This window comes from Eptatretus burgeri, chromosome 6, assembly GCF_056783735.1.
Source record: "Eptatretus burgeri isolate ZD-2024b chromosome 6, Ebu_testis_v1, whole genome shotgun sequence".
NCBI classification, from domain to species: Eukaryota; Metazoa; Chordata; class Myxini; order Myxiniformes; family Myxinidae; genus Eptatretus; species Eptatretus burgeri.
The window spans coordinates 83405720-83477808 of record NC_140966.1 but is presented as its reverse complement, the minus strand read 5'-3'; the positions used below and the strand labels follow the sequence as shown (position 1 = coordinate 83477808).

Here is a 72089-nt window from a genome sequence, read left to right as displayed (position 1 = left end):
TAAAGACGTAGTAAATAATGTGGTCATAAAGACGTAGTAAATAATGTAGTCATAAAGATGTAGTAAATAATGTAGTCATAAAGACGTAGTAAATAATGCAGTCACAAAGATGTAGTAAATAATGTAGTCATAAAGATGTAGTAAATAATGTAGTCGTAAAGACGTAGTAAATAATGTAGTCATAAAGATGGAGTAAATAATGTAGTCATAAAGATGTAGTAAATAATGTAGTCGTGAAGACGTAGTAAATAATGTAGTCGTAAAGACGTAGTAAATAAGGTAGTCGTAAAGATGTAGTAAATAATGTAGTCGTAAAGACGTAGTAAATAATGCAGTCACAAAGATGTAGTAAATAATGTAGTCATAAAGATGTAGTAAATAATGTAGTCGTAAAGACGTAGTAAATAATGTAGTCATAAAGATGGAGTAAATAATGTAGTCATAAAGATGTAGTAAATAATGTAGTCGTGAAGACGTAGTAAATAATGTAGTCGTAAAGACGTAGTAAATAAGGTAGTCGTAAAGATGTAGTAAATAATGTAGTCGTAAAGACGTAGTAAATAATGTAGTCATAAAGATGTAGTAAATAATGTAGTCGTGAAGACGTAGTAAATAATGTAGTCGTAAAGACGTAGTAAATAATGTAGTCGTAAAGACGTAGTAAATAATGTAGTCGTAAAGACGTAGTAAATAATGTAGTCGTAAAGACGTAGTAAATAATGTAGTCGTAAAGACGTAGTAAATAATGTAGTCATAAAGATGTAGTAAATAAGGTAGTCGTAAAGATGTAGTAAATAATGTAGTCATAAAGATGTAGTAAATAATGTAGTCATAAAGACGTAGTAAATAATGTAGTCGTGAAGACGTAGTAAATAATGTAGTCATAAAGACGTAGTAAATAATGTAGTCGTAAAGATGTAGTAAATAATGTAGTCGTAAAGATGTAGTAAATAATGTAGTCGTAAAGATGTAGTAAATAATGTAGTCATAAAGACGTAGTAAATAATGTAGTCGTAAAGACGTAGTAAATAATGTAGTCGTAAAGACGTAGTAAATAATGTAGTCGTAAAGACGTAGTAAATAATGTAGTCGTAAAGACGTAGTAAATAATGTAGTCATAAAGATGTAGTAAATAAGGTAGTCGTAAAGATGTAGTCAATAATGTAGTCATAAAGATGTAGTAAATAATGTAGTCATAAAGACATAGTAAATAATGTAGTCGTGAAGACGTAGTAAATAATGTAGTCATAAAGACGTAGTAAATAATGTAGTCGTAAAGATGTAGTAAATAATGTAGTCGTAAAGATGTAGTAAATAATGTAGTCGTAAAGATGTAGTAAATAATGTAGTCATAAAGACGTAGTAAATAATGTAGTCGTAAAGACGTAGTAAATAGTGTAGTCATAAAGATGTAGTAAATAATGTAGTCGTAAAGACGTAGTAAATAAGGTAGTCGTAAAGACGTAGTAAATAATGTAGTCGTAAAGATGTAGTAAATAAGGTAGTCGTAAAGACGTAGTAAATAATGTAGTCGTAAAGACGTAGTAAATAATGTAGTCGTAAAGACGTAGTAAATAATGTAGTCATAAAGACGTAGTAAATAATGTAGTCGTAAAGACGTAGTAAATAGTGTAGTCATAAAGACGTAGTAAATAAGGTAGTCGTAAAGATGTAGTAAATAATGTAGTCGTAAAGACGTAGTAAATAAGGTAGTCGTAAAGACGTAGTAAATAATGTAGTCGTAAAGACGTAGTAAATAATGTAGTCGTAAAGACGTAGTAAATAAGGTAGTCGTAAAGACGTAGTAAATAATGTAGTCATAAAGATGTAGTAAATAATGTAGTCGTAAAGACGTAGTAAATAAGGTAGTCGTAAAGACGTAGTAAATAATGTAGTCGTAAAGACGTAGTAAATAATGTAGTCGTAAAGACGTAGTAAATAATGTAGTCATAAAGACGTAGTAAATAATGTAGTCGTAAAGACGTAGTAAATAGTGTAGTCGTAAAGACGTAGTAAATAAGGTAGTCGTAAAGATGTAGTAAATAATGTAGTCGTAAAGACGTAGTAAATAAGGTAGTCGTAAAGACGTAGTAAATAATGTAGTCACAAAGATGTAGTAAATAATGTAGTCATAAAGATGTAGTAAATAATGTAGTCATAAAGATGTAGTAAATAATGTAGTCGTGAAGACGTAGTAAATAATGTAGTCGTAAAGACGTAGTAAATAATGTAGTCGTAAAGACGTAGTAAATAATGTAGTCATAAAGACGTAGTAAATAATGTAGTCGTAAAGACGTAGTAAATAGTGTAGTCATAAAGCCGTAGTAAATAAGGTAGTCGTAAAGATGTAGTAAATAATGTAGTCGTAAAGACGTAGTAAATAAGGTAGTCGTAAAGACGTAGTAAATAATGTAGTCGTAAAGACGTAGTAAATAATGTAGTCATAAAGACGTAGTAAATAATGTAGTCGTAAAGACGTAGTAAATAGTGTAGTCATAAAGACGTAGTAAATAATGTAGTCGTGAAGACGTAGTAAATAATGTAGTCGTAAAGACGTAGTAAATAATGTAGTCATAAAGACGTAGTAAATAATGTAGTCGTAAAGACGTAGTAAATAATGTAGTCGTAAAGACGTAGTAAATAATGTAGTCATAAAGACGTAGTAAATAATGTAGTCGTAAAGACGTAGTAAATAGTGTAGTCATAAAGACGTAGTAAATAATGTAGTCGTGAAGACGTAGTAAATAAGGTAGTCGTAAAGACGTAGTAAATAATGTAGTCGTAAAGACGTAGTAAATAAGGTAGTCGTAAAGATGTACTAAATAATGTAGTCGTAAAGACGTAGTAAATAAGGTAGTCGTAAAGACGTAGTAAATAAGGTAGTCGTAAAGACGTAGTAAATAATGTAGTCGTAAAGACGTAGTAAATAAGGTAGTCGTAAAGACGTAGTAAATAATGTAGTCGTAAAGACGTAGTAAATAAGGTAGTCGTAAAGACGTAGTAAATAATGTAGTCATAAAGACGTAGTAAATAAGGTAGTCGTAAAGACGTAGTAAATAATGTAGTCGTAAAGACGTAGTAAATAAGGTAGTCGTAAAGACGTAGTAAATAATGTAGTCGTAAAGACGTAGTAAATAAGGTAGTCGTAAAGACGTAGTAAATAATGTAGTCGTAAAGACGTAGTAAATAAGGTAGTCGTAAAGACGTAGTAAATAATGTAGTCACAAAGATGTAGTAAATAATGTAGTCATAAAGATGTAGTAAATAATGTAGTCATAAAGATGTAGTAAATAATGTAGTCATAAAGATGTAGTAAATAATGTAGTCGTGAAGACGTAGTAAATAATGTAGTCGTAAAGACGTAGTAAATAAGGTAGTCGTAAAGACGTAGTAAATAATGTAGTCGTAAAGACGTAGTAAATAATGTAGTCACAAAGATGTAGTAAATAATGTAGTCATAAAGATGTAGTAAATAATGTAGTCGTGAAGACGTAGTAAATAATGTAGTCATAAAGATGTAGTAAATAATGTAGTCATAAAGATGTAGTAAATAATGTAGTCGTGAAGACGTAGTAAATAATGTAGTCGTAAAGACGTAGTAAATAATGTAGTCGTAAAGACGTAGTAAATAATGTAGTCATAAAGACGTAGTAAATAGTGTAGTCATAAAGACGTAGTAAATAAGGTAGTCGTAAAGATGTAGTAAATAATGTAGTCATAAAGACGTAGTAAATAAGGTAGTCGTAAAGATGTAGTAAATAATGTAGTCATAAAGACGTAGTAAATAAGGTAGTCATAAAGACGTAGTAAATAAGGTAGTCATAAAGACGTAGTAAATAATGTAGTCGTAAAGACGTAGTAAATAAGTTAGTCGTAAAGACGTAGTAAATAATGTAGTCGTAAAGACGTAGTAAATAAGGTAGTCGTAAAGACGTAGTAAATAATGTAGTCACAAAGATGTAGTAAATAATGTAGTCATAAAGATGTAGTAAATAATGTAGTCGTGAAGACGTAGTAAATAATGTAGTCGTAAAGACGTAGTAAATAATGTAGTCGTAAAGACGTAGTAAATAATGTAGTCGTAAAGACGTAGTAAATAATGTAGTCATAAAGACGTAGTAAATAATGTAGTCGTAAAGACGTAGTAAATAAGGTAGTCGTAAAGACGTAGTAAATAATGTAGTCGTAAAGATGTAGTAAATAATGTAGTCGTAAAGACGTAGTAAATAATGTAGTCATAAAGATGTAGTAAAGACGTAGTAAATAAGGTAGTCGTAAAGACGTAGTAAATAATGTAGTCATAAAGATGTAGTAAAGACGTAGTAAATAAGGTAGTCGTAAAGACGTAGTAAATAATGTAGTCATAAAGATGTAGTAAATAATGTAGTCGTAAAGACGTAGTAAATAAGGTAGTCGTAAAGACGTAGTAAATAATGTAGTCATAAAGACGTAGTAAATAATGTAGTCGTAAAGACGTAGTAAATAATGTAGTTGTAAAGACGTAGTAAATAATGTAGTCGTAAACACGTAGTAAATAAGGTAGTCGTAAAGACGTAGTAAATAATGTAGTTGTAAAGGTCAGGTCAGGTCAGGTATGGGAGCATGTGCCAGAACAGCGCGTCGCTGCGTCCACTTTCCGCCGGTACTCCAGGGGCCTCCGTCTGGCCATCCCCCAGGCAGATGCCAGGCCCATCCCCATCTCCTTGAGATGATGGTCAACCTGCTGCAACCATGAGGCACGTGGTCGGCCCACTGGCCTCCTCCACTCATGAGACTCCCTCGCTGAGAGAATCTGGTGAGCAGGATCAGCGTCAGGAAAACGAGCCACATGTCCATACAGCCGCAGCTGACGCTCACGGACTATGCAGGTAACAAATCTCATCCGAGTCTCTCTCAGCAACCGCTCGTTGGACACAAAATCCGACCAGCGATAGCCAAGGATTCTCCGAAGAGACCTGGTACCAAAGGAATTAAGTCTCCGTCTCAGATCCTTGGTCAAAGTCCAAGTCTCGCACCCATAGAGCAAGACTGGAAGTACCAAGGACCTGAAGACTCGGACTTTCGTCCTCCCGCACAGGTACCGGCAGCGCCACACCCCATGATCCAGTGAATCCATGACTCCCCAGGCCCGACCCAGACGTCTATTGACCTCCGGCTCACAACCTGCGGAGACATGAATATCACTGCCAAGGTAAGTGAATCTATCCACGACCTCAACATCCTCACCACAAACAGACACAGACAGGACAGCAGCATCCAAGATGTCACCGAAAGCCTGGATCTTTGTTTTGACCCAAGAAATCCGTAATCCCAACGGCTCCGACTCCTCATTCAGCACCTCGAGGGCCCCCAAGAGGATGTCTAAAGTCTCCGCAAAGATGACTGCATCATCTGCAAAATCAAGGTCCGAGATCTTGACATTGCCAAACGATGCACCGCAACTTGATCTCTCCGACATCCTCCCAAAAATCCAGTCCATACAAGTGCTGAAAAGTGTGGGGGCAAGTACACATCCCTGACGAACTCCAGTAACAACTGGAAATAAGTCAGAGGCGGTACCACCACGCTTCACAGCACTCTCAGTACCAGAGTAGAGTTCAGACATCAGATCGATCAGTTTCGGTGGCACCCCACGAAGACCAAGAATCCTCCAGAGGACATCCCGATTCACTGAATCGAACGCTTTACAGAGATCAACATAGGCTGCAAGCAGCCCCTGCCGAAACTCTCGTCTGCGTTCAGTGAGGACACGAAGAGCAAGGATACGGTCAATCGTTGACCTCTTTGGTGTAAAGCCTGACTGCTCTGGACGCTGGTGCTCAAGCAGATGGTGGCGAACCCTATCAAGAATTATCCGAGCAAAGACCTTGCCCGGCACTGAGAGCAGCGTCACCCCACGGTAGTTGTTGCAGTCTTGGCGATCACCCTTCCCTTTCCAGAGAGGGACAACAAGGCCCCTCTTCCAGTCAGTTGGGATGATGCCTGTGTTCCAGGCAGAGCACAAAACTGCATGCAACGACGCGAGTGCAGCATTTCCACCAGCCTTGAGAAGTTCAGCATGGATGCCACAGATCCCTGGAGCTTTGCCCCGTTTCAACTGGTTCACCGCAGCCCGTGTTTCCACAAGCGATGGTGGACCACAGTTGATTCGAGGGTCAGCAACAGGGATTGTAACACCATTGACGTCCAACTCGACAGCTGGGGGATCAGCCTGGTACAACCGCTCAAAGTAACCGGCCCAGCGGGCCTTCACTTCAGACTCCTCTGTCAAGAGCCTACCACTCTCTGCTCGAACTGCAGTGCTCCGAGGGATGGGCTTGGATGAACGTAATGCGCGAATTCCCCTGTAAGCGGGACGAGAATCACCTGTCCACAGGTGATGCTCTACCCCTCACAGATTCCTCGCACATAGCCCTCCTTGTCCACCCTCAGTGCACGTACAGTTTTACGCCTCAGCTCCCTAAACAGCTCAGCTCTGCCATTCAGCCTGGCCCTGCGACTCTGGTCAATGGTATCCAGTGTCCCTTGAGAGACAAAATTCTTCTTTGCCCTGCGGTGAACTCCAAGGCATCCACCGGCAACATCAAGGACGGTGGTCTTGAAGGTGCTCCACAACTCTTCAGGACCCCCCAAAGCACCCAGACCCCCAAGTGTCCACTCAGCCTGTTCGCAAACTCCTCAGCTACTCTCTCATCCCTGAGCTTGGCAACATCCAGCCTAGGCTGGGATGGTACCATTCTCCAGGATTTAAGGTGCAGCTTTAGAGTTGCTACAACAAGCCTGTGGTCAGTATTGAGGAACTGAGCACTCCGGTAGACCCTGCAGTTCTGGATCATCCTCCAACGACCGTCAATGAGGACATGGTCAATCTCCTTTGCCACACCGCCAGCGTTGGAATACCAAGTCCAGCGATGAGCTTGTGGGCGCTGAAACCATGAACCAGCCACCCTAAGTCCATGACTTCTTGCAAAGTCAAGGAACTTAGTGCTATTCTGGTTCATAGTTCCTGACCCATGGGGACCAACACACACCTCATAACCATCCCTATCAGTTCCAGTCGATGCATTGAAATCCCCCAAGACTAGAAGTGTATCTCGTCTGGGGCACTGATCAACCACAGACTCGAGTGTGGCGTAGAATGCATCCTTCACGGTAAGATCGCTCGCCTCAGTCGGAGCATAAATAGAGACCAGGGAAATGACACCTAAGGAGTGACGAATCCTTAATCTCATAATACGCTCGTTGACCGGTGTTACCTCAATTATCATTGGGGTCAGCTTATTGGACACAGCTACAGCAACTCCTTGGGTATGGTAACCATCAGAGCGACCAGACCAATAGTAGGTGTAACCACCCACCATTATCTCGCCGCAATCCCGTCTCCGAACCTCAGAGAGTGCTGCAATCCCGATGTCCAAACGCTTGAGCTCAGATGATAACAGAGACAGGTGATCATCCTCTCTTAGGGATAGGACATTCCAGGCACCCACCCGAAGGGACCGCCTCAGGTTAACCCAAGGAGACCGCCGTCTGGTGGACGACACCTCAGCACCACTCCGACACACTCTCCCGCAATCTGACCCAGGGATGTTACCCCGTGGTTTCCCTCCTATCAAAGATTGGGGGTCCCGAAGGCTTTGCCCCAATCCCATCATCCGGTGAGCTGCCCTGCGAAGGGAAGCTGCACAGGAGGTACTCCCACGGAGTGGGTTTTCAGATTTTTTTGCGTTTTTGCGTTTTGCGGAATGAAGCGTTTTACGGTGGCTGGAGTGCAAATCCTGCCACCAACCTCCTAATAAGAAGTAACCCAACTGCAGGAGGACGTCCGCAGACACAGTTGGGCACTAGATATGGATGGCCGTTGGCTCACAAGGAGCTCCTCCGCCCTTTGACAGGTTTTGTTTTTAATCCTGCTGGGTGTCCATATCCAAACACCCTCCTCACCAGAAAACCTGGTGGGGGAGACGGTTTAGTCGCCGACAACCCGACCATGGAACAGGTTAGTACAGGTTTACATGGTACCTGTAGCAGGTCACAGATCGAACCTGACCTGACAAAAGACGTAGACGTACGTTGTAAAGACGTAGTAAATAATGTAGTCGACCTGACAAAAGACGTACGTTGTAAAGACGTAGTAAATAATGTAGTCGTAAAGACGTTGTAAATAATGTAGTCGTAAACACGTAGTAAATAATGTAGTTGTAAAGACGTAGTAAATAAGGTAGTCGTAAAGACGTAGTAAATAATGTAGTCGTAAAGACGTAGTAAATAATGTAGTTGTAAAGACGTAGTAAATAATGTAGTCGTAAAGATGTAGTAAATAGGGTAGTCGTAAAGATGTAGTAAATAATGTAGTCGTAAACACGTAGTAAATAATGTAGTCGTAAAGACGTAGTAAATAAGGTAGTTGTAAAGACGTAGTAAATAAGGTAGTCGTAAAGACGTAGTAAATAAGGTAGTCGTAAAGACGTAGTAAATAAGGTAGTCGTGAAGACGTAGTAAATAATGTAGTTGTAAAGACGTAGTAAATAATGTAGTCGTAAAGATGTAGTAAATAGGGTAGTCGTAAAGACGTAGTAAATAATGTAGTCGTAAACACGTAGTAAATAAGGTAGTCGTAAAGACGTAGTAAATAAGGTAGTCGTAAAGACGTAGTAAATAATGTAGTTGTAAAGACGTAGTAAATAATGTAGTCGTAAAGATGTAGTAAATAGGGTAGTCGTAAAGACGTAGTAAATAATGTAGTCGTAAACACGTAGTAAATAAGGTAGTCGTAAACATGTAGTAAATAAGGTAGTCGTAAAGACGTAGTAAATAAGGTAGTTGTAAAGCGGTGGTAAACTTCCAATTCAATGATTTATTACCTCCACCACCGAAAGTGGAGGGAGGTGGTTATGTTTCACCCCCTTTGCGTCTGTTTGTCTGTTTGTGTACATGATATCTCAAAAAGTTGAGGACGGATTTGGACGAAACTCGGTGGTCAGGTTTAGTGTGTGACGAGGAAGAATCGATTTGATTTTGGTGAATATCCGAATTCGGATCTGGATACGAGAGTTATTTAATTTTTTAAGCGATTCTTCCCCCATTGAGAGATCAATGGCCTCGTTTGCGCTTCTCAAAACCTTCAGTTTAGCAGTACTTGGGCAAAACGTTACATCGTATCGACCAATCAGATTTGCCACTCTCTCTCTCTGAGGGCGGAGTAACAGTGGGATTCAGGAGAAAAAAAAACCACTGCACTGCTTCGCGATGCAACGACAGAGGCAATTTCGTCCAAAAGATCTGTTTGTTTAAGTGCAAACCTTTCTCAAAGATCATTCCAAAATTGTCAGTTTCTCAGAAAATAGTTGGCAGAAGGTTCAGCTCTGGACTGTTCCATTTTGACCCAAGGGCTTCGTCTGGTTGCCATCGTACCTGTTATTCGAAGTTCATGGACAAAGCTAATACAAGATCATGCTCGGAAGTCAGAAGTGCAAACGAGAGTTGAAAAGATCTTTCCCACGTCTCTTCTTGTAAGGTGTTGTATGAACTCAGTGGTTTGCCGAATGCTGACAATATCAGTATCATAATTTGCAGATTAACTACAAAAATTTAATTATCATACAATTAAAGAATTGTAAATTTGCAATTGTCCTTTATAATTTATAAAAGACAATTGCCAGTGTAGTTCCAGCGAGAGAGCTTGCGTGGTTGGATATTTGCTTTCCTTTGACGTCTTCATTCTCCCCGAGTTTAAAATGATTGCATACCTATCACTCGGTTAGAATCAGCCCCAAGCAAAGTTAGCTCCAGGTGAAACGATCCATCATTTTAAGTTTTCTTCAACATGACAATGTCATGACAACCCTTTCCTCCAAGTGTCCTATGACAGGTAGGTATTTCCAGGTGATTTATGAGTGAGAGTGATAAGAATAACTGGTTTTTTTTTTTCTCTTTTTGGGAGTGAGGCTAATGGAAGAAGCAAGGTATAAATGAGAGCGGGACAAAAGTCAAAAGAATTAACAATTCAAGACGAGATGGAGGAACGCAGGAAGTATTGAACCGAGCAAGTAAAATGGTTGAGTTACAAAAGGTTAATGGAGGTAATAAAGATCATGAGATAGAATTGGGAATGACAAAAGATGGTGATGGACTGCTTCCTTGAGGCACTGGGGGAGAGTGAAACTGACGCAGCCTCTGGAAGGTGGTTCCATAGATGGGAGAAACGAGAAAGAAGACTTCGCATCCTGGAGATGGATCGGAGGGCTTAGAAAATGGAGGGAGCAATGTTGGAACATAGACGGAAGACAACAGAGAGACCACCGACCTGTCTGCAATGTGAGAGCAATAGACTTTTGCCCTTCAGCCTCAGATCTTGTGGTGACAAGAAAAGGGCTGCGGAATCTTCTTTGAGCAGAGATCTCGCATGTTTGCACTTGTTGAGACTGCAGCTCGTTGTTACCTGATGCTGAATCCAACACAAAGATCACGTCGTAACATGTGATATTTTTATGGATTCATTTTGAATTGAGCTATGGTTGGAGCCCTCCCATGTCTCAAAGTATCCACCTCCGTGTGTGTGTGTGTGTGTGTGTGTGTGTGTGTGTGTGTGTGTGTGTGTGTGTGTGTGTGTGTGTGTGTGTGTGTGTGTGTGTGTGTGTGTGTGTGTGTGTGTGTGTGTGTGTGTGTGTGTGTGTGTGTGTGTGTGTGTGTCGTTGAATGGTGTCCACACATGTGGGTTTCAGAATGTGGAATGGAATCCTCCCAGGGCGGGCCCAAGATATCCACCTATATTTCGGTAAAGGGTCACGCACGATTCATGGACCAAGCTGTGAAGTTTTCTGTTCTCAAAGTTTTGTGCCCAGGGCTCTCTTCAGGATTATTACTTAGCCCAGGACGGCTTCCAACTGCAGTTTGTTTGTGGCAATATTTTCAGCGATGGTTTTTAATAACTCTGAGGTTCTTGGTCATCACTGGTTGCACATTGTCATTCTTCAGCTTCCAGGATCTTTTCACTTCATTCTTCAGGTCTTGGTATTTAGTCATTTTCTTGATTTCTGCATAGTTTAGTCCAAAATCACTGGTATTGACACCTCACTCAACAATGCCTTCTTCTCTCTTTTTTGTACCTAAGTATGATATCTGGTTGCCATGCTTTGTTTTCGATGTTCCCGCTCGATGGGATCATTAGGTCGTACGTGAGCGGTACTGCAATGTTTTCAGGCCATGTTTTTGGTTAATGTTCCCACAAATTTTTTGGAAGTGGGAAATCAAAGGTTTTGCAGATGTGCCAGCAGATTACTTCACACACTCTGTTGTGTGGTTGTGTGTACAGCTGTTCTGACATGAGTTTTTTTTGTGTGTGTTTGGTCATTAAGTTTCGTATATCACTCTCTTTGATAATGCCACCTCCACCCCTCACCTGTCTTTCTTTTTTTTCCCCACTCCTCCCTCCCCCCGCTCGTTCTGTCTTCCCTCCTCGCTCCCCTCTGAATAAAATGCATCACTCTCCTCCCACACCTCTGTTGCTCTCTCGCTGTCTCTGTGTCTGTGTCTGTGTTTCTCCCCCCCCCCCCCCGAGTGATAAATTATACTGTGACATGTCGACTGCTTTTTCCAAAGTTAGCAGGAATATGAAGGATAGGACTCGGCCTGGTAATCCTGCTATCCATCCATGTGCAGTGAGTGCTGGCAGCGAGGGGGGAGAGGGAGCGTGTCTCACCTTGCCTGTAAAGGTCATGATAAATTAAAAGGAGTTTGTCAAAGTTATATTTGTAGACATTACATTCTGTACTATGGCAAAGAAGGCCTAGGCCCTGACATCCAAACTTTTCCCCGACCTCATTTCCCCCTTGCCCCCTCCCCCCCCCACCTCCAACTGTGAATTACAGCTGCACTTCGTCTTTCATTGCAACCAGACATTGGGCCAGTCAAGCTGGTTTGCCATTTTTAAATGTTAGTTGTTTGCCTCTGCCTGGATTACAGTCACTGCGCAGTGTGACTACTAGGTACACACCTCATCCCCATGATACCTCATTAATTAAAGACAGCAGATAGCCTGTCCTGCGATCCCCTCTCAGTCATAGAAACCAGGTTGGTGTTGCAGTATTCAAACAAAACCATATTACTTGCAAAGGCATCTGTGTATTCCCATTTTGAAGGAAACTGTCCATTCCTCTTTGGGATACAAAACTTTTGGCTCCCGTAGCACCCACATCTGGGTGGATGAGAGGGGGTGAGTTTGAATATGCATATAATGGAAAGAACATTTGGTGACTGTACAAACACACAACTGCTCCTCTGACACACAAAAGGTGATGGATGATTGAGGGGTAACAGTGGGGTAACAGTGGGGTGGCGATGACCATCCTGACAGTGGGGTGGTGATGACTTGACCATGTGGGTGAATTAATGAAGAACAAAAGAATATAAAGAAAGAAAGAGCATAACTCACATGTAAGAGGGGTAGGGCAAGGGGGAGGAGAAATGGTGGGATTCTACAGACTCAAGGAAGTGTAGACCCAGGTGGGAGAAAAGTTACGGCCTGAATGCATTTGTCACATCCTTGGGCCTTCCTTGGCCAAGTGACATCGATAATGTCCAGTTGGTTGTTTAGGTCTCACTGAAACTCAATGAGATTTATGTCTGCAACTGCAGCTTCTTAAACACACGTGAGCTTTTCACGTGCAGCACAGAGTCATGTCTTGCGTAAGCTCACACACCTTGATTACCCAATATCTACAAAAGCATCGCCGGAGCTTAAATACAGAGCTGCGGACCGAGCCCGTCATGCTATCAGCCAAAAATGCTGTCATTATGAGAATCTCCAGGTGCTACAGATTGACACATTCTTGCTACCACCACTAAAGAAGAGCATTCTGTACCGAGGTCACATCAAGTAAATGCTAAAAATGGTTGGTGTTCAAGTGTTTAGAACATTGCACAAAATGGTTTGCATCAACTCAGATGCCACATTCATACCATGGTGTGCCGTGTCAATAGTAAATGGTGCTCACTCAACGGTCAACATCATCGTTTCGTGTGCAGGGCACTCACCGGTTCGATTCCGTGGATCATGGACCACATTCAGACTCGAAAGTATTCTTCGACCGACTTCACCTGTGGAAACCCAGTTAAATGGTTTTCTGATAGCAATTTGTTTCAACCTCAGTATATGCAATGGCAAGGATACCCGGTTACAATACAAGTCCACAACCGCTGTTCAACCACAGACGAGACTTACCTTGTAAGAAATTTTTAAAAAAAGAAAGAGAGAAAGCAGGTGGAGGACGCGTCATTAATGAAATTATTTTTGTTCACAAAGAGACCGGGACCAAGAATAAAAGGTGCAAATTTTTTTTCTGCCTCTGCATTGATTATATTTGGCCTCCAATTAACATGAACAGAAGGAACAATCAAGACATCGATTCACAGGTTGTTCAAGAAGAACCAGGCAGCATCACAACTCGGCCAGTGGCCAGACCAGATTTGTGGTGGTCTTGGGAACTTTGCTAGAAAATTTCCATTGGTGTCAGGTGTGAGATCCGTGGGGATAGACTTAGCTATTGCTTCTGTGGATGTAGATTGTGAAAGTGGTGCAATTTTATTAGATCCTCGTGGAGGATCTCTAAGTCTTACTCACGTTGTTGTTCTTCATCTTCTTCTTGTGGACTTTTTTGTTTCACAGCCTCCAGTTTTCATCGAAACTTCCTGAAACTTGGCGTATATATGTAAAAATACCCTGTGCAGACGGTAACCATCTCCGATTTTGAAAATTCCTCCTAGAAAAAAAGTTATGATGTCAAAATATCTCCGCTAATGGAAATCGCCTTAAAAAATTATCTCAAACTAGGCAAGCTTTTTGAATTTCGTTTGCGGGAATCAAGCCGGGCATTAGCACAGATAATTTATCGCAAACCTGATGCATCACAATGACGTCATATTCGTTTTTTTTATGACGTCATCATTAAGAGGATGAGGATCTTAGCTCATTTGAGCTTGTTTTATTGAGAAATAGTCTGCTCATACATGTAGTCCCACGTGTAGACCTCTGTGTTCATTTGGTACGTCTTCTTTAGTCGAGAAATATTGAGTTTAAAATGTCTGGATGAAGATTTGATGTGGGATTTCTAAATCTTTCATTCTTCGATTTCAACCACGAATCATTACCGGCACTGTAGAAAATATGCAATGGATTTATAAGCAATGCACTTAATACCTCCACCACCAAAGTTGGACGGAGGTTGTTTTCACCCCTGTGTGTTTGTCTGTGTTTGTGAGCAGGATACCTCAAAACATTGTGGACTGATTCGGACTAAATTTGGACAGGTTGGGTGTGTAACAAGAACAAATTGATGAGATTTTGGTATGTATGTATTCATGATACTGCTCAATAACTGGAGTCAAGGAGCTGTTCTTGCAGACTGGCTCTGGTTATCAGAAGAGGTTTGTGACAATGTAGACAATTACAGCAGAACCAGAAGAAGACGAGTCGCTGGTATTGCCTTCCATGCATGCATTCAGCGGATACGACTCAACATCAGCCTTCAATGGAATGGGAAGCCTGGTGTTGGCTTTGTGGTTCGGGTGGCTGGCTTGGGATCCTCGGGTACTGAGTTCGAGCCCTGTTTGCTGCTGAATTAACACCAGGTGGGGTTGACTCAGCCTGTCATCCTCCCGAGGTTGGCGAAATGAGTACCAGTGTACTGGTAGATGGGGCACAGCAGTACGGCACAGCCACGTTCTAAGAAAATAAATGATAGCTACCCAGCAACCAAGCTGCCACGCAAGAACAGAATGGAATGGGAAAGGAAAGGGGAATAAAGTCTCAGAACACTTGGAAGTGATGGATGGATTCAAGGGTCTTGGTAAAAATGAAACTCAGGTAGATCACCCTGCAACTGAAGCAGTAGAAGTATTTCTTGTGTCCATTATGTACCCTGGGAGAGATGAGGCATTCCTGGATACCGGTCATTATGACTTGTTTGCAAAGAAAAAGAACCAAGACAAGCGAAAAACTGGCTCTCACAATGGATGCTTTCTTGCAGCATACAAAATGTGCCAACTACCAGGTTTACATTTGGTCAAATGCTACAGTCTTGCAGCATCTCCAATGAACAAGAGATTTTTTTTTTTTTTCATAGTCGAGGCTTGTGAAAGAGCTCGTACTGGTACACTGAACGGATCAGGATGCAACAGGATAAAAGGAACAGTTGAGAGTGTAGGGGGAGGGGACACCAACAGCAGAGTTGAAGGCCAAGATAGAGGCAGACTTGGACAAACAATGGGTGCAGAAAGGAATGAAGGGCAGGAGAGGATGCATGGGGTGGACAAGACGGATACAGAAGGAAACTCTCAGGAGGGAAAACTGGAAATTTGGAAGGAAGAGGGATTGGAACGAGGGAGGGTGGTAAACAAGAAATGAACAGATCATGGTTTTGGATTGGGGATGATCTGAGATGGTGCTGAACAGCTGTTATTGAAGACCTGGAGGGAAGAATGAGATTGAAGAGGACATGGCAATTGTTTCCATAGGTGGAAAAAAAAAACAAGAGGAACAAATGAGTGGAGGTAATCAGTGATCCTGAATTTAGATGGTTTCATAAGAAGAGGGTTTATGGTGGACTGTGTGTGTCCTGCAGAAACCTGAGGGGGGGCAAAGAGCACAAAAAGAACAGAGGGTGTAAGACCAGAAAGGAGGCGGTAGAAGACAGAGACCACGGACCTGTTTGCGATGATGGAGAAGTTCCAGGCCTCGAGATTCATCTTCATCGTGGGAGATACCAATCATCTTGAAGGCTTTGGTTTCTACGATGTCAAGCTGAACAAGATCTGAGGCAAGGGAGACAGCCCAAGGAAAGAGCAGAACTCCATCAAGCTGCGGATGAAGGCCTTGGAGCTAGATAGGAGTTCAGGTGTGCCAAGGCAGGACTTTGTACGACGGAGGATGCCCAGTCAGCAACTGGCTTTGGAGGCTAAATTTGAAATATGGTTTGCCAATGAAAAATCATGTGATAGTGAGATCCAGGAGTTTGAATGACTGAACTTCCTCAAGTGGATTGTTAACAAAGTAGATCGGAGCGTTTGCCAGATAGTAACTTCGGAGATTTGTCAGGATTGAAAGACATATTCCAAGTGTGTTGACCAGCTTGTGATTTTGTCAAGGGCTGAAGAGAGGGAAGAGGCTGCAGCCCGCCTGTCTAAACGATGAGGGATGTCACGGCAGAGTGGGGTCATCACTAAATAGATAAAGGGGATGTTCCATCGACTCGGAGAGATCATTGATGAAGATCGGAATAGGACTGAGGCCAGAATACTGTTTCCAGTCTTTACAGAGAGAAATGAAAGGATTCCATTGAGTGCCAAATATTGTCTTCAACAGTGGAGGAAGTCAGTGAGCCAAGTGTGTAATTGGCCTTGGATGCCAGACTGTATCAGAAGCACGAGATATGTCCACACAGACGTTCCTGATCTCATGTCTGATATTGAAGGCCTCCGTCCATTGTTGGGTGAGTTGAAGCACGTCCAAGGTAGTGACCTGTTCTGAAACTAAATTGGTGATCTGAGATGAGGTTGTTAGAGAAAAGAGGGATTTCATATCATCTGCGGTGATGAATTCCATGACCTCGCTGATGATTGGAAGTAAGTTGATTGGTCTGTAGTCAAGGGGATCAGTTTTTGCACCTTTTTGTACAATGCAGTGATGTTGGTGGATTTCCAAGCAGATGGAAGATGACCGAGGGCAAATGACAGGGTGAAAAGGGTAGAGAGATGATGTGCAAGAGCAGCAGAGTAGGTATTTAAGACATATGAACTGATGCTGTCTTGACCAGTTGCATATTAGATGAACATGAGCACCTTTTACCAAAGCTGATATCCACCAGAGTGATTGTGTAAAAAAAAATTAAAATAATATACTGAACAAAAATATAAACGCACCAAGCGATTGTTACTATTTTACCTCGAACTCATTAATACTAAATCTTCACAACAATTTGGTTATAGAATCCATGACAATTGAGCATTAAATTTCAAAGAGTTCCTTGAGGATTCTGGCGACAGTCTTTGCGCTACAACAGCCGACACAACCGAGGTGTCACTGTCAGAGTTCACACAGTCAGTAGCGGGTGTGTCCACCGTTGGCGTCGCGCAGAGCGGTGCATCTCCGGCGCATGGACATCACCAGATTATCGATGGTGGCCTGAGGGATGTTTTCCCATTCCTCCTGGAGAGCCACACGGAGCTGGCGGACGTTCTCTGGGACTGCGTAACGTTGTCGTACGCGTCGATCAAGAACGTCCCAAAGGTGCTCGATGGGCGACATGTCGGGAGAATATGGAGGCCAGTCGAGGACATCAATGTCCTCCTCACCGAGGAAGTCCATGCAGATCCTGGCAACATGGGGGCGAGCATTGTCGTGCTGAAACGTCACATGGTGAAGGCGCACAAACGGCACGACGATGGGTCTGAGTATCTCGTCCCTGTACCGCTGCCCGTTCAAGTTGCCTTCAATGAAATGAAGCCGAGTGCGCTCTCCATGGCATATGCCTGCCCACACCATAACACTGGCACCACCGTGTGACACCCGACGAAGGACATTGGCGTCAGTGTAGCGCTCCCCAGCCCGACGCCAGACGCGGAGTCCGCCATCAGCCCGATACAGCTGGAACCGCGACTCATCGGTGAACAGCACTCTCCTCCATCGTGCGAGGGTCCAGCACAAGTGAACATTGGCCCAGTTCAGTCGGGTCTGACGCCGGACTGCAGTGAGGTCGAGTCCCCGGTGTGGTCGGCGGGCTCGGAGGTTGGCCTCCCTCAAGCGGTTATGCACCGTCTGGGCTGAAATGCGCCTGTTATGCAGCCCGACAGTCTCATCGGCAGTCCTCGTGGCCGGTCGGAGTCGATCCCGGAGATGTTGCAGCCTCATGTGACGATCCTGACCGGCGGTGGTCACACGTGGTCGCCGGGCATGTGGGCGGTTCACGGTGCTTCCAGTCTCTCTGAGGCGCGTTCTCAGGCGGCTAATGGTGGAGTGGTGGACATTGAAGTGTGCTGCAACGGCCCGTACTGACGTCCCAGCATTCAGCATGCCAATGGCACGCTCCCTCAAGATTTGTGACATCTGTGGCATGTTGACATTTGGCACCAGTCCATATTTTGGCGAGGCCTTTTATAGGGCAAGCTATAGGGAGTGTTTGTGTCCTGGTCACGCTCACTGACCATCACTCTGTCAAGCCCCATGGTGCTCATGGGAAGGATTACTCAACGTGTGAGTCCACACACTCAGAGTGGTCAATTTCAATGGGAACATCTGTCTTGAGCAAAACAAAGGAACCATTGCTCAAACATATCATCGGTTTGACCATTTTCCCATAATGGCAATCTTGACTTAGATATTTAGGTTGGTGCGTTTATATTTTTGTTCAGTATAAATAAAACAACACTGAAAAAGACCACAAAAAAGTGATTGTGGTATCAGAAGATGTAAATGCCATAAATACAACAATATACAGACATTACAGAAGTAAATAGACACCATAATTTTTAAAGAATTTATTTATTAAACATTTGATCCATTTTAATACATACTCAAGTATTTTGTAGACTTACCATTTGCAGATTTCAATGCTTTTACTCTTTCAGACATAGAACTAACGAGTTCTGAAATTGTCTCTTGTGGGATTTCTGCCCAGGCTTCACGCAAACGGGTTAGTAATTCTGCCCGTGATGTTGGTTTCCTGGACTTTTTTTCCGCACAGCTCGATCCAATATGGGCCAGAGGTATTCAATGGGATTTCATCTCAAGAGACTGACTTGGCCATGGAAGTCGCTTGATCCCATTTCTGTCCTGCCATTCCTTGGATACTGCGAAGGCAGCACCAATGCTCTGCACAGAGTATGGTCCCAATGGATGGATGGATGGATTCTTTGGTCTTTTTTGCAGTGTGGCATGGAGCTCCATCTTCCATGAACAGTGTTGTTTTGGACCATCTGACCAGTGGAGAAGACAGAGAGAAGTCCATCCTCAATAATAGAAATGTATATCGTAGAGTTGATGTTACCAACACACTCCACAAGCTCTGACCGACCAGCGCTCCAGATTGCTCCCCAGACCATCACTGAAAAACCACCGTGTTTGACAGTTGGCTGTAATCGGTTCAAAGAAAACTCTTGACTGGGAAGTTTCCAGACCCATACGCATCCACTGTCAGAAAATTGAGCAAATTGGGACTCATCTGAAAAAAATTACAGTTTGCCAAAACTCCAAGGGTCTGGTGGCCATCTCGTCAGCCCACTTCTTTCTCCTTTGAATGTTGGCTGGTCGAAGAAGAGGTTTTCTCCAAGCTGCTCTCTCTGAGTAGCCCAGTTGATGAAGGTACTGCACAGCAGTTCTTGAGCAAACTTGGACCTCCTCTGCAACATCTGCTGCTTTGCAACGGAGAGTTTTCTCAATGGACCGCTTGACAGCTCGAAGACATCTTTCTGAGGGCCCAGATTGACCAGAAAGGGAAGCTGTGAATTCCTTGCCTTCGCTGGTCAATTGCACAATCACCCGATTGACCATAGCGATTGCCAAGGTTCTGAGCTATCTGAGGCTGGCTGACTCCACCTTTCAAATGGCCAACAAATTGTCCTCTGAAAATCGGAAAGTTTGTGTGCTCCCTGGGTTCGAAGCAGAGTTAATTGTCATACAAGACCCAGGAACTCGTTTCTGCAAATAAGTACTCGAGTATTAGTACAAATCACTGAGTAAAACTGCGTTATACAGATGAAATGAAGAAATTTATGGTGTCCATTTACTTCTGTCATGTCTCTGTATGCTCCGATACATGTTTATCTTCTTCTTCTTTCGGCTGCTCCCGTTAGGGGTCGTCACAGCGGATCATCCGTTATGATGCGCATAATGATTTGGCACAGGTTTTACGCCGGATGCCCTTCGTGACGCAACCCTGGTCACCTCTTACGACACAGGGATCTGGTACACCTATTCTAACCGGGGTATACACCGGCCCAGTACACTGGTGCTCACTTTGCCGACCTCGGAAGGATGACAGGCTGAGTCAACCCCCTGGTGTATTAATTCAGTGGCCCAACGGGGCTTGAACTCAGGACCTTTTGAATCCTAAGCCGCTGCCCTAACCACTGCGCCAACACCAGGCTTCTCCAATACATGTTTATGTGACATCAAAATGTGCAGCAACAGAGTGCTGTGCACACCAGACGCTGATTTGGAAGATTATCAAATTCACAATTTGAATCCTTCAGAATTCCCCAAAAACGACAATGTAACCAGGACTGATGAGCAAACATTTGAGAAATTATAATCTGTGAGAGCAGTTTCAAAAGGTGATAAATATTGTTACGAATTCGCGCCCGCCGGCGTGCGATCGGCCACGTAACTCTAATCGTGATCGCGGCGCCCACCGGACGGACAATTCAGTCGTGACCCTCCTTGGAACTACCGCCAGGAGCCAGTCACGGGTGGGGGTTTAACCTCACCACAACCCAGTCCGCATTCTACCCGCGCGAAATAGGGTGAATCGCCGAATGTCGATATACCGAAATACCCGCGCGGGTAACCTACCGAGGGGTTGCACCACGCCGCAGGTCGGCTTAGGACACGAACCGCTGAAGCGGTTCGTTCCGTACTACAGGGATAACCGAGCGGTGTTATCACCGACCTCGACGGTTCAGTGATTCTTCTTTACTCGGGTGTTCAAATCCCACTACCAATTATTCCACGAAGTAAGATGGCACTTTCAAAGAGGAAAGGACGCAACGAACGAGGAACAGTTCAACAAGCATATTCATTATTTACACACACACGCAAGGGCAGTCATGCAACATATACAGCAAAGGCAAAGAATTCATGCACGTATGTACAGCCAAAGAAATGCAGTAAAAAGCAATACCACCGAATAAAGCAAGGATTTATTTACAAGCACAGACACTTAAGCAGTTCTACTTGGCAGACGGCGCCACACCATGCATACAAAAATAAAAGGAAAAGAAAGGACCTCCCTTTCGTGGCCGGTAAACCCTCTCCGGCACTCTCCTCGTCCGGACGCACAGGTCCACCACAGGTCGCACTGCGGCGCCTCCCGTCCGCGTCTCCACCAACAGAAACCTCGCCAGACTACGAGCGCAGGACCGAGAGAGAGGGAGACAGAGAGCTCAAGCAATGAGAGCTCATCAACCAAGACGAAGCGTTCAACCAAGAAGAACCAGAAGCCAGAAGAAAGAAGAAGAAAGAAGCCAGAGCTCCGCGTGCGGTCCACCCTTTATAACGCGGGGCTCCGCCCCTCGCCCCACCCCGTTTTCGGCTCCGCCTCCCTTCGAGAAGGTTCATGAAAAGGTGCGTTCCCTCACTCCGACCGCCTCACGCCATGCATCCACCAATCGGCAGTGAGCTGCCCTGCCCCCTTCCCTTCACACCAAGCGCGGGGAAAATAGGCGGGAAAATACCCCACAGGCTCGCATGAGCTTTTCTCCTGCCAATCCTTCTCAGACGGTTTCCGACGCGGAAACCGTCTTACCGTGGTTCGTGAAGGATGGCGTTCGTAAGCGGGCGTAGTGGCGACGATGGTGGTGATTGTTGTGGGGGTGGTGTGAGCGTGGTTGGCGTTATGGCGTAGTTGGTGGTGGCGGCTGTTTGTGTGGAGGTTTGTTGCAATGGTGGCTCAAAATAATGATAGATAAAGAAAAACCCTATTTCAAAGAGTCGCAGCCCGGTGAAACATGAAGAATGCCCTTTAAACAACGGTGGGGACCTATCTGCACATAAACTTAGCATCATAACTGATCTAAGGACCCTTTATGGTGTATTGCGAATTTCCACAGCCGTAACAATATGAGGCTCCACACTGCCATCATTCACCTTCTTGTGAGTCTCATCCCGAAGGGGATACGAGACTATTGCAGTGTGTGTGTGTGTGTGTGTGTGTGTGTGTGTGTGTGTGTGTGTGTGTGTGTGTGTGTGTGTGTGTGTGTGTGTGTGTGTGTGTGTGTGTGTGTGTGTGTGTGTGTGTGTGTGTGTGTGTGTCAGATTGATGCCAAACTTTAAACTTAGGAGAGGTTCATTATGGAGAATATTTTATTGGTAACTCTGACATCATGTCACATTGTCCGGCAGCCATATTGGATTAAAGGAAAGAAAATTGGGTATCATTTTCTCCGAAACCACTCAACGACAAATATTGAAACTTGGCATTCCGTATTTCCCCGTGTATTAACCGCGCTTTATCAGTAGAAAAAAAAAGTTAAAAGTCGGGGGTGCGGTTAATACACAGGTATAGATAAAAAAAAAATCAATGTTAAAAACGATCAATTTTTCAATGCTAAATTTCAATTATATTCTAATTGTCAGACATATAACAGTAGATCTATGTTCTACATAATCAGGAAACTTTTGGAACTTTCATAATTATGTAAAAGTATGTCGGTACAATTGATCTTGGTTGCACGTTTTTGCCCGTTGATTCATGCACGTTAACCCCGACAAGCAGGGCCACAATCGCTACTCTTGAGTCCTGGATACAGGAACGGTCCCAATGGGGCGGTCTCGGCTAAGCGTGCTTGGAGTACACTTATGTCTCCACGTATCGGTTGATCGGCCGGTTGGCCCCAATGTCAATTGTCATCATGTTCCTATCAATTCTGATTGAATGACAAACAGGAGTGAGGAATGATTGACGGGAAGAAGGAGGGATTCTAACTATAAACACATACTTATCGAAATAACTGAACTACGGGGACTCTGGCTGTCTGTGTGCACAAGGTTTCCAAATCCAAAACAATACCTCATAATGACAAAGTGGAAATGTTTTTAGAAATTTTTACAAATTCATTAAAAATGAAAAGCTGAAATGTCTTGCATCAATAAGTATTCAACCCCTTTGCTATGAAATTCCAAATTGAGCTCAGGTGCATCCAGTTTCCTTTGATCATCCTTGAGATGTCTCTACAACTTGAATGGAGTCCACCTGTGGGGCAATTCAATTGATTGGACATGATTGAGAAAGAAATACACCTTTCTATACAAGGTCCCACAGTTGACAGTGCATTTCAGAGCAGAAACTCCACCATGAAGTCCAAGGAACTCTCTGTAGACCTCCGAGACAGAATCGTGAAGAGGCATAGATCTGGGAAGGATCTGGGAAGTAGTTTACAAATCTTGGCTTGATGGGAGAGTGCCCAGGTGGAAGCTACTCCTGAGAAAAAAGGCACGTGACAGAATGCCTAGAGTTTGAAAAAAGGCATGTGAAGGACTCTGAGAGCATGAGGCAAAAGATTATGTGGTCTGATGAGACGAAAATTGAACTCTTTGGCCGGAATGCAAAGAGTTACATCTGGTGGAAACAGAGCACAGCTGATCACCTATCCAACACCATCTCTACCATGAAGCATGGTGGTGGCAGCATCATGCCATAGAAATGCTTTTCAGCGGCAGGGACTGGGAGACTTGCAAGGATAGAAGAAACCATGAATGGAGCCAAATATGGCAACTCCCTGAGGAGAACCTGCTTCAGAGTGCAAAAGACCTCAGATTGCAGCAAAGATTTACGTTCCAACAGGACAATGACCCCAACCATACAGCCAAAGCAACACTGGAATGGCTTCAGAACAAGAATGTGAAAGTCCTTGAGTGGCCCAGCCAAAGCCCAGACTTTAATCCCATTGAGAATCGGTGGAAAGACTTGAAGATTGCTGTTCACCGACACACTCCATCCAACTTGACAGAGCTTGAGCAAATATATATATATACACTCTAGGTCCCCCACGTTTTGGGTGGTACGAGGAATAGATCTGTGTAATATGAAAGCTAAATCTTGAATATTTTTGACATATCACATCCATAAGTCAAGTTACTGAGATGGTTGCCATGGTGACACAATTGAGCCAATCACAGCCACAATCTAATCAGTCTGAGATAATGTCTTGCAGAATAGATATCTGCAATATAAAAGCTAAATGTTCAACAGTTTTTGAAATATCACGCACAAAAAAGTACATGGACGGTCAGACTGAGCTCATTCTAATGTCCAACATCTCTGACCTTGTTGGAGGGTGGGGGACACAAAAGAAGAGATGCATTATTATTACAGAGTAATGGGGAAAACTCATATGAACGATTTCAAAGGACCTCTCAATCTGATAAAACTTAGTGTGGTATTCTGAATCAGCCAAAAGAGATCAATTGTTGTCGTTTATATAAATAACTCTCTTTAGTCTATAGCCACCGTTACGTGTGAAAAAGACGGTGTGCTTGTGGCACCTTCAGTCTCAAATTAATATATGAAGTGTGTATTTATGTTTTACCCCACTCATGCTAAGTGAAGCGAAGGAATTGGTTCACTTCTGTCTGTCCATCTGTCCACAAACGTCAGCTTCATTTCTGTTGAATATTATATTTTAAAAATGAACCCGGAAAACAAACCTAGAGTTAAGCAGTACTTTAGTTTTGAATTCGTCCCAATCACACATGCGCAGAGAGAAGAAAGATTTAAAAAATAATTGATCTGTCTGCCTACAAGGCAGTCAAACAAAATTGAAAATCATCCCAAACAGGAAAACTTACTGTTTTTAAGGACATTATAAAGGACACATACAACAAGAATGAATAGCTAATGTAACATGTTTAACTATAAGGGCACTCGGTAGAGCGCATACCTCCGCCACGTATTGTCTGATCCACGAGAACATATCGGGATCAGTACATTTTTGAAATATCATGCTCACGAGTACGGTATCGTTTTGGGCCCTATCTCTCAATGTTGAAGAATCACTTGAAAAATTATCAGATCTGGATCCAGATCTTCATCAAAATGTAATCAATTCTTCCTTGTCACACACCCAACCTGTCCACCAAGTTTCATCCGAATCCATCCAGAACCTTTTGAGATATCATGCTATATATCATTTTTAGTCCAATCTCTCAATGGTGAAGAATTAGTTTTAAAATTCTAGTAGTCGGATCCGGATCCGGATCTTCACCAAAATCTAATCAGGTCCTTGTCACACACTGAACCTGTCGACCAAATTTCATCTGGATCCGTCCTCAACTTTTTGAGATATCCTGTACACAGAAAGACAGACAGAAAGGGATGAAAGCATAACCTCCTTCACCTTTGGTGGTGGAGGTAATAAGATGGTGTATAAAACAAGTGGTAAGGTGGTGGCATAAGTTGGTGTATAAGACATTCTCGGCAATAAACTTCCGGATGTATTTTTCCTACGACCTTTAAAACCTTTATTTTATTTTAATTGGATCATTATAATTCTTGAACACTGTTGAACATAAGTTGCCTTTTGACACTTTCAAAAGCCTTCCATTGAGCAGTACGTATAAAACATTGCAGCATTTTTGGTCATAATGACCAATCAATCAAATTTTTCGCTCAGAGATTCCACCCATGTCCATCCCATCCATCCATTGGGACCATACTCTGCAACAAGCATCGGTGCTGCCGAATCAGTCTCCTGGGCTATTGGGCACAATCCTGGATGGGTCACCACTCTGACGCAGGATACTCGAATGGCTCAATCATTCCAGCAAGCTGGTACTAATTTTGCCAACCTCGGAATGATGATGGGCTAAGTCAACCCCACCTGGTATTAATTCAATGGCCAAGCAGGATTTGAACTCAGAACCCTAGGATCCCAAGCTCAGCACCTGAACCATTTAGCCAACACCAGGCATGCCCATGTCCTTGTTTCTCAAAACAGCGCAGGGTAATGTTTTCATTTGTTTCAGTCAGCCTTTTGTCCCGGGATTCTCTGTTCACATCGTTTAAGATACATGTTGCCGTCTCCCGCCTTCTCTCATGCGCGAACTGTTCAGCCCGATTGGTAAATTCCTGGGGGTAACCCAAATTGAGTCGCAAATTCGTTTCAAGAGACCGATGGGATACAGATCCTGTCCAGGAGAAGAAACTGTTGTTTTTTTTTCCCCGCTCGAACGTCGTCTCATTTAATCTTGCCCATTTGTGAAGCATATTGCTGTGGTGCGGCAGGTCTGTGTTTGCGATCCCATCGACAAGATATTATTACATTTTAATATGAAATGAAACAGCAACACAACAGCAGGTAGTAGCTTCAACAGGAGCAAGTTGAGCTTCAATTCCAAATGCAGGTAAGTGATCACTAAATCGGTGGGGTCTGAACACACCAGGGTATGTACAATTATGGTGGTTACACCACTCAATATGGAAGTGGGTCCGAGGTAGGGAAGGAAAGCAAAGTAGAAAAAAACATCCAAAACTGTGCACTCTTGCTTACAGTAGAGGTGTGAGAGAACAAAATAATATGGCTGGAAACACCAAGTAAACTAGCCTTGGCCTCAATGTCACCACATGGTTTTGAAGAGCCCAAAAATCGCGCTTTCTGATGGATTGCTTCACAAACATTGTCCATTCTAGCGCCGGTATCGAAAACGCTTAAAGTGGAACCACAGTTGGAAAATAGAGTTTGCAAATTGGCAGCGGAACCCATGCCGGTGCGAATACTCCCATTCGCGGTTCACGATCTTGAACGCAATGTCCTCGTATGGAGGACCTGCCCGGAAACGGAGTATAGCAAAGTCCCGGTTGTCACTGCACGACTCCAGGAAGTATTGCGGCGTGCTCTTCTTGTCAATCAGGTCAGGGTAGAAGATGTTGAACTTGTAGCCTTGCACTATCTTTGGAGGCGGATTGTCAAAGTCATAGTGTGTCTGGTTGTACTTGTTCCACTCGAACCCAGTGTGAACACGGTTGAAAAAACGAGGCTTGCGTGGTCGGTATTTGTCTGACCACAAGTAGAGACGATCGGACACAGGAACCTCCACGCTGAATCGCGACTCGTCCGCGCACATGCCTTCACGAGCATGCCGCTCAAACGCCTCATCTGCACTTTCGTCTGCACGTCCTGTAAGTAGAAAGACAGAAAACGTAAGAGGATTAGACAGGTGGAAGACTAATAAAGTAACAGTAAAGGTAAAGGCCTTGTTCTTTTATCATAATGTTATAAGGATAATGAGATTTAACATGATTGGGCAAGTGTTAAATATTTATTCACAATTTTGTTTCCTCATATTTCTATGTCATTTTAAGGACTGTGTTGCAGCAATGAAGAAATTGGTAGAAAAATTGCAAAATTTCATGAGCAATTATTACACCATTTCCTTCATGGCTACATAACCTCAGCCCCAAAATTGATACATGGGCACCAGAATATATAAAAGACTTCATGTTAGGTAAGCAGCAACATTGACCAGCATGGAATGCAAGGCAAGTCCTCTTACCTGTGGCCAACAAACGGCTTCGAACGAAATCTAGCCGAGCTTCATCCTCATCAGGGTCACGAATATCTGCATCTGAGGGCAAGGCTGTTGGGTCGAGGCGAGGAGGCGTGTACCCACCAGCCTCGCACTCTTCCATGCTTTGCTCCAGAACATCTTGTTCTGTCAATACAGACTCAGCACCGGCTGCACCAGAATTGGTGTCCCCAATTTCTTCACCGACAGCTGTACTCTGTTCCTCCGTACAAGATTCAGCGGATTCCTTCACTTCAGTATTTCCCGAAGGAGTCTTGTGTGTATCGGGTCTGGGAATAGTGCAAGAAATGTGATTTTATGACTGAAAGATAAAGTGTCAAAAGGTTAGACAAAATTTTGGGATTAATCGATCATAAAAGCTTACGGAGTATTTTCTTCCTCTTCTTCCGTTTTAATTATGGGGAAGAGTGGAGCACTGGCGACTCCCTGCTCCTGCTTCAGCTTAAAGAGCTTCTGTCTGAGCACAGCCTGGTGACGCTCACGAAGACTGCATTCACACAAAAATAAAACTTAGAGTTGAGCCATTAGGTTGAAACAAGCAATCAGCAACATAAAAAAATAAGTTAAAAATAACAAGATATATATGCAGTATAGCTGAACAAGCAAATGATCAGCTGCCAGAAGGTGCAAACCATAAAGAACTTGCCTTCACAAAGGTAGCACATCTGTTCTACAGGGTTCCGCACAGAAAACCAGGAAATTTGAGATTTTGAGATTTATTTTGCCGTATTTTACCATTTTGAGATCAGTATTGCCGCATCAATAAACTAACATATAATAAAGTGTATCAATATTTTACACTACATCTAAGTTTGCTTTTGTTTTGTTTGAAAATAATGTGCATCTTTGTTTTACACTACATCTAAGTTTGCTTTTGTTTTGTTTGAAAATAATGTGTATCTTTGTTTTACACTACATCTAAGTTTGCTTTTGTTTTGTTTTAAATAAACTACCACATTTCCTGGTTTTCTGTGGGGCACCCTGGAGATGAATTATTCAGACTAGCAGAATACACGTCTGATGGGTGATCTTGTTCAAAGTATGGAACACGTTCTTCTGACACACACCTTTATGTGGGAGATGTATAGGCAACTGACAGTTGCCTCAATCGCTCCCGAAAAAAAAAAAATCCATAAACCGGGCTACGTGCATGAAGCAAAAACACTTTCTGCTTACAATTCAAAACACCTCACTGTACTGGAAAACGTGGGGACAGGAATACTGCACTGTAAATGGTGGGGACCTGTAATAGCCTTTCCCACCTGAAGCGGCGCTACATGATACACATTTACATAGAGAATTTACATCGTTCCGCACCCCCCCTCCACCCCTTCCCCCAAATCACTGGCAAGGATTTAAAAAAAAAAAACCCAACAACATCCTGATGCACTCATTGGGGTCATGCTGATCCTATGTAGCAAGTCTGGATGTAATCGGCCCAGAACTGTAAGAAGAGTAGCGCGACAAACAAACGCACGCTCACAAAAACAAACAAACACCGGTCTGTGAATTAGAGGAAGGATTATAGAGAAGATATTATTTACTCAAACGTTATTCCAATAAAACCACAGAGCAATATTTGAAGTTGAAACTGTACAATACCTTTCCAACATCGTTCAAATAAAAAGGGGTGATGTGGTGCAGTCTGGCAGATCGTTTCTCCTATACGCCCATCCCCACCACCTCCTCCTCACCCCTCACCCTTTCCCAAATGAATTAAGCTCCATGAAAGAAGAAAAAAAAATCCTGTTTTTGTCAAAGTCCTATTTCCACCATATCAAACCTCCTATTATTATCAATGCCATTCACACCATGCTTGGGTTCTTCATACGGAGCATATCTAACTATCCTTACATGGAAAGTTCACCAAATGATGACCGTTCAGCAGTTCAAAAGAACATGGGCTGCAAAGGACATAATGTGCAGATAACAAACATGCTATTCTCTATGAATTAGTCATTCATGCATTTCATGTATTCATTGAGGATGAGGCGACACGACGCACACGCGCACATGCACACACCGTGCACGGGCCATGTAAGCCCTGAGCTGCTGCAGAAGTGACTCCCAATAGCCAATGTCAAGTGCCTGTCCACTGGAGATCTTGTTCTCAATCTGCGCATTCAGTGCCTGCAGCTGCCCATACGACTTGCCCTTGAAAACACCTTGAACATCCCCGCTTACAGACGGGTTGATTCCCTCTCGACGATCACCTGCACATCAAAAACACATCACCGTAGCTGCTGTTAACCTCTGGGCATGTTGGCTATGGTCCAAAACAAGTTTATAATCATGTCATTGCTGCAAACAGTGCATTCTGCATCATACCCATCTACTGGACACAACACCCAACTGAGCTTCCTCAGAAATGAACACCGAAACAACCAGTCGACTCCACACACAAACAAGAATAAATGCAATTCAGTTGAAATTATTTAAAGATTTATTAAATTTTACGTGAATTGCATCATAAAAGAAAAAAAATCATGACCGTACCTGTCGGCTCTCAGGCTAAATTAGTTTCAATTAGAACAGCACACTTCAACGTCGGGATATACCTCCGCACAACATTATACATACTTTTACCAAGTTTTATTGAAATACCTGAACCCAGATTCAAAGAATTAAACAATTCTGCCTGCCAGAACATGCGTCCGATCAGGTTAAAATCTAAAACCTATCTTCCCAATCACTACGAGATCATAATTGTGAAGGTTCACATCGATCGATGAAACATCTGAAGATAATTTTTTTTTTTTAATTAGATTTTCAGTCAATCCAATATGGCTGCCAAGCGATATGACCTATCAATTATTCATGAACACCCTGGTATCCCCAAGGTTTGTGGAACATGTGTGTGAAGTTTCCCCTCGATCTGTCCAGCCGCTCTAGAGAAGGTTTTAAAAGTTTATTCTTCAAAAAAAAAATCATAGCTGCCAAACCATATGACCTAGTACGACGTCATTGGTGGACAACATTTTGTTCCTCGTGGAAAGGCAATCATACCTTTGAAGTTTTGCCTCGATATGTTCAGCCATTTAGGAAAAGAAGATTTTTGAAAGCTTTTGTGTTAAAAAAAAAATATATATATATATATATATATATATATATATATATATATATATATATATATATATATATATATATATATATTGAAACGCAAGAGAAACTTACCACTTGTTTGAAATGTAATAAAATTGTAACAGTTCAAAATAAAACAAACCAACAAATGCTAATTGAAACATTGGCATTTTATTGATGACATGTCAACTTTTTGACCAAGATACACCATCTCATCAGTTTGTTCTACAGTACAGAACAGCACAGGGTGCAATGTCAGTCCCCTTTCAATAGCGTGTGTGGCCACCATTGTTTTGGATACAGGCAGTGCATCGTCGGCGCATACTGCCTACCAGTCTTTGGATGATTGCTGCTGGATTCTGTCCCACTCAGTCCTCAATGTCTGAAACCATCTGACTTCGGACCATCTGCCTGTCCTGCCTTGCAGTGGTGACTCTTGGCCTCCCTGATCGAGGTCTGTCATCTGCAGAGTTGTGGAGGGTGTCTCTGTCCACCAGGGCCGATATCATCTGGTGTGAACAGCCAAGGCGACGTGCCACCTCACGGTAGCTCAATCCGCCTTGCAGTATGCCCAAGGCACACTGCCGTTGACCCCTTAACAATTGTGGCATGTTGATTGAAATGCCAACTTTGCACTGGCTTTTTTAAAGCCAATATCAAGACATCATGTGCAGCTCATTAAAATCATCCTGTACCCCTTGGCTAATCACTGACAGTCAAAACGGCTGTTCAACAGCTGTGCTATGAAGTGACCATTGAAGGTTCAAGTGACCATCCGTGACCGTTTTGTCTGACAGTGAGGACACCATTGTCCACAAATAAGTTCACACATTTACTACACGCAGTGTTATTGTTGATATTTGAAGGTTTAAAAGGTGGAGTTTCTTTTGCGTTTCAGTATGTATGTATGTATGTATGTATGTATGTATGTATGTATGTATGTATGTATGTATGTATGTATGTATGTATGTATGTATGTATGTATGTATGTATGTATGTATGTATGTATGTATGTATGTATGTATATATATATATATATATATATATATATATATATATATATATATATATATATATATATATATATATATATATATATATATATATATATATATATATATATATATATCTGCCGAACCACATGACCGATGACATCAATTCTGCAACCCCCCTCCCATACAAATTAGCCCCAAATGTCCCTCAAAATTTTTTATACTGATCGGATAAAGCGTTTGACATATGCAATTACGACATAACAGCGAAGCCACCTGTGACATCATCAAAAAAAATATCACTTATTTCCCAAGGGGAGTACTTGACAGGTGGCAAGTTTAAATTTTCTCCATGGAATGGTTTCAGAGATAGAGACCCAAAGTATTTCCTTTTTTCCAACATGGCTGCCACACCACGTGACCCATGACATCACAGTTATCAATAAAACATTCTACATGAGTCGACGCACCATTCGTGAAAGTTTTGTGTCAATTGCAAAAGCGGTTGAGGAGAAAACGAGAAAATTAGCATACGGTTGTACATACGTACGGAAGGATGAACACAAAAACATGCCTCTGGTGACTTCATCAGCGGAGGCAACAAATTCCAACTCCAAGGTATACTGGTGTGTGGATTATACGGTATTTCACCACACCACACCACACGTTACATAACCACAGGGGGCAAAGTTATCAAGAAGATACCAAAAAAACATTTTTTTGCAAATTTAATTAAATAGATTTAATTACATTTATTTTGCATATTTTACCTCGAAACATAGATTCAACAAGAAGAGGTACCCACCCGCACCTTGTGTGGAAGGAATTTAGAGTTAAAAAAAAAAGAGAACTAGGTAAGACTGTATGTACAATTCCAATTAATTCATCACATATAATTTAACAGGCAATGATTAGAACAATATCTAAACTAATAAATATGTGTACGAGCGTGTTCGCCCCCGGAACGGCTCGGCCCCGGGAGGCGTTCGCCCCCGGGCGGCGGCCGGCCCCCAGAACCGCTCGGCCCCCGGACGGCGTACGCCCACGGAACCGCTCGGCCCCGGGCGGCATACGCCCCCCGAACCGCTCGGCCCCGGGCGGCGTACGCCCCCCGAACCGCTCGGCCCACGCCCCCAGAACCGCTCGGCCCCGGGCGGCGTTCCCCCCCGGAACCGCTCGGCCCCGGGCAGCGTATTTGCGGAGGTGGTGCTCCTCATAATATGGTGTTCGTTGATTGAAAGCATCGGTCAGCCTTTCCTCTACTACTGAAAAATCAAGCATCAGCATTTGCAAAGCGCCAAGTTCCATCACTTTTTGGCTGGTCATTTGTGTAGATGTTGAAGTGTAAGGGAGCATGCACACTCCCTTGAGGGAGACCATTCTTCAGCCTATGCCATCTGCTTTGTTTGCCATCCAACTCCACAAAGAATATCCTGTTCTCCAGTATACTTTCAATCCGCTCTGTAAGGCGAATATCCTTTGTCAGATCCAAGATCTTGCGAAGCAGACATCTGTGGTTGACTGTGTCATATGATGCAGATCGGTCAACAAAGACTACACCTGTCACCATTCCTTTCTAAAATAATACGTGTGATGGACAACATCAAATGGCAGTCGCTCGTGCCGAAAACGCCAAGCATGCGGATCTTCAGCGTGGAAGGAAAGGATGTCCGAGACATTCGGAATCCGAGTGAATTTTTCATAAGTTGGTGGACGCTAAATATCTCTGTCTCCTTCATGAAGAGTAGGCGAGCCATCTCCGGCGGTGTGAAGAAATTCCAAATTCCTGCCCTGACTTTTGTGTCAGATTGGCGACCTATCCAGGATTGTAATCCTAACCAAAGAAACTGCTTTGGCAGAACTGATGCTGTTTGTATAGCATGGTGCAGAAGATAAGACATCAGGAAAACATTCAGGCTTGAATAAAACGTGGTAGATTAAATCCAACATTGCTCCCAAACTTCACAGGATTCGATCTTGTTCAATATTTTTGAAAATCAAAGATGATGTATCACCTCACCCTCCACCCTCCCCAACCCCACTCCACTCCCTCCACCAACCCTCAGACTTAAAAGCAGAGAAGAGACAAAGGAAAAGGTGTTATTGATCTTTAAAGACCGAGTGATGTTTGGTGGGAATGGTTCACAACACAAAGTTGTGACAATTCAGTAGTTTCATAGTCGGCACAACGTTAAGGGTTTAAAGAAAATCCTAGACGACCCGTGAACCTGTTGGGTTCCCGTTGTGACAGCGGTTGATGAAAATAAATCATTTCAAGAAAAAAAAAGATGGCTCCAGCGAACTATACCGCTGAGGTTGTTTGCATTGATCAAATTCTCCCTTAGAGTACTTGCCGGAATTGGGAATTTATTTTTTAATAATTATTTTCGTTGCCCGATTTGAATGAAACTTGATACTACACACCGCAGGCGAATGGTAAGGTGGCCCTAATTTTTTTGCACTATCGTGTACCGTTTTGGCTGCATTTCGAGAACATACATACAAGATGAGAGTTTTAGTAATACATCTTCTTCTTCTTCTTTCGGCTGCTCCCGTTAGGGGTCGCCACAGCAGATCATCCGTATGATCCGCATAATGATTTGGCACATGTTTTACGCCGGATGCCCTTCCTGACGCAACCCTGGTCGCCTCTTATGACACAGGGATATGGTACACCTATTTTAACCCAGGGTATACACCGGCCCAGTATACTGGTACTCATTTCGCCGACCTCGGAAGGATGACAGGCTGAGTCAACCCCCTGGTGTATTAATTCAGTGGCCCAACGGGGATTGAACTCAGGACCTCTTGGATCCCAAGCCGCTGCCCTAACCACTGCGCCAACACCAGGCTTGGTTTTAGTAATATATAGAAGATATAATTTTTTTTTAACTGATTCAAACCCTATTCTGGTCAGGTGGTAAAGGGTGAGGTGTGTAAACAGAAACAGCTGGAAAAGCTCAAGATTTGAAATTCAAGTTCAGTTCTCGATTGTTTCGGTGTTGTACCAGGTCCAAGTCCCAGCTCTGCTTGAAGCTTGCGGAGACGAGTCAGCTCGTCCTCTGTGATGATAGTCATATCTCTCCAGAAGTCCACGTTCTTCTCCTGCTCGAGCTCTATATATACCTGGACAAAAATGAAAAATAGACTTGGTCCCTGTACATACTTCAACAGATTTGCTTCAACAGTTCGTAATAGATTGCATCAGGGCTCCGCATTCAACAAATACCATAGTTTAGACATAATACGTAAAGTCAACAAGATGTTGACTTTTTAACCACCGTTTGGATGGCATGTAGTTGAAGATACCTGGATGTCCTCCAACAAGTCCTCCAGATCTGTGAGAGCAAGTCCTGCGAGTACACTGTACGGTTCATGCATCTCCAGGGCCAGATCATCATCCTCGGCACTGATATACTTTGCCAAGAGGTCTATGGGCTTGGCACGCCCATCTTTGATTCGTATCTTGGACCTGAGATAGGATGTAATGGGTGGATGAGAATAAATAATTAACTGGAGAGTTCCTGCCCCCCATGCCATGTGAGAAAAAAAGGAGATGGGCGGAGTCTGCAAGCATCAAATTTGTTTGGTCAAGATAATGTAATCCATCCATCCATTGGGACCACACTCTGTGCAGAGCGTTGGTGATGCTTAAGCTGTCTCCTTGCCTGTTGGGCACAATCCTGGACGGGTCGCCACTCCGAAGCAGGATAGCAGCGAGCTGGCACTCATTTTGCCGACTTCGGAAGGATGACAGGCAGACTCAACCCTACCTGGTATTAATTCAACAGCAGAGTGGGATTTCAACTCAGGATCCTAGGATCCCAAGCCCACCACCCTTACCATTAAGCCAACACCAGACATATGATAATGTAATGTTGTAATATTTTGTCCAAGTACTACTAAACTGAAAGGTTTATGAAAGTGACAAGAAGGTGATTTGTGTTCCACAGCATTCAAATATATAATTAAATTGAAAAAAAAATAAAAAAAAGATTTTAAAGGTTGCAGAAAACAAACAGACATTCAGAAGTTTATTGCCATTGATGCAGCATCTTTTATACCAACTTTACCAACACGTTACATCCGTTATCCGTGCCTGTTGTTTGTGTCCTTCATGATGTTCTTAAAAACAGTAAGTTTTGCTGTTTTATGTGGAGGGATTTTCAAATTTATTTGACTGCCAGACAGGCAGACAGAGTAAAATACTGCATTTTACTCCTCTCGATGCCTGGTGTTGGCTTAAAGGTTAGGGAAGTGGGCTTGGGATCTGAGGGTCCCGTGTTCAAATCCTAACCCTGTCATCCTTCCGAGGTCAGCAAAATGAGTGCTAGCATACTGGAATACTGTATCGGAGTGGCGACCTGTCCAGGATTGTATCCAACAGCCAAGGAGACTGCTTAAGCAGCACCAACGCTCTGCACAGAGTTTGGTCCCAATCGATGGATGGATGGATGGACTCCTCTCTGCGCATGGGCGATCAGGACAAAATCAGAGCCAAAGTACAGTAAGCTACAGGTTTGTTTTCCATTTCATGTTCCGATTTTTGTCCAAAATATAACTTTCAACTGAAATGAAGTCATTCCTCCATCATAAACTGACGTTTGTGGAGACAGACAGACAGACAGACAGACAGACAGACAGACAGACAGACAGACAGACAGACAGACAGACAGACAGACAGACAGACAGACAGACAGACAGACAGAGTAGAGCAATTGCTTTTTGCTTTGCACGTTCAGGGTAAAAACATACAACACGGCCAAAGCAAGCAATATCCAAGTAGACAAGCAACAGCACCTGAGTTTAGCCTGCTGGAGGTGGAATGAGTCTTCCTGCTCCTCCCACTGCTTGAAATGCTCAGCTTCCTTTTCACGCTGCAGCAGCTCGAGCTCCTGCTCCCTCAAACTCTGCTCACGTTCACGCTCCTGCCGCAGCTCTTTTACCTGCACGAAGGAAAAACTTGGTTTACACCGCTTTCGCAACAACATCCATTGCACGAGTTTGCCAAAAATCTGCCTTTCTCACACTCGCACTGCTCTACCTTCTGCAGCTCCAGCCGGTTTTCTGCCTGGATACGTTTGTTTCGATCTTTCTTTTCCTTATCGCATAGGTGTGCGATGCCTTTCTGCTCCAAAGCCTGGACAAACACACACCTCGTCATTTCAGAGATGAAAACCAGGAACATCATTACACGTGCATAAATTATGACGTGCAACCGGTGCCAATATAATTGGAGGACGAGAAAATGATCATGGCAAGATACAAGCAACTGGTTTGTAAATACAAATTGAAAAAGAGGAAATAAAAAAAAATAAAAAAAAATCTAGTTAGTTGGCTTAAAAAGTAAAGAATCAATTCAAATGTATGTGAATGAAGATCGATGACAAGCACAAAGCAGGATGGTAACATACATGTTCCCAATTGCATCGAAAGTTACAAATGGTGGACAGGGAATTAGGTTACACCCCCACGCTTTCATCTCTGACAACACAATCCCATGAAACTTGGTGTTCTTAAGTCCAGATCACAGCACGTTTAGCAATGTACGAGGAGGTTCAGCGTGGAAAAACAACCCTTCCAAGCATCGAAAATTGAATCATAATGTTGTTGCAGCATTTGACATAACCACATCTGTAATGCTCAGTTCAATGTCAATCGCAGAGGAGATGCATTGCCCAACTGAGGAGACAACGATGGTGCTCGTACTGACTTGCCGCTACTACTACGTCTCCGATGCCACGACAATTTGGAAAAAAAATTTCAGGGTGTCGACAACTCGCCTACTCTTCACGGAAGACACAGTGGGATATTTTACGTGCAGCAACAACCAGTCTTGGCAGACATGTCCTCGAGCACGACGTCAATGCGAAGCACCACGGTGATACTTTAAAGCCGTGTCGAGATTCAAACCCATGATAGACAGCTCAAAAGCGAGTGATTGTGCACACCTAACGGCTATCTTGTCAGCCCATCCGATACAAACTCTCTCAAGCAAAGATGAACAATAATTGAATGTTTAGTTGGTTCATCCCAACTAATTTAGCGATTAAACACATGCAATCGTACCACAATCAAGGAGTCACCATCGAGCTGACCAACATAAACTGCAGTATATCAATAAAAAGAGCGTTTCAGCAATTCATCTCAAAAAAAGTTATGGATGGATTCGGATGAAACTTGGTGGACAGGTTGGGGGGTGTGCGACAAGGAAGAATTGATTCGATTTTTGGTGAAGATACAGATCCGGATACAAGTGTTTTTATTTTTATTTTTCAAGTGATTCTTCATAATTGAGAGATAGAGCCAAAACAATATATCGCACGATACTTCAAAAAGTTATGGATGGGTTATGAAAAAAAAAAAAAATAAAAAAAAATTGGTGGATGAGTTTGGTAGGTGACAAGAACAAGTCGATTAGATTTTGGTTACGATCTGGATGCAGATCCAACCTATCAGTGGGATACAAAATGTAAACTGTTCAGCCTGGTGTAGGTATGCGCTCGTCATTTCAGAGATGAAAAATGTAATACCCGAGGAGAGGGTATTTCATTTGGGTCTGTCTGTTTGTTACTTGCAAAATCGAATATTTTTTTTCACGTATATTGGTTCGTCGATTTTGTTATCCTGCCTGTCTGCCTGTCTGTCTGTCTGTCTGTCTGCCTGCCTGTCTGCCTGCCTGCCTGTCTGTCTGCCTGCCTGTCTGCCTGCCTGTCTGCCTGTCTGTCTGTCTGCCTGTCTGTCTGCCTGTCTGCCTGTCTGTCTGTCTGCCTGTCTGCCTGTCGCCTACATGTCACGATTCTAAATCGATCATCATGAAACATTATCGAGTTGTAGAGGTGGTCTCAACTGAGAAGCCCATTGATTTTGAGGTCAAAGATCATCTTGAGGTCAAATTTCTGAAATTGACATTTTTCATCCGATTTACTTGAAATTTGAACAAGATTTGCATATTGCGTCACTGAATTAAGAAACCAACTATTTTGAGATCAAAAGGTCCAAGGTCAACTCAAGGTCAAACTTCTAAAATCAATTTTTATCTGAAAAATCAATTTTCATCCGATCGACTTGAAAAGTAAACAGCAATTGTGCAGGACCATACTGTGTGCAGAGCGTTGGTGCTGCCTAAGCGGTCTCCTTGGCTATTGGGCACAATCCTGGACGGGTCGCCACTCCGACACAGGATACCAGTAAGCTGGCACTCATTTTGCCGACCTCGGAAGGACGACAGGCAGAGTCAACCCCACCTGGTGTTAATAAAACAGCAGAGGGGGATTTGGACTGAGGATCCTCGGATCCCAAGCCCACCACCTGAACCATTAAACCAACACCAGGCATACCTTGACCTCATAATGCAATCAGTTCATCTTTGCATTATTATACAAATTGTACTTGTACCACGTTTGACTTGAATCCCTCCAGCCGTTCTCAAGTTATCGCGGACGGACGGACATACGGTGACTTCGTCAGCGGAGGAATAAAATTCATTTTGGTCGCATCGGAGGAAATGCAATATCACCTTGTGCCAAAAGAAAGTCCCTAAAAGATTGTTGTCCCCAAATGGATTGTCGGCATTTGTGTAGCCCATGTATTCTTCACTCCATCCCATACGTTGTCTCCGGCGTCTCTCCTTCGCCTCCCGCTTGGCGAGTCGCCGTGCACGCTTCTCCTCGGGGGTCTCCAACGCCTTTACGACTTCCCTCTCTCTCTTCTGCTCCTCCTTCAGCCTCTTCTTATCAGCTGCTGAAATGGAGGACGTTCTTGCACTTCTGACTCCAGAAGAAGAAGAAGAAGAAGAAGAAGAACGAGATCCTGAAAAATGTTGGCGCAAAACAATCGCACGATCCTCTTCAGCCTTTTGGGGATTCAAGTACGTCGAGTCTTCGTCGGTGGCCAATTTGGACCTCCGAGCTTCACAGACCGGTGAAGATGATGGAGACCTACGCCTGGTCTCTCTCTTCGTAGTCCTCTCCATTGAGACCCCTCTCGTCCTGTCACCCTCTTCTCTGAAACTGTGCCGCCTCATCTGTTCCTCTTCAGCCTTTTTGGGATTCGAGTACGTCGAGTCTTCGTCGGTGGCCAATTTGGACCTCCGAGTTTCACAGACCGGTGAAGATGACGGAGACCGACGCCTGGTCCCTCTCTTCGTAATCCTCTCCATCGAGACCCCTCTCGTCCCGTCATCCTCTTCCCTGGAACTCTGCCTCCTCATCTGCTCCTCTTCTTCCGTACCGCTGCGGCATGATCCTGAAGATCTCCGCTTTCGATTCTTCCTCTCCCCCCTCCTCCGTGCATTCCCCAAATCACCATCTTCCTTCCGCCTCTTTCTTCGACGTCTTCTCCCTTCTGAAGAGGATTCTGAGCCGTGTTTGCGCACGCTCTTCCCGAGTCTTCTTTCTGTGGACGAGGACCGACGCTGCCTCCGCTCTTCCCTTTGGAAGCCACGTCTGCCCCTCTCACTCCCAGACGAATCCTCGCCGTTCCTTGCCAATTTCCGCCCGCCTCGTCCTCTGCTCTTCGTCCCTGTGGAAGAGCCGTCGGTTTCTCCATCAACCTCCATCACCTCGCCGGGGATCCTCCGCGAAGATTCACTCCTCCTCACCTCATCAATCCGCCTCTTCTCTCTGCGCCCATGAGACCTCTCGTCGAGCTCTTCCCTCGCACTTCTTACATCATCGTCGTCGTCGTCGTCGTCATCGGTACACTCCTCCTTCCTTAAATACCTCCTCCTTTCACGAGACGAACCGCGCGAGATCATTTGTCGGCCACTTGTACCTCTTTCTCTCCTCTCCCTCTTCACGGACCTTCTTTCGTCCTTTCTCCCCTCACCGCTTCCTCTTCTCCCACGAGTATCCCTTTCGCTCACGCTGTCCGACTCGTATTCCCAGTCCGTGGATGACCTGGACCTTACCGTCACCATATTATCACCTCTTCCTGCCGTCCCCGCGGCCCAGCAATGTTGGTGTAACCAGCGAACGGAAAACCTCTCTTATACTCGTTTTAACTCCGTGCCTCGTCGCTACTACCACACTTTTACCTCAGAAAACTGTCATTTCGGACTCTACGCCGCAGTTCAAATGTTACGTCACGTATTTATCCACAACCACAATGGTTCGTCCCTGACTGAACATGGCGAACTACTACTACTTCCTTTACTTCTTCTTCTTCTTCGGTCAACGTCAAGGCCTTTTTTTAGAAGACGACATAATGTATAGTTACGGTTGTGTGGTGAAAATTTTAAATGTATTTATAACTCGATGGCTGATAGTGATAGGTGTGTTGTTTAAAATATATATATTAAAAAAAAAAACCTTCAACATGGCGCTAACTATACCGTCATGGTCATTGCATTGAAGGAAAACAAATTTGTAATTACAGCGCAGTAGGTGGAATTTACAGAACAGCAATATTAAACAACACATACTTGGTACAACAACCGAGCGTAGCAATTTGTAGTTAGGTCACGTGTACATTTCCAAAAACGTCGTTCGCCTGCACAAAATTATTGCTTCAAGCGACGGTTGTCATCTATTTATTACGTATGCAAATATGATTCTCGCAACGGGGGTGTGTCTTTTCACAATGAGCTTGCAGTAGCTTAAGCACTCAAGCAAGCACTCCAACAAAACGGTTGCTAAGGAACGGCTGGCTTGGCAAGCTGATTACCCCGCGAACGTGAAGCGAAGAGCGGGATGAAGCATATCTTACTGGATCTTTGAGACGTAAAGCGGAGCTTACGTGCCCCCTCTTCACAGGGTCTTAAACTCTAATTTGGGGTTAAACTTCATGAGGATGGTCTGACCGATGCTTCTCAAGCACAGATTTAAACCGATTTCACGCGTCACTCAGTCACGTGACTGGGAAGAGAATTCCAATTATTTATATAACTAGTACGTGCCCGTACGTGCAAAAAAAAAAAACTTTCAAACCGCGTGCCAGAAACAACAGCCACACAGGCCGTTCCTTCGCTCTCGCGTACCCGTACGTGCGTGGCCGTACGTGCAAACCAAAAAAAAACAAAAAAACTTTCAAACAACCACACAGGCCGTTCCTTCGCTCTCGCGTGCCTGTACTTGCGTGGCCGTACGTGTGTGCCTGTGTGTGCAACCCCCCCCCCCCCCCAAAAAAATAAAACTTTCAAACCGCGTGCCAGAAACAACAACCACACAGGCCGTTCCTTCTCTCTCCCGTGTCTGTACGTGTGTGGCCCTACGTGCAAAAAAAAAAACAACTTTCAAACAACCACACATCCCGTTCCTTCACTCTCATAAACGATGACTGGATTGGGGCATTGTGTTTATCTATAAATGCACATAAGAAATCGAGAAATTATTAGAATAGAGTAAGTCATTACTATGCGGAAGTCCGTACGTTGTAACCCGTAATGGGGAACGCGGATGAGGATCTCTTCCCCATCGGCCACGCCTATGTAGCAACGTGTGCTGTCATTGATTTGGTAACTAAATGGCCATAACTTGGGAACCACTTGTCCAATTAATATCAAACCTTGAAAAGGCACGTACACAGGTCCCCAGCAATATACCTGGCAAGTTTCAATTAGATCGAACCAGTGGTTGTTGAGAAACAGTGGTCACAGACACACAGACACACACACACACACACACACACACACACACACACACACACACACACACACACACACACATTTCTGGAATTATGGATAGAAAATTTATTACTTGCATTCCCTTCCTTCACTCCCAACCCGCCGTCTTCTCCTCATGATTCAATCATCCCTGGTTTTTTATTGTTTGTGGTTCCGGGAAATAAACCCATTAGTTTTAAAAGCTGAAGGTTTTCGTGTCTCTCCTCATGACCCACGTGCGCGTTGTCCGCCATTAATTCAGAATGTCGTCTGAGGGAGTATAATGCCAGTTCGGCTCATCCATCCAGCGTTGGCGTTAACTGACCTGGACATGATAATACTTACACAACATTTGTCCAAGGTAGATAAACCCCTTCGGGAGAGGGGATATTATTTGGATTAATATTGTTTTCCTATCATTAGTGTTGTTCTTACTTTTGCTATTAGAAGCAGCCTTGGAAAAATGCCACAATTACCTATTTTAACAAGGATTTACACCTTAAAATGGATTTCTCCAAGGTGGATAAACCCCCTTGGGGAGGGGGGCAAGTGAAGTCGTTACAACCTCCAGTGTATGACCCTCAGTCCTACCGTCAAGTTTGGTTGAGATTGGATAAGTAATGACCGAATGTATCATGATAAAAAAAAATAGTCAGACTTTCACTTTGCATGCTAATTTATTCTCCAAGTTTGCTTTTATCTGCCTGATGATAAAGGTTGCCTCATTTCATGCAATAATAAATTCCTTCAAATTTGCCGAAATGCAAGAGTAATCATCAACAGAAAGCAAATTATTCTTCACAGATGACGATTACAGCTGTATGTGGCTCCGACCTCGATGCCGGACCATTGACACAGCAATTGGTTCATCTCTGTCAGTCTATCCATCTATCTGTAAGCAAGCATCAGCTGATGAACGAGGAACAACTTATTTAAATTGGATATTATATTTTGAACACAAATCGGAACACGAATAGGAAGAGAATTTTCTCGTTTTTACCATACTTTGTCTCCGAATTCGGCCCGACCACACATGCAAAGAGAGGAGTCAGGTCAGGTCAGGAATGGGAGCAGCGCGTCGCTGCGTCCACTTTCCGCCGGTACTCCAGGGGCCTCCTTCTGGCCATCCTCCAGGCAGATGCCTGACCCATCTCCATCTCCTTGAGATGCCGATCAACCTGCTGCAACCACGAGGCACGTGGTCTGCCCATTGGCCTCCTCCACTCACGAGACTCCATCGCTGAGAGAATCTGGTGAGCAGGATCAGCATCAGGAAAACGAGCCACATGTCCATACAGACTCAGCTGACGCTCATGGACTATGCAGACAACAAATCTTATTTGAGTCTCTCTCAGCAACCGCTCGTTGGACACAAAGCCCGACCAGCCAGAGACAAGGATTCTCCGAAGAGACCTGGTACCAAAGGAATTAAGTCTCTGTCTCAGATTCCTGGTCAGAGTCCAAGTCTCACATCCATAGAGCAAGACTGGAAGCACCAAGGACCTGAAGACTCGGACTTTCGTCCTCCCGCACAGGTACCGGCAGCGCCACACCCAACGATCCATTGAATCCATGACTCCCCCCAGGCCCGACCCAGACATCTGTTGACCTCTGACTCACAGCCAGCAGAGAGATGAATATCACTGCCAAGGTAAGTGAATCTCTCAGTGACCTCAACATCCTCACCACAAACAGGCACAGACTGGATAGCAGCATCCACTGTCATTGAAAGCCTGGGTCTCAGTTTTGACTCAAGAAACCCGTAATCCCAGTGGCTCCGACTCCTCATTCAGCACCGCGAGGGCCCCCAAAAGGATTTCTAAAGTCTCCACAAAGATGAGTGCATCATCTGCGAAATCAAGGTCAGAGGTCTTGACATTCCGAAATGATACACCACAGCTTGATCTCTCCAACATTCTCCCCAGAATCCAGTCCATACAAGTGCTGAAAAGTGTGGGGGCCAGTACACACCCCTGACGAACTCCAGTAACAACTGAAAATAAGTCAGAGATGGTATCACCACATCTCACAGCACTCTCAGTACCAGAGTAGATTTCAGACATCAAATCGATCAGTTTTGGTGGCACCCCACGAAGACCAAGAATCCTCCAGAGGACATCCCAATTCATTGAATCAAATGCTTTAGAGAGATCAACATAGGCTGCAAGCAGCCCCTGCCGAGACTATCGTCTGCGTTCGGTGTGAGGACCTGAAGTGCAAGGATACGGTCAATCGTTGACCTCTTTGGTGTAAAGCCTGACTGCTCTGGACGCTGGTGCTCAAGCAGATGGTGGCGAACCCTATCAAGAATTATCCGAGCAAAGACCTTGCCTGGCATTGAGAGCAGCGTCACCCCTCGGGTAGTTGTTGCAGTCTTGGCGATCAGCCTTCCCTTTCCAGAGAGGGACAACAAGGCTCCTCTTCCAGTCAGTTGGGATGATGCCTGTGTTCCAGGCAGAGCACAGAACTGCATGTAACGACACGAGTGCAGCATTTCCACCAGCCTTGAGAAGTTCAGCATGGATGCCACAGATCCCAGGAGCTTGACCCCATTTCAACCGGTTCACCGCAGCCCGTGTTTCCACAAACGAAGGTGGACCACAGTTGATTGTAGGGTCAGCAACAGGGATTGAAACACCCCTGACATCCAACTCGACAGCTCATGGATCAGCCTGCTACAACCGCTCAAAGTAACCAGCCCAGCGGACCTTCACGTCAGACTCCTCTGTCAAGAGCCCACCGCCTTCTGCTCTACCTGCAGTACACTGAGGGATGGGCCTGGATGAACGCAATGCAAGAATTCCCCTGAAAGCAGGACGAGAATCCCTTGACCACAGGTGATGCTCTACCCCCTCACAGATTCCTCACACATAGGCCTCCTTGTCCACCCTTAGCGCACGTATAGTTTTACGCCTCAGCTCCCGGAACAGCTCAGCTCTGCTATTCAGCCTGGTCCTGCGACTCTGTTCAATGGTATCCAGTGTCCCTTGAGAGACAAAATTCTTCTTCACCCTTTGGTGAGTTCCAAGACATCCACCGTCAACATCAAGGATGGTGGTCTTGAAGGCACTCCACAACTCTTCATGATCTCGCAAAGCACCCAGTCTCCACAAATCTCCACTCAGCTTATTCACAAACTCCTCAGCTACCCTCTCATCCTTGAGCTTGCCAACGTCCAGTTAGGCTGGGATAGTACCATTCCCCTGGATTTAAGGTGCAACTTATGAGTTGCTACAACAAGCCGGTGGTCAGTATTGAGGAACTGAGCACTCCGGTAGACCCTGCAGTTCTGGATCATCCTCCAGCGACCATCAACGAGCACATGGTCAATCTCCTTTGCCACACCGCCAGCATTGGAATACCAAGTCCATCGATGAGTTTGTGGGCGCTGAAACCATGAACCAGCCACCCTAAGTCCATGACTTCTTGCAAGTCAGGGAACTTAGTGCTATTCAGGTTCATAGTTCCTGACCCATGGGGACCAACACACACCTCATAACCATCCCTATCAGTTCCAGTCGATGCATTGAAATCCCCCAAGACTAGAAGTGTATCTCGTCTGGGGCACTGATCAACCACAGACTCGAGTGTGGCGTAGAATGCATCCTTCACGGTGAGGTCACTCGCCTCAGTCGGAGCATAAACAGAGACCAGGGAAATGTCACCTAAGGAGTGACAAATCCTTCGTCTCATAATACGCTCGTTGACCGGTGTTACCTCAATTATCATTGGAGTCAGCTTATTGGACACAGCTACAGCAACTCTTTGAGTATGGTAACCATTAGAGCGACCAGACCAATAGTAGGTGTAACCACCCGCCATTATCTCACCGCAATCCGGTCTCCGAACCTCAGAGAGTGCTGCAATACCGATGTGCAAACGCTTGAGCTCAGATGATAACAGAGACAGTTGATCATCCTCTCATAGGGATAGGACATTCCAGCCACCCACCCGAAGGGACCGCCTCAGGTTAACCTAAGGAGACCGCCGTCTGGTGGACTGCACCTCAGCACCACTCTGACACACTCTCTCGCAATCTGACCCGCGAAGGTTGCACTGTGGTTTCCCTCTTCTCATCAAAGATTGGGGGTCCCGAAGGCTTTGCCCCAAATCCGTCATGCGGTGAGCTGCCCTGCGAAGTGATGCTGCACAGGAGATACTCCCACGGAGTGGGTTTTCAGATATCTTTATGCTTCGAGAATGCTTTGTGGAATGAAGGGTTTTCCGGTGGCCGGAGTGCAAATCCTGTCACCATACTCCTCATAAGAAGTAACCCAACTGCAGGAGGACGTCCGCAGACACAGTTGGGCACCAGATATGGATGGCCGTTGGCTCGCAAGGAGCTCCTCTGCCCTTTGACGGGTTTTGTTTTTAATCCTGCTGGGTGTCCATATCCAAACACCCTCCTCACCACGAAACCTAGTGGAGTTGACGGTTGAGTCGCCGACTACCCGACCATGGAACAGGTTAGTACAGGTTTGCATGATACGTGCAGCAAGTCACAGATCTGATCTGGCCTGACCTGACAATAAGGTCCTGAGAGAGGAGTGAGATAATGTTTTTATTCTGTCTGCTTGCCTGGCAGTCAAACAATATTGAGAAATATTCCAACCAGGAAACTTACTGTTTTTTAAGGATGTTATAAAGAACACAAACAACAGGCACATATAACTCGTGTAACTTGTCAGATATGGTGGTGTAATAGAAACTGCATCAGTGGGGGTAACGTGTTAAATTCCAGAATTAATTAATTTATACAACTTTTACAATGTTCATTTCATTTGAATTAAATTATATACAATGCCAAGAGAAAGCCTACGCCACCTTTCAAAATTTTCACCTTTTGTTCCCTTATAGCCTGGAATTAAATTCCATTAAAATCAGACTTTCCCCACCTATATTTACATATCATAACCCACAACTTCCAAGTGAAAAACTAATTCTACAAATTTCAGAAAATAAATAAAAAATGTAGAACTAAAATATCTTGGTTGGATACGTGACCAACCCTCTTATAATACCAATTGTAAATTAACTCAGGTGTAACCAATCACCTTCAAAATCTCACACCAATTTAATTGTCGTCCACCTGTGTTAAATTGTAGCGATTCTGATAATTACCTCCACCACCGAAGGTGAAGGAGGTTATGCTTTCACCCCTTTCTGTGTGTGTGTTTGTTTGTTTGTTTGTTTGTTTGTTACTTGCAAAACTGAAGATTTTTCAAGTATATTGATTAGTCGATTTTGTTATTCTGTCTGTTTGTTTGTCGCCTACAGGTCACGATTTCAAACTAATCTTCACGAAACTTCACCACATGGTAGAGTTTGTCATAAGGAAGAAGCTTATTGTTTTTGAGGTCAAAAGGTCAACATAGGCCAAAGGTCAACAACTTAGATGAGATTTCTAAATTCTTCAATTTTCAACGGATTGACTTGAAATTTGAAGAGGATTTATATATCAGGTCACTGACTTCAACCACCAATTATTTTAGAGGTCTACATCGACCAAAATGTCAACAAAATGTCAACAATTTCTAATATTGAAGAGAACAACAACATCCGACTGACTTGAAATTTGAAGAGGATTTATATATCAGGTCACTGACTTCAACCACCAATTATTTTAGAGGTCTACATCGACCAAAATGTCAACAAAATGTCAACAATTTCTAAAATTGAAGAGGAGTCTAAAATTGAAGAGAACAACAACATCCGATTGACTTGAAATTTGAAGAGGATTTATATATATCAGGTCACTGACTTCAACCACCAATTATTTTAGAGGTCTACATCGACCAAAATGTCAACAAAATGTCAACAATTTCTAAAATTGAAGAGGAGTCAAAAATTGAAGAGAACAACAACATCCGATTGACTTGAAATTTGAAGAGGATTTATATATCAGGTCACTGACTTCAACCACCAATTACTTTAGAGGTCCACATCGGTCAAAATGTCAACATAGGCCGAATTTCTAAACTTGTCAATTTCCATCCGATTCACCTGAAATTTGAAGAGGAGTTGCATATTTGGTCATTGAATTCAACCACCAATTATTTTTGAGGTCAAATTTGTTTTGTGGATTTTGCATGAAGATTTTTGAAGTATATTGGTTCAAGCAAATTTTTATCCGATCGTTTCAAGTCCTCGCAGGTCTCAAAGTATCCGTGTGTGTGTGTGTGTGTGTGTGTGTGTGTGTGTGTGTGTGTGTGTGTGTGTGTGTGTGTGTGTGTGTGTGTGTGTGTGTGCCACCTCTCCTTGGAAATTGCTCATCGTATATCAGTTGGAGTAAAATGTTTGTTGCTTATTCCTGGTCTATTGAATATAAACGAATATGTTTCTATTCCAATTTCATCTTTTTCCTGATGATTGCAATCAATGCTGCGCCATTGTATTTGAAGTCTCCTGATGCTTTGCCGTTGGCCGAAACTGCTGCAGAACTTTGAATTCGAACCAACCGCCGCCACCCCAACCTCAGTTCTTAGCTAAGAAATTTCAATCCAGGTATACACTATATTCGTCATTTCTTCTTCAGGAAATCGTCTCCTCTTTCCATTTATACCAAACATTTATTGATTGCAGGCATATATAGAATTGAACACTGTGGCTCAGAAGTTGACTTGTACTGCTACGAACCTTTGGGCCTGGTCCAATGTTTGAGGTCCTTTATGACCCTTTTTGCTATTGAATATCGAGTGTGGAACTGCATCATAATTTCAGCATATAACTAGAAGGGCACTTGGTAGAGCGCATAACTCCGCCGCCAGGCTGATTAGTTTAAGTTTTGTATCTCACTGATAGGCCGGATCTGGATTCGGACACGAAATAAAATTTAATCGGCTTGTTCTTGTCACATAGCCAACTCATCCACTAAATTTCGTCTGAATCCGTCCACAACTTTGGAGATATCGTGCTCTGTGTCCTTTTTGGCCCATAGAATGGAATCAATTCTTCCTTGTTGCATACCTAACTTGCCCATCAAGTTTCGGCCGAATCCATGCACAACTTTTTCAGATATCCTGCTATATGTCGTTTTTGGCCCTATGTCTCAATTGTGAAAGATTAAAAAAATTTCTCGGATCCAGATTCGGATTCACATCGTCACCAAAATCTTTGTTCACAAACAAGCAGATAGACAAACAGACAAACAGGGGTGAAAACATAACCTCAGTGCACCTTCGGTGGTAGAGGTAATAAACATCAGAGAACACCCATTTCAACGTATTTTCCAGATGGGTGCCACAAAAGTCAATTTCTCACCATTTCTAAGAATTCAGCTCATGGCCTGTAAAGCATGGCGGTCGAGTGAGTCTCCAGATTCATGGAGGAGCTGAATGACAAAGGGCAGCAGGATCACAAGTACCAACGGGCTACACAAGTGCCAATAATCCATTTGGGGATGCAGAGAGGTGGGGAAGGGGGAGATTTGAGATACACAAGCAGTAATGAGTAACAAACAAAAAGTCAGCTATGTCGAAGAGATCATGCATATGCACGTTTAAGCTCACGTAGTAATGAGCAGCGCATTTGAAAGACTGAAGTGAGGTTAACGGAACAATAGACACAGGGAGACGTATCCACAATCGGGAGAATAAGGGGACAAATGAGTGCAGGTGGGCAACCCATCTGGACTTTGAGATGGTGAGAGCAGGTTTGCATATCCTCATGGTGTGCGGAGCTTGCGCATTGTTGACAAGCTCTGTTAACCTCCGTGCTCCTATGGTGAGACTGCAAACAAGAGCAAACCTTGTACCGTCACAGAGAACGCTGGAATAAGATTGTGATACACCATAATATTTAGAGAAAGTTGGTGCTGCCAAAGCAGTTTCTTGGCAAGAGTTATACTTGGTGGCTTTGCCATTGCCTTCCAAGCATTACTTGACTGTGTTCTATGCTTTTAAATACTGAGCGCCAAGCAAAGAAGCAGCACGTACCATTTTAAAAGTCTTTGGGACGACTCGGTCGGGATTTGAACCACCGACCTCCCAGATTCAGAGCAGATACCACGGGCACTGGCCTGATCAAAGATGGCACTGTCTTCACGGACGCCCAAGCCTCTCTTGGCTATGCCAATGCAATGATGAGATTGGCCTTAGCCCACATGAATGTTGGCAGAAGGGGGAAGACCGAAAGTTGTGGGGGTCCTTACGCCCTTTAGTTAGACATGCGACTCAGTAGTAGTAGTAGTAGTAGTAGTAGTAGTGACTCAGCCAGGGTTTGAACCACCGCCCTCCCAGTCCCAGACCCGGGGCTCTTACCATTATGCCACAGAGTCTGATGAGGAATAAAAAAAGCCTCGTCTAAACTCGCACAAACCTTGAGAAACTTGGTGCCTCATACAATGGTCGATTACATCGAATTAATGAACTCGCTCATATTCCAATAGTACATAATTAAGAGATGTATGAACGTTCAATTTAGTATGTAATTAATAGACGGACTCACATTTCAATAATATGTAATTAACAGACAGACAGTCACATGGTTGGGTCGACGAGGCTTCAGATTTTTGATTTTGTATCCGTGTATAGATTGTTGTGAGTGCCGTGATATAGATTCAAACGATAAACCCACCCGGCTGGACCATTGTGGTGTTTGACTCACAAATGTTTTGCATGTAAAGGCCAATCCCCTTAGCCAAGTCAAAGTACTGTACAGTTTGCTTTGATGATCAAAGTCGTTAAGGGTGCACAATCTCTCAGCCTTTCTTGTTGCGAATTCACATCTTGCTTTGGTTTTTCTAGAAGTCGCCAAAAACCCCGGGGCTTGCGGCGATCATTCCCAAACAATCCAAGTAACCGCAAACTTACCTTCCTAAAATCAGAATGTTAAAACCAATACACAACTTGAGTCCAAGATTGGTCCCGACCAACAACTGAACCGTACATTGCAGACACGTCATAAACTTTATTTCCCTGCAACTTCAAAGTGCACATAAAACATAGTAGAATCCAGGTAGTGATACAGGTGTCGCCTTCTTACAAGTTTGCAACAAGATTAATTTGCTTCATCATACAGGATCAAAACTGCTTTACCACAGGCATTTTTGGCAGCTTAAACAGAATTGCACAATACATAAGCATGAACACTTGTGTGTGTGTGTGTGTGTGTGTGTGTGTGTGTGTGTGTGTGTGTGTGTGTGTGTGTGTGTGTGTGTGTGTGTGTGTGTGTGTGTGTGTGTGTGTGTGTGTGTGTGTGTGTGTGTGTGTGTGTGTTGAACTTGCACTCACAAGTTGGATTTGATCTCTTTAACCATAGGGTCTTATGCAGGATTGCACCGATAGAGTTGGTATAACTGCCAAAGTTCGTATCTGACAGTAATTCAGGCTGGTGGGGTTTACGCTCCTTGTCCCCTGATGGTGGTGGTGGTTGTGAGGAAGACCCAGGCTCTTGACGGAGCATCACAGCATTCACACTCATGAACATCTTTCAGTGGGTAGGAACCAATCCTGGACAGGTTTCCACTCAATCATAAGGTGCAGAAATTTCCATTTCACCAGCCTCAGCAGCACAATGGTTGGAGCATCTGCTCCGAGTGTGGAAAGTTGGTGGTTCAAATCTCGGTTGGAGTCACACCAAAGACTAATAAATGGTACATGCTGCTTCCTTGCTTGATACCTACTAAACTGAATAGGTTTGAGTTAGACTTGAAAGAGGACATCATTGCTGTTGTCACTGATGGGTCAATTGATGGGTGTGAGCCACTCGCTTTTTTTTTTTTTTTGATGTCCTCTATAAAATGTCTGGTAAAATTGTTAAGGAAGAAGAAGAAATAGAAGAAGATATTGAGGAAGCTACCAATGAAATAGAGTCAGAAGATGATGTTGAAGAGGAGGAGACAGAACGAAGGCTATGAAGAGGTCCCAAATGAGAACATTGAGTTTGCAGATGAATTTTGAGTCGTGATTGAAGCGATTCGTAAAATTGTTCACATTTTTCATCAATCTTCAGTCAAACATGATGATTTCCAGAAACTACGCAAGGCTCAATTTAATGGGAAATAATTATCCTTACTTATGGACACTCATACCAGATGGAATTCTATGCTCATGATGTTAAAGAGGTTCTTGGAATTAAAAAGCATTGTTGCAAATGCTCCCATTGATCTTTCTGCCATTGACCTTTTTCTCGCCAAAGAAGAGATAAAAGTTCATTTCAGAAATTTTTGAGGCCTTAGAAGTCAGGAAGATGAATCCCTTGGCATTGGACAAGAGAGACTATCACTTGATCAAGGCTGAAAAAAAAAAATCTGAATTTTTGCTGAGGAAGGTAAATGAACAGGAGAGCATGCATGATAGGGCACAAGTTGCATCTGCCTATAGATCAGAGGATTGAAGTGTTGGCTTAGTGGTTAGCATGGCTGGCTCGGGATCTTAGGGCCCTGAATTTGAGCCCCATTTGCCGGTGAATATACACCAGGTTGGGTTGACTCAGCCTGTCATCCTTCCGACGTCGGCAAAATGAGTACCAGTGTATTGGTATAGGGGCACAGCATTAGCGGCACAGTCATGCCCCAACAAAAGGATAGCTACCCGTCAGCCAAGCTGCCATATGAAAGAAGAAGAAAGAGGATTAAGGAAAAAAGAAATTCAAAAATACTGGCTTCTTTTGCTATTTGGAGGACTGAAGTGTGTACAGGTCAATCTTGGAAGGTGACTCTCTGCTCCCACATCAATCTACGAATGAAATTGCTCAGACAGCCAAGGATATTTTTCATTCACCTCTTCCAAAACCATGGTGATGAGAATGAGGTCAATGAAGACATTGAGGATCAAAGTCAAACCGTTTATGAAACAGAACCACCAAATAAATCGAACAAGGCAGAGAACTGGATGCTTTGATACGAGAAAACAAAGGAGGAAAAGCAAAAACACTGTGCCTGGAAACTTCGCCCAAAGAAATCTTGAAGTTCTTAAGGACAGAAATGGCCATATTGCATCAAGGAACATCCAAATTCATTGGAGAAGGTATTCAATGCTGTGAAGACAACACCCCCCCCCCCCCCACCTCTGGAGAGGCAAAGAGAAGCAAGCTTCAGTGCGGTTGGCCTCTGTTACAAAATTGCACACATCTTTGAATGATTGACAAGCTTTTTTTTTCTTCAGTCTTAGCTCATGCAACAGAAACAATAAAGGTCTTTGTTACCTTTTCAGAAGTTTTTAATGCTTAATCATTTTAAATCAGTGAATCACTGATAATTAGAAAATTCCATCATTCATCACTTTTTCCCCATATACAGTATGATCAATCAACCATGATCACGTAAAACCAACAAGCATATAATTGAAGTTATGAAATTTTAGGATTACCCATGGATTAAGGATCATTTGTCAGCCTATTAGTCCATGATTCAAAAAGGAGATTAATCAGCTTTAGTTGCACCTCTCATAATCGTTGACTGCGTTGTAGAAAGCCTTCCATACTGCAGGGTCGGCAATGCAAAGTGTTCCACCACCACGCTCCATTTCAGCGGCGATTCGGTTTACATCTCCAATACAGACCCACGGTGCTACCATTTCCCCATCGCTTTGTGCCACGCACCACTTGCAATGGTCTTGGGTTGTGTGAAATTCTAGATGGCCCAATAGGTCAACCTTCTTCACGTTGAAAACAGGAAATTGTGCAGAGCAGTTAGAGTTCAGCAAATGAGGACTGTTGCGCCACGATTCCACATACAATGGTACACCAAGTGTCGGTGCAACAAAACCAGAGTACAGGTCTGTTGAAGAGTAAAAACAAGTGAGGGGAGGGGAGAGGAGAGTGAGAATCAATATACATGTTTCTTTTGTACGAGTGTTGTCCTGGAGACACTCACAACCAAGGGCACACATAGTAACGGTGCATGCACATAGGAGCACACAGAAAATAGGACAAAACACAGTGACGGAGTGAAAGGCTATCTACATATTACATACACAAAATTAGATCTCCTCAACCTCCCACAATCTCCTTTTTTGATGCATACAGTGTAAGCTTGCTCATAAATCCTCTTCTGCACTTCACTATTCTGCAGTGCATTCTCACGTCTGAGCTGCAGGTGGAATGAAACAAAGCAAGCAAGCAAGTAATTATTAAAGAATAAATTGCCAGCAGAGGTTTTCATGATAATGTATCATTGAGCACTGGAGAAGATTTGTACTACAGGCATGTGAGCCTTCTGTGAGACTGTATGCACATTGTATCCTCAAAGGATGGTCTGCACCTGTTTACCACAATGGAACTATTCACAGAATGGGATAGGTTCAAAAAATAAAATAAAAGGTGCACTATTTAACCGCATTAGATGATTAACCACAACACTATTAACCAGAGGAAAATATCCAGGAAATCCATCCCAGTAATACTGCAACAGCATTCTCAAGGAGAAAAAAAAAAACTTCTAAATTATACTTCTACTTGTTCATCATTGAGTAGGGTAGAAATCCATATGGAGGGATGACGGAGAAAAAATGGCCGCCCCATTAAATGTGTACAAAAAGATCTGCTGAAAAGCCACTATGTAGTCAAGCCATATAAGCCTTTAAAAGCGATAACTTTTATTCTCGAACGTTTTCATAACTAACCAGAATGAAAAAGACGCCAGAATACATCGCTGAAGTATCAAACCGAGAGATCAAAAATTGCCGAATTGTTCATCCAACAAATTGTTGTTAAATGTCATCCAGCCGAGCACAATAATGGCTGAAGCAATTATAATGATTTCAGTGGAAGGAAGTAACATTGCCTCTTGGGTATTGTATCCATACCATACCATAACCAAAAATATTTTTTTAATCGGATTTAAAAAAATTAATACAACCACAATACACCACAACCTGTTGAATGCTATTTACACATGTGCAGAGTGAGAAACTCTCCCGTAAAACTGTCATAATTTCTCTGTCGTGAATTGCGAGGAATGGCAAAATGTGTAACTTCAGAAGGAAAAGGGCCCAAAACAGTCTGCTAACACCTTCGGTGGCGGAGGTAATAATAGTAGGGGAAAATAGGATTTCATCAATTCGGATTTACACATTGTGCTCTTCCTCCAAATCCCTTTTTGGGGCGCGAGGCCCACTGGAACTGAGCTGCTGCTCTTCTATATCCACAACACTCCTCGATCACTCTTTATCACCAGCCATCTCTCTCCACTCTTCATCCACCTCCACCTTTCTGACATCCCTCTTCACACAATCCTCCCATCTCAACTGTGGTCTACCCCCTTTTCTCTTGGCTTGCTCTTTCAACAAATCTGCTTTCCTCAGAAATCTGCTCTCCTCCATCCTCACCAAGTGCCCTGACAACTACAGCCGGCTCTCATTTAACAATTTCATTGCAATGTCCAATGTGCCCTTTAATGATTAACACATATGCTCTCCCAATAGCATTCCTCCCCCCCCCCCCCGTAGAGAAAAAGTAACCTAATCCCCCCCCCACCACCCTCCTCCAACCCACCCGAGGCAAAATATGGTCCATAAGAGCAAAACTGTGAAAATCTATTTCTCTCACCATCATCAAAGTGGCGCGATTTGGCAAAACTGACGAAGCGCTCCCCAGCACACGAAGAGAGAGAGACATTTCGTCGGTCAAAAGGTGTGCACTGCCATTGCTCTTCTACCACTTGTTTAAATGAGCTCAGCGCAGGCAGGAACGATGATGGCACGGCAGAGTCGTACACATGGGGCTCGTTGCATAGTAGCTGTGCACCTTCAGCGACACAAAGAAGACAGTCACCAGCAAATTATCTCCAATAAAGGATAGCAATGTTACCTTTCCATCTATAGTTGGCTAATATTTTATTATATCCTTCATAGTGATCCTGCTTTCTTTCCAAATCTGCTCTTAAGTTTCCATGTCAATTCTTTACGCTGCCACAACCTGAATTGTGTTGCTGTCCCTACCATTATGTTGCTTCCACACGACCTTTTCAGTATTTTACAGTTAACTGAGGCTCACAGATGACATTGCATAAATATCACAAGCAGGACAGGAATATGCTCAAATTTCCACTCCAAAAAGTTCCATTCAAACTATACAGGATTCCATTTCACAATCTTTTTTTTTTTTTAACACCGATTTTATTTGAAATTTCACTGGCTGCCACCCAATAAATAATTTTAGCAAAAATTCATTCCCTTCCACACAAAAAGTGCCAAATGGGAAGGGAGGAGGTGAGATTTGCATTTTAAAAAACCAAACAAACAAATAATTACACCAATTTGAGAGAAAGAGAGAAAGAGAGAAAGAGAGAAAGAGAGAAAGAGAGAAAGAGAGAAAGAGAGAAAGAGAGAAAGAGAGAAAGAGAGAAAGAGAGAAAGAGAGAAAGAGAGAAAGAGAGAAAGAGAGAAAGAGAGAAAGAGAGAGAGAGAGAGAGAGAGAGAGAGAGAGAGAGAGAGAGAGAGAGAGAGAGAGAGAGAGAGAGAGAGAGAGAGAGAGAGAGAGAGAGAGACAGAGACAGAGACAGAGACAGAGACAGAGACAGAGACAGAGACAGAGACAGAGACAGAGAGAGAGAGAGAGAGAGAGAGAGAGAGAGAGAGGGAGAGAGAGAGGGAGGGAGAGTGAGAGAGAGAGAGAGAGAGAGAGAGAGAGAAAGAGAGACAGAGACAGAGTGAGCAGAGACAGAGAGGAACCAAGAGAGAGAGAGACCATGAGAGAGAGAGACCAGAGAGAGAGAGAGAGAGAGAGAGAGAGAGAGAGAGAGAGAGAGAGAGAGAGAGAGAGAGAGAGAGAGAGAGACCAAGAGAGACCGAGAGATTGAGGCAGAGACAGAGACAGAGACAGAGACAGAGACAGAGACAGAGACAGAGAGAGAGAGAGAGACAGAGAGAGAGAGAGAGAGAGATATATATATATATATATATATATATATATATATATATATATATATATATATATATATATATATATATATATATATATATATATATATATATATATATATATATATATATATATATATATATATGATTGCTGTGAGATTCTTTGGAAGAATACGAGACTGACCGATGGATGGGAATTGTTGGAAACCAAAGGATACACAGAGGAAGGACTGTCCGAAGCGCAGGGCAGTGTGAGGCCATGCAAATGGCTGTCCGGCTTTTGGTGGGAAATTTGGGGTGCTGTGCACCAGCCAAAAGCCACTCGACTTACCAACTACAATGACCCCTGTAACAGATAAAGCCACAAATAAGAATAGCATTCAAGTTCAGATTGTGACCAGCCACACTGAAATAAATTGACTCAATTAGCACTGAATGTTGCTGTTCATCTGCTTATGCATTGACTCACAAAAACTGGTACGTCAGTTCACATCGACCCACCTTTTGTGTGACCTAAGCTGTTTGACGCTGTTGCGTTTGTAGGAGGCTGGTCATTGTATAATACATACGCCGTACTATCGCTCTGAAGATAGATAAAATACAAACATTTTACAACCAGCACTTTTCCAATGTTTAAAGCAAGGAACAGCGAATATCATTTAACAACATCCTTCGACTTTGGGGAACCAGAAATGAGCCGAAAAAGTCAGAATGCATTGGGTGCCATACCTGGCTAAAATCAGAAACGACTTCAATCAAAGATTTGTGCCCACGCCGAATCACCAAATGTTATTGCAGATAGTATCCTTTACAATCTCGATCTTGCACCTCAAGTTTAGCAGGAAAATTTACCCATTGTAGCCACAGCCATCCTTTCAATGCCTCCAAAGACCAAGCTTTATTGTAGAAGCAAGTGTGCTCTCGAAAGACAATACACCACAGACAACATTCCCAAATGCCCAGCCAACTATACTCTTCCATTCATTCTATCTACTGTTATGGATCAGTAATATGATTTGAAATGTTAAGATGTTCTGTGGAAAAGGCAATTTAAATTAAACAAGTGAAATTCTTCAATACAGCGCATGTGGTGAAGCAAATGAGAACACTAATGTTATTGAAAGAACCACTTATCACTTTGCCACCAATATCTGTCATAATTGTAAGTAAATTTCAACTACTAATGCATGACGAAACACTTGTTTATGGCTAATATTAAAGAGAACGATGGCATAAGAAGAACTTAGCTTTCAGCGTTCGGCGTGAAATGCCATGGTGGGCGGAAATGACGTCTTTCGTTCGTTCGTACATGAGAGGGGAGCGTTTCTTGGTTTTTTTTCCCGTCAAACAATAAATTCAATGGTTTTCACATATATAACACATTAGTTTCACAAATTTCCATTGAAATACTCGGGTATTTCCGTCAATTAACGCCATTTCCGTTTAGGTTACGCACTGTCATCTACCGGACGGCTGTCATTGGCTCACTTGAGGCACGTGGTGGGGGGGGGGAAACCGGGGACATTTCAAACTCGGTGCAATTGTATACAGCGCACGCACTGTAATAAGTGTTGTAGTCAGTTTGTGAAAGTGCACCAATGCAGACAGCTGCCTGCATATGTGGAGCTCAATTGAGAGCTGGAATACCAATCAGCTTTACTTTGAGGACAGCTTTGTTGAGGAAAAAATGTCTCAATAATCTGATGACTATATTTCCATATGAATGAGAAACTAACTGGGAAAAGGAATTATTATAGGAGTCCGAGGATAGGATATAGGAGCCTGGTGTTGGCGCAGTGGTTAGGGCAGCGGCTTGGAATCCGAAAGGTCCTGAGTTCAAGCCCCGTTGGGCCACTGAATTAATACACCAGGGGGTTGACTCAGCCTGTCATCCTTCAGAGGTCGGCGAAATGAGTACCAGTGTACTGGGCCGGTGTATACCCCGGTTAAAATAGGTGTACCATATCCCTGTGTCGTAAGAAGCGACCAGGGTTGCGTCAGGAAGGGAATCCGGCGTAAAACATGTGCCAAATCACTATGCAGATCATACGGGTGATCCGCTGTGGCGGCCCCTAAAGGGAGCAGCCGAAAGAAGAAGAAGAAGAAGAAGAAGGATAGGATAGAGGACAATAGGACATGCTGATACAGACTAGGAATGCAGACTTATTGTCACCTGGCTTATGATTGACCTTGTGTTCAATATGATATAAGGTGAGCAGTGAGCCATTCGAGGGAAGGAGGGACTACGATGTGAAATCCTATCCCTCCACCACCCATCCCTCTGTCTCCCCCATATCTCTCTCTCTCTCTCTCTCTCTCTCTCTCTCTCTCTCTCTCTCTCTCTCTCTCTCTCTCTCTCTCTCTCTCTCTCTCTCTCTCACTGGCCCCTCCCTCTCTTACCCGCCCCTCTCACTCTCTCTCCCTCTCTCTCTCACTGGCCCCCTCCCTCTCTTACCCGCCTCTCTCTCTCTCTCTCTCTCTCTCTCTCTCTCTCTCTCTCTCTCTCTCCCTCTCCCATCCCCCCTCTCTCTCACTAGTCCCTCTCCCTCTCTCACCGGCACCTCTCCCTCTACCACCCTCCCTCTGTCTCCTCTCTCTCTCTCTCTCTCTCTCTCTCTCTCTCTCTCTCTCTCTCTCTCTCTCTCTCTCTCTCTCTCTCTCTCTCTCTCTCTCTCTCTCTCTCTCTCTCTCTCTCTCTCTCTCCCTCTCTCTCTCACTGGCCCCCTCCCTCTCTTACCCGCCCCTCTCACTCTCTCTCTCTCTCTCTCTCTCTCTCTCTCTCTCTCTCTCTCTCTCTCTCTCTCTCTCTCTCCCTCTCTCTCTCACTGGCCCCCTCCCTCTCTTACCCGCCCCTCTCACTCTCTCTCTCTCTCTCTCTCCCTCTCTCTCTCACTGGCCCCCTCCCTCTCTCACCCGCCCCTCTCACTCTCTCTCTCTCACCCGCCCCTCTCCCTCTCCCTCTCACCCTGCCTCTCTCTCCCACCCCACCCCTCCCCCTGCCCCCAACTGCAGTGTTGACTACAAAAAAAAGTGTTAATTTGCCTAATTTGGTTAAGAGATTCTCGAGGTTATCGCATTTCAGCTGTAATGCTTATCAACGTCCAGAGAGTTGTGTTTGCACATTATTTGATACTCCGGACATGTCCAGAAGGTGGTGATCTCCGGACGTTGGTTCTCTCTGGATGCGTCTGAATGGTGGTTATCTCTGGACGATGTTTGGCTCCTGACAATGTTTGTCTCTGGGTGGGTGAAAGTCTCCGGACGTATCCAGACGGTGCTTTTGCTTGAATATATATATATATATATATATATATATATATATATATATATATATATATATATATATATATATATATATTGTTGTGAATTCGCGCCCGCCGGCGTGCGAACGGCCACGTAACTCGAATCGAGGCACGTCGCGCACCGGACGGACAATTCTGTCGTGACCCTCTCGGACTAACGCCGGGAGCTAATCACGGGTGGGCCTTTCGGCCTCACCACGATCGTGCCAATCGGCCCCCCACGTGGGATAGGGTTGTTCGCCAAACTCTACCTACCTAAGTACCCACGCGGACGGTAGACCGGGCGATCGCACCTCGCCGCAGGTTGACTCCGGACACGGGCCACTTAAGTGACCCATTCCGTACTATCGGGATAACCGAGCGGTGTTATCGTCGGCCTCGACGGTTCTGATTAATTATCAGGCGTATTAAGCCCACTACCAACCCTTTACGTGAAGCAAGATGGAGATTCAATTAAAGAAAAGACGAAGCGAAAAGGGAAAAACAATTCAACATGATGCACATTTATTCCACGGCACACGGAGAGCACACATATACAATTACAACAATTATGCTCCAAAAGCAGATGTAACAAAAGAAACACAACAATGCAGATCTACTACCGACTACGCGTGCACACGGCAACACTTACACAGTTTTACTTTACAGACGGCGCCGACAACACATTTACTCAAAAGCAAAAGAAAAGGGCCACCCTCTAAGACAAGGGGACAGACGGGGCCTGTGGGCCGTGAGACCGGGTGGATCCTACCCGTGTCTTGTGATGAGCCGCAAATGTGGCGGCACGGTGGTGCCCCGACTCCGCGCTCCTTCGCGGGTTTCGTTGGCACTGCTTGGAGTGGGGTGGGAATGGGGCCCGCCTTTTCGCCCTATCTCAGCGCGGGGGGGAACTGTTGATGCTCTGGGGAAAGAGGATAGCTGGCTTGCTTGGGTCCCGCGACGAGCGACTCCACTGCGAGCTCGTCGCCGACCGCCGTCTTCCTTGCCTCGGACCCGAGCTATCCGGTCCCCTCCGCAATTCTCCTCAGCCGACTGCAGCAAATCACCTCGACCGCGCTCCAGGCTCCAGGCTTCCTCTCTCTGCAGCTCCCCGACAGACTCCGAACCCCGACAGACTCCGACCTCCAAAAGACTGACTCTCCTCCAGACCCGACTTGACTCTTCTCCAACTTGCCTTGACTCTTCTCCAACTCACCTTGACTCTTCTCCAACTCGCCTTGACTCTTCTCCAACTGACTGCCTCGAACTGACCAAATTCGCCCCACGCTCGGCGCTTTATAGTCCGGCAGGAGAACCCATATGCAAATTTCTGGATCAGAACGAGCTCGGGGGTGGAGCCATGCTCGCCCATTGGATGGAGAAAAAGGGGCGTGAGTCTCCCCTGATCCTCAAATTTGCATATATCGATTCGACTCCGACGCGCATGGAGGCGGGGCCAAACCGCCCCGCGCTTGCTGATTGGACGGATCAGAAGTGGGCGTGTATCATTCCTGATCCGACTTCTCCTCGGAAAGGCCACTATTTGCACCCGCGGCTCGGCGCACGTCCCGCACGAGGCCAGGACAGCCTGACGCTCGGTGCCCACAAGCGGTGCAGAAATGTCCGCAGAAGGAGAGGCGAAGGTGGTGGAGGGTTTAAAGTGGTGGTCCATGGCCATGATGACGTTTGGAATGGCGGTGATGCGATGTTTGCGGGAGCGAGTTGTGAAGGTAAAGGTCGTGGCTGTTGGCGTTGTTGTTGTTGTGAAGTGGCGTTGCAGTTGGTGGTTGTTGTGTGATGGCGGTTGAGACGTGGTTGGTTCAAAATAAAGATAGAACAGAAAAACGGCTATCTCAAAGGGTCACAGCCCGAATTAATCACATTTATTCCCTCTAAACAACGGGTTTGGGGCTAACTACACATGTACTTACAGAGATATCTCACCTACGGGACCTGAATGGTGGTTTGCGAATTTCCTCAACCGCAACAATATATATATATATATATATATATATATATATATATATATATATATATATATATATATATATATATATATATATATATATATATATATATATATATATATATATATATACCCACCCACATCTCTCACCTGTGAATGGAGGGAACAGCCAATCAGCTCTCACCTAATCAACTAAACCCAGGTGGCTCGGATTATATAAACAAAAGACCCCTCCGCACTCCTCTAGCCGAAGAAGCTGCATAAAGCAACCCAAGAAGACCAACACAAGGTAAGCATTATGCTGTTAAAAACCCTTCCTAGAGGTCCTCAACACCTATGAAGACGTCCACACAGTGCACACATGAGAATCCCAATGCTACACACACCCTCAGCCACCGGACCGGTTTCATATATGTATGTATGTATATATGTATATATATATATATATATATATATATATACATATATATATATATACATATATATATTTATTTATAACTACATACATCATGGGTTCCCTTACAAGGAACTGCAATGCAGGAGGTTGCCATTCGGTGAATCAAGCCTGCATAGTGTTTACTAAACTTTGTGTTTTTCCATGCTCTAATACTTTTTAAATGGTGAGCATCAAACAAAGAAGCGGCGGTGGTGACGGTGCGGCGGGGGCGGGCAGTGGTGACAGTCTTTCTTGCAAGAAGAATAAGGTCTTCAACCCTAAGCAACCTCCTTCCAAGAGATAAATCAAGAAAATTTTATTTTAAACAGAAAAGTATCTATAAATTACAAGATTTTCATTAAGAAAATTTTATTTTAAGTAAAGTTATACTATATAAATATGGGGAATACAACATATTGCAATGTTTGTAATCGTGAATTTAAATATTATAACGAATCCCTTCAAACACACAACCACACACATTCAATCTATTCCAACAAATATCTCCACTTGAATGAGAAACAAAACATTGTGATGTCTGCACTAAGGATGTCTTAAAAGACAGTTATAAGAAACACCTTCAATCACACAAACACAGGAAGAATAAAGAGGGGATACTTAGATACTCTATTGAAAATATTGAAGCATTTTAAGGACATATAAAAATACAATTGTTTCACTTTAAAGAACAAACACCAACATTAATCATTGAAGCAATTTATATGGTTAAGCCAAGTATTGAAATTCTAATTAAAAACACATTGAGTTAAATCAATACTTTTAAGTTTTATATGTGTATAATATTGAATATGACAAGAGAAGATGATGAAGAAACTCCCTATATGAGAATAAACCCTTACTTTACCACAACATTCCATGATTTCTTAGCTTGTGACGTTTATGATGAACTACAAAGACAAGAACTCCATGTTGATAATAGTGTGGTAGGGAGTGGATTTGTCATTAAAAAACATAATCTTTTAAGATACATATATATATATATATATATATATATATATATATATATATATATATATATATATATATATATATATCCTCTTAATGCTTCTTCTTATATTGATTTACCAAAAGAGATAAAGCTTAAAAAGTTGTTAATATTCAAAACAATGATAATAAATGCTTTCTATGGTCTGTTCTTGCTCACCTACGTGCTCCACAATGGAAACCAGAAAGCGTATCTCATTATAATAAATATGAGAATACACTGTGTTAAAGATTTAAAGTTTCCAGTCATTGAGAGTTTGTCCTCAATTTGAGAAAATGAATAATCTGTCTGTTCATGTTTATGGATTTATGGATACAAAGAAAGGTCGGATAATAAAAATTTCAAACAACTATAAAAATGGTGAAAATTAAACACACATTCTCTGTTTTGTTTTGCTTCAAAAGAAAAAAAATCACATCATGCTCACATCAAAAATTTATTAAGATGAACTAAATCACAACTACACAATAGAAAATGTAAAACATATTGTTGTGGGCCGGGGGTCAGGTGAGAAGACCACGGGGAGGGGGGGGGAGCTTTCTCGGGTTCCCACCAGACTCCGCGGAATTGCAGACTGTTGCGCACGGATAATTCCGTGACGCGACGGGTCGCAAACTGACCGTGAACGCCAATAAATCAACCACATGACCTAGGGTCCTCCGTCTATGGGTTAACCGGGTTACCTAATTAATCACGTGACCTAATTGCCGGGGGACACGCCCTGGGTACGCGTCTGAACCGGATCACTTTACTGGATCAGATGCAGCCAAGCGACACTGCCAAGGACGTACCGGCTAAAAGGAATGGATCGTTGGGAATAAAGTCCCGGATAAATTAGAATACAGACCATGCTGGATCAATGAAAGAAAAAACAAAAACGAGCTGGGAACATTTCTACAAATAATTTATTAACAGGCAGGCGAGGAAAGATATGTAGCACAGTGAATGGTATTTATTGTTGTCTGTAAGCAGGAATAGAAAGAAATGTGAGAGGTGCAGCAATAATCAAGCAACTTATAAAAGCAGACACAGAGCAGAGTTGTCCCGATATAATTCTTCTACAATCTTAACTTAAGCAAGGACAGGTGCCATGACACACACACACACACACACACACACACACACACACACACACACACACACACACACACACACACACACACCAATGTAGAGGAGTTAATGAAGAGAAAAAGGAGGAGAGGAGATGAGGCTAACGGCCTCTCAATACCTTGCACGATTACCCGACTGCACCACCAATATGTTTTGGGGGGATGCTCCGCTGGGCAGTACCTCCTTGACAGCTGGCGCGTGATCTCTTGTTTGGTGGTACTCCATGCAGGTAAGCGTCAATCCAGAGAATGGAACGCGACCGACAGGCATGAAGGAGGGACCTTGGGCGGAGTCAGAAGCCAGTGGGCAGAGAGAGGTGGAGTCGGAAGCCAGTGGGTGGAGAGAGGTGGAGTCAGAAGCCAGTGGGTAAAAAGAGGTGGAGTCAGAAGCCAGTGGGTAAAAAGAGGTAGAGTCAGAAGCCAGTGGGTGGAGAGAGGCGGAGCCAGAAGCCAGTGGGTAAAAAGAGGTGGAGTCAGAAGCCAGTGGGTGGAGAGAGATGGAGTCTGAAGCAAGTGGGTGGAGTGGCAGACAGGATCAGGTGGGTGGGTGGATTCAGTGACGAGGCGGTGAAGAAAGGGTGGAATCAGCAGGTGAGTGGGCAGAGAAGGGCGGGTGGAGAAGGCGAGTTGGAGATCCAGCGTGTGTGTGTGTGAGAGAGAGAGAGAGAGAGAGAGAGAGAGAGAGAGAGAGAGAGAGAGAGAGAGAGAGAGAGAGAGAGAGAGAGAGAGAGAGAGAGAGAGAGAGAGAGAGAGAGAGAGAGACAGAGAGAGACAGAGGACGGATGGCTTCGCGATCCGCCTTTTATGAGCCCTGCGTTGCAGGGTGGGGGCACCACCCCGAAGCGATGTGCCGTCACCTGAATCGGGCGCCTGATTGGCCCCGGCCACTGCGCAGCCCAGCCATGATGGCTGGAAGCAGCTCCACTCCACTTCCGGCAAGATGGTTCCAAACTGCGGAATCATCTCGCTCTGAACCTCGTGATATGAATCACCTTGCACCGAACCCCGTGCTGAGCCTCGGCGACCCGCGGTTGGCACTAGGCAATGTGCCTGCTCTGTTGTACACCATGCAGCCCGAGCGGTCCGGCCGCACAGCATGCCTCTGCCTGGTAGCAGCTGCATCGAGGCGGAGGTGCGGGAGGACGTCTGCCGTCTGTAGGAGACACCCGTGGCCGTCGTGGTGAGCGAAGATCGGCTGTGAGACATTATTGTAACCCTATGCGCAGACCCGACCAAAGATGTTTGTTATTCGAGCCCCGTTCTGTACGATGATAAAGTATCGCGGGCTGCGCGGGAGTCCGCCATTGTACACGTGGTCAGCGCGCGGGTCCGCCCACCATAGAGCATGCCCCATACAATGCGTGCGGGTCCACCACCGTACACGTGGTCAACACGTGGGCCTGCCCGTCATCGAGCATCGTATTCACAGCTATCAGTTGTGGTGAGGTGCACAGTGCCAACCCAGATCTGCGCCATGAATTGAAGGAAAGAGCATAGATATAAGTGCATTGAAGAAGAGTGCACCGTGCGCACTGTAAATTGTTCGTACTTGGTGTGCCGCTCCGTCTATTTCCTCGGCACGACATTTCTGCAGCGCGCCATTCGGTTGGTCATCCTTCTGGTCTCGGCACGGCATTCCTGCAGCAACGTAGTTGTGTTGGTTATGCTTCGAGTCGCCTGAACAGTGTGTGGGGGGTTATCGTTGCGCTGCACGTGCTCCGTGCAGCATTGGCATTTATTGTTGGCTTCTCCTGCTGCCCTTGGTTGCCCTCATGAAATAATTGACTGACGACCACTGTATGTTGGCTGCTATTGGTGTTGGAGGTATGCGGTTTCCAGAACCGCAACAATATCATTGTAAGAGATGCCTCAACTCCTTTCGTACAAAAGAACGATGAAACGAACATTCACAAAGTATTACAGTAATCAGAAATCAACCATAATTAATATAGACTGGCACCCCCAACCCCCCCCCACACTTTTACGATGTCAGTGATGTCACCAATTACCTGGTTTTTGTGCAATTGTTGTAAGGGAGTGAGAGTTAGTCGGATCGGACTTGTCTCAGCATCTATGGGCACTTCTAATTGAGCCCAGGTCCCTGTGATCCTGTCCATGTAAAGAAAGGCTTTCCCTTTGGGCACATCAGGGATAACATGTGTGTTCTCTGGAAGCTTGTAGACCATGAACCTGAAATTAATGTGGATAGGAAGGTGAGGGGTGGGGTTAATAAGAGGATAACAACACAAACACCACATGCCATTTTTACCGATATAAGCAGACATACGAGGGCAAGAAAGTGCCTAATTTTTATTAAAATGTTTTTTCATTGCAGTGCACTGCCCTTAATAAGCAATTACATTTTCCCCATCACAAGAGCACAAATTCATAAAGTTTTCAACCAATTAAATTCACTCCCCCATAAAAGTTGAAGATCCATGAAAATAGAAAATCAATTGAAAATAGCCTGGCTTTGTGGTTAGGGTGGCTGGCTTGGGATCTTAGGCTCCTGAGTTTGAGCCCCGTTTGCCACTGAATTAACACCAGGTGGGGTTGACTCAGCCTGTCATCTTTCCGAGGTCGGCAAAATGAGTACCAGTGTACTGGCATCGGGGCACAGCCTAAGCGGCATAGTCGCGCCCCAACAAAATGATAGCTATCCAGCACCCACGCTGCCAGACACAAACAAGAAGAAGAATTGAAAACATTGTTCCTTAGAACAGGAAACCTTCAATTAAACTGACCAGATGTATTTGGATTTTCTTCTCAGGGATACATATAATTGCTAATATACGGTCCAAGTCAACAGAGACAGACAGACAGAGAGACAGACAGACAGAGAGACAGACAAACCCTGCCCCAACACGTCAGGAGACAAACCCTGCCCCAACACGTCAGGAGACAAACCCTGCCCCAACACGTCAGGAGACAAACCCTGCCCCAACACGTCAGGAGACAAACCCTGCCCCAACACGTCAGGAGACAAACCCTGCCCCAACACGTCAGGAGACAAACCCTGCCCCAACACGTCAGGAGACAAACCCTGCCCCAACACGTCAGGAGACAAACCCTGCCCCAACACGTCAGGAGACAAACCCTGCCCCAACACGTCAGGAGACAAACCCTGCCCCAACACGTCAGGAGACAAACCCTGCCCCAACACGTCAGGAGACAAACCCTGCCCCATCACGTCAGGAGACAAACCCTGCCCCAGCATGTCAGGAGACAAACCCTGCCCCAACACGTCAAGAGACAAACCCTGCCCCAACACGTCAGGAGACAAACCCTGCCCCAACACGTCAGGAGACAAACCCTGCCCCAACACGTCAGGAGACAAACCCTGCCCCATCACGTCAGGAGACAAACCCTGCCCCAGCATGTCAGGAGACAAACCCTGCCCCAACACGTCAGGAGACAAACCCTGCCCCAACACGTCAGGAGACAAACCCTGCCCCAACACGCCAGGAGACAAACCCTGCCCCAACATGCCAGGAGACAAACCCTGCCCCAACACGTCAGGAGACAAACCCTGCCCCAACACGTCAGGAGACAAACCCTGCCCCAACACGTCAGGAGACAAACCCTGCCCCAACACGTCAGGAGACAAACCCTGCCCCAACACGTCAGGAGACAAACCCTGCCCCAACACGTCAGGAGACAAACCCTGCCCCAACACGTCAGGAGACAAACCCTGCCCCAACACGTCAGGAGACAAACCCTGCCCAAACACGTCAGGAGACAAACCCTGCCCCATCATGTCAGGAGACAAACCCTGCCCCAACACGTCAGGAGACAAACCCTGCCCCAACACGTCAGGAGACAAACCCTGCCCCAACACGCCAGGAGACAAACCCTGCCCCAACACGCCAGGAGACAAACCCTGCCCCAACACGTCAGGAGACAAACCCTGCCCCCAACACGTCAGGAGACAAACCCTGCCCCAACACGTCAGGAGACAAACCCTGCCCCAACATGTCAGGAGACAAACCCTGCCCCAACACGTCAGGAGACAAACCCTGCCCCAACACGTCAGGAGACAAACCCTGCCCCAACACGTCAGGAGACAAACCCTGCCCCAACACGTCAGGAGACAAACCCTGCCCCAACACGTCAGGAGACAAACCCTGCCCCAACACGTCAGGAGACAAACCCTGCCCCAACACGTCAGGAGACAAACCCTGCCCCAACACGTCAGGAGACAAACCCTGCCCCAACACGTCAGGAGACAAACCCTGCCCCAACACGTCAGGAGACAAACCCTGCCCCAACACGTCAGGAGACAAACCCTGCCCCAATACATCAGGAGACAAACCCTGCCCGAACACGTCTGGAGACAAACCCTGCCCGAACACGTCTGTAGACAAACCCTACCCGAACATGTCAGGAGACAAACCCTGCCTGAACATGTCTGGAGACAAACAAAGTCCATACATAACCACAATCTGGATATGTGCAGAGAGAGAGAGAGAGACAGAGACAGAGACAGAGACAGAGACAGAGACAGAGACAGAGACAGAGACAGAGACAGAGAGACAGAGAGACAGAGAGACAGAGAGACAGAGAGACAGAGAGACAGAGAGACAGAGAGACAGAGAGACAGAGAGACAGAGACAGAGAGACAGAGAGACAGAGAGACAGAGAGACAGAGAGACAGAGAGACAGAGAGACAGAGAGACAGAGAGACAGAGAGACAGAGAGACAGAGAGACAGAGACAGAGACAGAGACAGAGACAGAGAGAGAGAGAGAGAGAGCGAGAGAAAGAGAGAAAGTGAGAGAGATAGAGAGAGAGAGAGAAAGAGAGAGGGGAGATGTGGAAGGAGGGTGCTGCACTGTATTGGGAGGGTGTCGAGCGAGGATGGGACAAAGAGAGAGGGAGAGAGAGAGGGAGAGAGAGAGAAAGAGGGAGAGAGAGGGGGAGAGGGAGAAAGAGGTGAGGGAATGGGAGTAAGCAGAGAGAATATGTAATGCTTTATGAACATACATACACACACACACACACACACACACACACACACACACACACACACACACACACACACACACACACACACACACACACACACACACACACACACACACACACACACACACACACACACACACACACACACACACGTGCTTGGCCGATATCGGCAATTTTTCGGGAAAGGCAGGTTGGAGTCAGTGTGATTACCGACTACAGTACGTACTGCAGACAAACCAGAAACCTTGAGTAGCTTTCATCGAAAAACTACATTGCATTTACATAGACGTTTCAAGGATATGTTCACAAACATTATTCTTTATTAACAGCTGCATGTGATGGGTGGAAAAAAAAATTTGGCTCGGTAATTAAGAAAACACGTAAATACAGCAAACGGCTCAGAAATCGGGTTTATTTCACAATAACTCGCTCAGAATGAAGGAGCACGAACCACCCGCCCGGGGTGACGGAGCACGAACCACTCGCCCGGGGTGACGGAGCACGAACCACTCGCCCGGGGTGACGGAGCACGAACCACTCGCCCGGGGTGACGGAGCACGAACCACTCGCCCGGGGTGACGGAGCACGAACCACTCGCCCGGGGTGACGGAGCACGAACCACTCGCCCGGGGTGACGGAGCACGAACCACTCGCCCGGGGTGACGGAGCACGAACCACTCGCCCGGGGTGACGGAGCACGAACCACTCGCCCGGGGTGACGGAGCACGAACCACTCGCCCGGGGTGACGGAGCACGAACCACTCGCCCGGGGTGACGGAGCACGAACCACTCGCCCGGGGTGACGGAGCACGAACCACTCGCCCGGGGTGACGGAGCACGAACCACTCGCCCGGGGTGACGGAGCACGAACCACTCGCCCGGGGTGACGGAGCACGAACCTCTCGCCCGGGTGACGGAGCACGAACCACTCGCCCGGGGTGACGGAGCACGAACCACTCGCCCGGGGTGACGGAGCACGAACCACTCGCCCGGGGTGACGGAGCACGAACCACTCGCCCGGGGTGACGGAGCACGAACCACTCGCCCGGGGTGACGGAGCACGAACCACTCGCCCGGGGTGACGGAGCACGAACCACTCGCCCGGGGTGAAGGAGCACGAACCACTCGCCCGGGGTGAAGGAGCACGAACCACTCGCCCGGGGTGACGGAGCACGAACCACTCGCCCGGGGTGACGGAGCACGAACCACTCGCCCGGGGTGACGGAGCACGAACCACTCGCCCGGGGTGACGGAGCACGAACCACTCGCCCGGGGTGACGGAGCACGAACCACTCGCCCGGGGTGACGGAGCACGAACCACTCGCCCGGGTGACGGAGCACGAACCACTCGCCCCGGGTGACGGAGCACGAACCACTCGCCCGGGTGACGGAGCACGAACCACTCGCCCGGGGTGACGGAGCACGAACCACTCGCCCGGGGTGACGGAGCACGAACCACTCGCCCGGGGTGACGGAGCACGAACCACTCGCCCGGGGTGACGGAGCACGAACCACTCGCCCGGGGTGACGGAGCACGAACCACTCGCCCGGGGTGACGGAGCACGAACCACTCGCCCGGGGTGACGGAGCACGAACCACTCGCCCGGGGTGACGGAGCACGAACCACTCGCCCGGGGTGACGGAGCACGAACCACTCGCCCGGGGTGACGGAGCACGAACCACTCGCCCGGGGTGACGGAGCACGAACCACTCGCCCGGGGTGACGGAGCACGAACCACTCGCCCGGGGTGACGGAGCACGAACCACCCGCCCGGGGTGACGGAGCACGAACTACCCGCCCGGGGTGACGGAGCACGAACCACCCGCCCGGGGTGACGGAGCACGAACCACCCGCCCGGGGTGACGGAGCACGAACCACTCGCCCGGGGTGACGGAGCACGAACCACCCGCCCGGGGTGACGGAGCACGAACCACTCGCCCGGGGTGACGGAGCACGAACCACTCGCCCGGGGTGACGGAGCACGAACCACTCGCCCGGGGTGACGGAGCACGAACCACTCGCCCGGGGTGACGGAGCACGAACCACTCGCCCGGGGTGACGGAGCACGAACCACTCGCCCGGGGTGACGGAGCACGAACCACTCGCCCGGGGTGACGGAGCACGAACCACTCGCCCGGGGTGACGGAGCACGAACCACTCGCCCGGGGTGACGGAGCACGAACCACTCGCCCGGGGTGACGGAGCACGAACCACTCGCCCGGGGTGACGGAGCACGAACCACTCGCCGGGGGTGACGGAGCACGAACCACTCGCCCGGGGTGACGGAGCACGAACCACTCGCCCGGGGTGACGGAGCACGAACCACTCGCCTGGGGTGACGGAGCACGAACCACCCGCCCAGGATGACGGAGCACGAACCACTCGCTCTGAATATGCAAAAGTGTTCGCAGTGAGTGAACGATTCGCTCAGAAGGATGTAGCACGGTACCACTATCTGTAAAGCATTCAGCAGGAATGGGAGATCAACGTTTTACAGAGATTGAAGCAGGTGGTGGTGAACCATCTGGTGACGTTTTGCTCTGGACGCTGGTACTCA

At 45.0% G+C, this 72089-nt stretch overlaps 2 protein-coding genes across 5 annotated transcripts in view; both read right to left on the bottom strand.

Moving 5' to 3' along the window:
- Nucleotides 1-26012: 26012 nt before the first annotated feature.
- On the bottom strand, nt 26013-40531 carry CACTIN (cactin, spliceosome C complex subunit). The gene is made up of 9 exons (XM_085885909.1): nt 38885-40531; nt 36410-36505; nt 36166-36311; nt 34675-34837; nt 34374-34491; nt 29316-29505; nt 27657-27779; nt 27260-27561; nt 26013-26883 (listed from the first exon to the last, which is right to left on the bottom strand). Exons 1-9 carry the CDS (start codon nt 40283-40285, stop codon nt 26393-26395), a joined length of 3030 nt encoding a protein of 1009 aa, XP_085742035.1. The 5' UTR covers nt 40286-40531; the 3' UTR covers nt 26013-26392.
- Nucleotides 40532-50860: 10329 nt separating this feature from the next.
- LOC147025198 (deoxyribonuclease-2-alpha-like) overlaps nt 50861-72089 on the bottom strand; it is a 31359-nt gene continuing 10130 nt past the window's right edge. For all 4 annotated transcript variants that reach the window (XM_085885906.1, XM_085885905.1, XM_085885907.1 and 1 more), the window contains exons 3-7: nt 66577-66757; nt 57271-57352; nt 56954-57115; nt 55457-55654; nt 50861-53687 (exon numbers count right to left, since the gene is read on the bottom strand). In XM_085885906.1, the coding sequence (XP_085742032.1) occupies nt 53341-53687; nt 55457-55654; nt 56954-57115; nt 57271-57352; nt 66577-66757 (970 nt within the window). In that variant the 3' untranslated portion in view covers nt 50861-53340. The remainder of the gene's footprint in view (nt 53688-55456; nt 55655-56953; nt 57116-57270; nt 57353-66576; nt 66758-72089) is intronic.

Bases quoted from the DNA above. Each gene is read 5' to 3' on its own strand.
- CACTIN (XM_085885909.1), bottom strand. From the start codon at position 40,285: ATGGTGACGGTAAGGTCCAGGTCATCCACGGACTGGGAATACGAGTCG. The intron at 27,780-29,315 runs GTGTGTGCATGT...GTGTGAATGCAG, and splicing joins GCTTACATGGCCCGTGCACG to TCTTCGTGAGCGTCACCAGG. The intron at 26,884-27,259 runs GTAAGAGGACTT...TTCTACTTACAG, and splicing joins AAGCCGTTTGTTGGCCACAG to GACGTGCAGACGAAAGTGCA.